The sequence below is a fragment of the Sapajus apella genome, unplaced genomic scaffold (genome assembly GCF_009761245.1).
Source record: "Sapajus apella isolate SASKATOON/1434 unplaced genomic scaffold, GSC_monkey_1.0 scaffold2, whole genome shotgun sequence".
NCBI classification, from domain to species: domain Eukaryota; kingdom Metazoa; phylum Chordata; class Mammalia; order Primates; family Cebidae; genus Sapajus; species Sapajus apella.
The window spans coordinates 3,699,529-3,771,617 of record NW_022436942.1 but is presented as its reverse complement, the minus strand read 5'-3'; the positions used below and the strand labels follow the sequence as shown (position 1 = coordinate 3,771,617).

At 39.1% G+C, this 72,089-nt stretch overlaps 2 non-coding genes and 1 pseudogene across 2 annotated transcripts; all 3 read right to left on the bottom strand.

The window, feature by feature from the left end:
- Window positions 1–21,782: 21,782 nt before the first annotated feature.
- Window positions 21,783–21,923, bottom strand: LOC116528299. The gene has a single exon (XR_004258976.1). It is a non-coding gene; the product is annotated as a U4 spliceosomal RNA (small nuclear RNA).
- A 13,849-nt stretch (window positions 21,924–35,772) lies between these two features.
- On the bottom strand, window positions 35,773–35,887 carry LOC116527636. Its single transcript, XR_004258640.1, has one exon. It is a non-coding gene; the product is annotated as a U5 spliceosomal RNA (small nuclear RNA).
- Window positions 35,888–50,579: 14,692 nt separating this feature from the next.
- LOC116556614 lies at window positions 50,580–51,477 on the bottom strand (annotated as a pseudogene).
- Between the last annotated feature and the right edge of the window lie 20,612 nt (window positions 51,478–72,089).

Genomic DNA, 72,089 nt, shown 5'->3' with positions numbered 1-72,089 from the left:
TATTTTACATCTTACAAACTGTATTGTGACAATCCATGGGGTATAACTGTCGGTAGGTAGAACAAAAGAAATCCCAGTTTACCAAGAATGAAGCCAAGAAAGGACCCAGAGAGGCTGCGCTATTGGTCGAAGCCAAACTACTAAACTCAACACCTGACTCCAGATCTGGCTATATCTTGTTTTCTTTTGGGCAGGACTATCCTAGGCCACGAATGCCTGCCTTGCAGTCACCCATTTATCAGTGGAGTCCTGCCCAGACTCAGAAGTGCCATGGGTCTCATTAGTCCCAATGTATACCTTTATATCCCCAGACTGGACTCTCCTGAGTTTCAGTCCCACTTCTTCAATGACATTATGAGGAAAGTTCCTTTTCTGAAGGTAGCTCCCCTCAAGAAGAATTTTGGGAGCCATGCTCCTTCTTAAAAAACAACCAGAGTTGGTGCAGTGGCTCACACCTGTAATCCCAGCACTTTGGGAGGCCAAGGCAGGTGGATCACTTGAGTCCAGGAGTTCATGACCAGCCTAGGCAATGTGGTGAAATCCTGTCTCTACAAAAGGGACCACAAAAAAAAAAAAAAAAAAAAAGAGCAGGTCATGGTGGCGTATGCCTATAGTGCCAGCTATTCGGTAGGCTGAGGGCGGAGGATCACCTGAGCCTGGGAGGCAAAGGTTGCATTGAGCCAAGATAGCACCACTGCACTCCAGCCTGGGTGAGAGAGTGAGACCCTGTCTTCAAAACAAAAAACAAAAACAAAACAAAACAACCAATAAGCAGAGAGAGAAAATAAATGTGAGGCAGTCTGCTTACTAACAACAGAGTGCCAATCAAAACCTAGGCCTAGGTTTCATAAGGTGTTTTAAAACAAAACAAAACAGCAGGAATGATGAGGCATGGCCAGGAACCCACTGTAAACATTTTCCCTTTCACTTGGAGGATGAAGGGTGACAAGGATGACAGACACAAGGTATCAAAATGGTAACTCCTAAGCTCCATTTTAGCAAGTGGCAGGAAAGACAATCCAGATTTACCCAATGCCTGTTATGTCCTGGGGACTCAATGCACACATTTTTTTCTAACCATCTCACCCACAATCAATCAAACAGGTTCTTCCTGAGTGCCTACAACCATACACCTTGCCCTGTGCCAGGCACTGGGGAAACAGTGGTAGACAGGACAGCTGCGATGTCTTTCCTATAGAGCTGCCAGTCTACGGCAGTGCTTCTTAGCCTTTTTCCCACCCTGAGGCACTGGAGGGGTGCAGCACAGTATGAGAACCAGGGACTCCCTGTGCTCAGGATACACTCATGGCAGACTGGGAGTGGGGAGGAGTAGATGAGGTTTTGGGTGCAGATTGACAAAGTATTCCCAGTGACTCTGATGTATTCCCCTTCCCTAGGAATACGGACACAGATTCAGAAAAGTTAAAAGACACTTAGAACACAGTGTACGGGTACTGTGACAGGAAGCACAGTGTTTTGAGAAAGCTGTAGAAGCACCTCCAGTGGAGCTGGGTGGGATCAGGGACAGCTTTCTGGAGAAGCGACATAGAGTAAGACATGAAAGAGCAGTTGCAGCTGTTTAGTCCGAGAAGGGGCATGAGGATGGGATGACAGCATTCTAGGAATAGCCTATGCTAAAGCTCAAAGAAACAACAGGAGAATTTGGCATCTGTTTTTTATTTGGAAAGTAATCTCTGTCACCAGGTTGGAGTGCAGTGGTACGATCTTGGTTCACTGCAACCTCTGCCTCCTGGGTTCAAGTGATTCTCCTGCCTCAGCCTCCCGAGTAGCTGCTATTATAGGCACACGGCATCATGCCCAGTTAATTTTTGTATTTTTAGTAGAGACAGGGTTTCACCATGTTGACCAGGATGGTCTTGATCTCCTGACCTTGTGATCCTTCTGCCTCAGCCTCCCAAAGTGCTGGGATTACAGGCGTGAGCCACAGCTCTCAGCCACATTTGGCATTTTTAGAGGAACTGAAAGAATTTAAGAGGCTGAAGGGTGGCAAGCAAGCAAGCGGAGCAGTGGGAGACCCAGGTGTGGGCCCAATTTTGAGGAGCTTTGTAACCTTCATTGCCACGCTTCATTCTGAGGGCAATGAGAGCTACTGAGGGGGAAAGACACAGCTGCTAGAGGTTTTAGTAGACAGAAGGCAGCTGACAGCCCAACCTGTGTTTAGCAGTTGGCTGTTCATGAGCTGGGTAAGGCAAAGAGGAGTGACAGCCAGACTTTGACTTGAACAACTGGGTGGGGTCATAAAGGGCTGGAGTAGACTCTCATCAGAGATAGCTGGGAGACAGATAATGAGCATTTCAGCTTGAAACAAAATTTAAGTTTGAGGTGTCCAAGAGGGAGTGTTCTGTACACAGTCAGATACAGAGGTCTAGAGCTCAGGAAGGAGGCACCAGCAAGAAAGAGACGCTGCAAGTGATTACAGGGGCATGGCATGGGTAAAATCCCTCAGGGAGAGTGTGCTGAATGAGAAGAGACTGGGTTTAGGAGGGAACACTGAGAAACACCAGCATTTAAGGGACTAGAGGAGGCCAGACAAGGTGGCTCACTCCTGTAATCTCAGCACTTTGGGAGGCTGAGACAGGAGGATCATTTGAGCCCAGGAGTTCTAGACCAACTTGGGCAACACAGCAAGGCCTGTCTTCACAGAAAATACAACAATTAACCAGGCATAGTGGTGTGCACCTGTAGTCCCAGCTATTTGGAAGGCTGAGGTGGGAGGATTGCCTGAGCTTGGGAAATCCAGACTGCAGTGAGCCATCATCGTGCACTGCACTCCAGCCTGGGCAACAAGGCAGCAGAGGAGAATGTCAGGAGTAGGGCTAACAGCAGATGGGTGGCAGGGTAACTTCCACTTTACAGATGAGGAACTGGGTCTCAGATTCCACAGCTTATATAGGGCTATCCAGCTAGGATGGGGCAAAGCTAGTATCAGGTACTTAGCTTCCCAATCACTCATTTCTATTTTACGCAATTGTCATTGTATAAACAAGTGCAACCCCTCCCCCTAAATGTTTCCTCATTTGAATTTCCCTTCCGGGACACTACTCACAGGCAATCTTTCCAAATCTTCCCTGGCTCTTTCTTGTCTAGATGCTAATGATCAAAGGATAAGGCAACTAAAGGGAAAGCAGAGATTTATCTGACCTTGAATTAGGTTATCGGCTAATTCTGAACATTATCTCACCCCTAATTTACATAATAAATCACTCAGTTCTTATTTTCATTTATTTAGTTTGAGACAGGGTCTCACTCTGTTGTCCAGCCTGGAGCGCGGTGGTGCCATCTTGGCTCACTGCAGCCTCAACCTCCAGGGCTCAAGTCATTCTCCCTCATCAGTCCCCCAATTAGTTGGAACTACAGACACACACCACCACACCAGGCTCGTTTTTGTAGAGATGTAGTTTTGTCAGGTTGCCCAGTCTGGTCTGGAATTCTTAGGCTAAGGTGATCCACCTGCCTTGGCCTCCCGAAGCTCTGGGATTACAGGCGTGAGCCACCATCCCCAGCCAAATCACTCAGTTGTTTAGTTTCCCTGTATGTTTAATGAGGAGAAAAGAATCTGCCATTACCTAATGGCCTGAGCTAGAAGTTAAGTGCTATATAAAGTTTAATGATTAAGCGACTTTATTATAGGGTACGGTTGCAAACACAGGCAATGAGAAAATTAGCTTAAGTATCTTGGGTTTTCCTAAAGAGTATCTCTTACATGAGGTCACACGAAAAAACATGTCACCCGACACCTTTCATGTTTAATCAGGACTAGGTTTATTGAAGCTGACAGGATAGCAGGACTGAATGAAGGTCCTTGCCTTCCTGGTATGAGGTAAGCCTGGAAGGTCCCCACCCAGACCTCTCCCCACCCAGACAGTGGGAGAAAAGCTTTGGAGTCAGGCTGCCTGGGTTCACATTCTCCCAGCTGGTGGACACACGGATCCTCAGAGTCTGTTTTCTTATCTGTGAAAAGGATAACAGTGCTGGCCTCAACCAGCTACTATGAGAATTAAGTGAGGTAATGACTCACAAAGCAGGCAGCATGCTGCCTAGAACAGAACAGTTCATAATCATTATTATCGTCATCTTTGTTAAGCTTTGCCCAGGGGTGGAGTGGGGCAGGACCCTAGAACTGTTGCATACCTTGTAATGACCCTAAATCTAGGAGTGAGGGAACCGTGGAGCAGGTAAAAATAGTGTCAAACTCCTCAACGTGTTCCAAGAGGTCAAATGTATTAAATCACAACATTCTGTTTCACGTTTGTCATTAAGGAATTTTTAACAGAAGCAACAAAACCTCAAGAGAAGGGTGCCTGACAGAGAACAAGCTTGTGATCACATCCCTACATACCGAGAGATGAGACCCCTCACAAGGCGTTAAGAAAGCGTCCAGTCCTGCATGCTGCCTGGGGTTGACCTGAGCTCACGCTAAACTAAGGACACCACCAGCCGAGCATTTAGCGCGGTTCCCCACGCTGTCCTGGAATGTTCGAAATTCATCCAAGCGCAGGGCTATCTTTAAAAGGAATCTGTGATTCCTAAAGGGCTTGCCGAGGAGAAGAGAGCGTAGGGCGACCCGGGATGGGGAGCCCCCCCAACCCTTTGCCTAAAATCCTGCATTGCCTCGCTGGGGCAGAACCCAGTGCCGGAGCCTGCGGCCCAGCGAAGCCGCTCCCTGGAAAGGAAAAAAGAAAGAAAAAAAAAAAGGTGGGGATGGAAAGAGGGAAAGGTTTAGGTTTAGGAGAGGAGGCCAGCCAGCCCTGCAGATGCAGCCGTTGCAATTTGGGTCTCTTCTGTCTTCTGACGTAATGCCAGTTTCCTGCTTTCGCGCCGCAGTGTGCAGTTCGCTGGCTGGGAAGTCAGATCAATCGACTGAACGCCAAGATCACTGCCACTATCTTGCGATTTATTTTCCACGAATACACGTTAATTGACCCAAGAGCACCGCCCCCAAATTCCACGACTTTTGGGTTTTCAGGAGGCATTGTTCTCCCCTCCCCCCAGGAAGGCCGCCTGAACGTGCGGCCAGCACCAGGAAACCGCACCGCTCGGGGCTCTGATGGAAGACCTGGGTGGGGTCGGCTCAAACTTTCTGCCCCCAGCTCTTTTGAGATTCCAGACCCCTGGCTTTGTCTTAAGCAAAAGTACTGTCAAAGCGGCAGCGCTTCCTCCCCCTTTCCAGAAGCCGATCGAGGACGTGGGGAAAAGCAACCCTGGAACGTGAAAGGACGCTCCCCAACACCTAACACGCCACAGGGCCGGGATACGCGGCGGCCGCTCCGCCACCTCACGCGCGCCGCGCTAACTGCAGCCCAGCAGCCCCGCAGCCACCGCCGCCACCGCCACCCAGCGGAGCCGAGGGAGACTCCCAAGGGCTCTTTAAATACGAGCTATAAATACTACGGGCGCTCGGCGCGTGCGTCACGACACATCCGGCTTCCGATTGGCCGGAATAACCTCGCTTATTTGCATAGGCCGATTGCACAACCGGGTGGCGACCTCGGCCCGGTGCTGGCGCCCCGCCTTCTGCACCTCTGCAGGCACGCGTGGCCGCGGGTGGGGACAGCGGGGTGGCAGTCGTGGCGTCCAGAGTACCTTGAACTCGGGAACCTTTAAAGTCCTGAGTCAGGCAGAGGTCCTCCGGGACGCCAGTGCCTCTCAGAAGGCTCAGTTTTGGCCTGCTAAGTGCTTCCCATTTAAACCGGGTCTGTTTTATTTCTACAGAAAAGGACATTTTTCAGAGTGACACCCCAGCAAACGCTCTGTGTGGCTCGCAGAGGCTGAGTTTAAGCCACGTGAGACCGGGCCGTGGCGAGAGTCCTGTCCAATGACTTGCGACTAGCGGGTGTTTAAAAAAGGCTTTTTGCATGATCGCTATTAAGACCTCGTTAGCCTGAAAACGAAACAGGGAGGGTTCGAAAATGCAAGATGCGTGATGCCTCCTGGTTTAAACCTAGTTTTTAAAAAATGCACCAGTGAGCCAATATTAAACAGCGACACAGAGACTTTCCCCCATTGCGGTTCTGTGGGTAGAGAATCTCTTGTAGCAATTGAAAATGTTCAGCTCCTTGATTCGGACCCGAGTGGATTCTCTCCAGGGAGCGAGTGGGATGGCGAAGGTTAGCGAGGAGAAAAAAGCCCACGCTTTGGAATGAGGAAAGCAACCCAGTGTTGTGAGGTGGAAAGGCACCAAGGATTCTGTTGCAGGGAGTGCCAGTGATTAGCTGTAGAAATGTGCAAATATTGTTATGTATTAATATTAAGTTGTTACAAAATCACCTGTGTCTTCAGGATGCAAACTGAGAATAGTAACTGTTTCTGCTATTTGCTCCAAACACCAATATGCTATAATGAACTCTACTTTTGAGTGGGATAAATACTTGACGCTTTGTTTTCCAATGTTCTTCTCTTAAAGTGCGCGTGGCACATTCTAAAGTTCCAAGCCTTCCTTTAGCGATATCTGGGATGACTGCTGACAGTATATATGTTGGTGTCCTACACAGTCGGTCCTCAGCAAATGTTAGTGGAATGAATGAGACATAAACATTCAGGAGAGACTAAGCACGTACTAATAACAAAGACCTTGTTAAATTATATTCATAATTGTTCTACTTTGACGTGCTCCCCGCCCCCTCACCACCCCAAATAAAACTCAAAGCTCAAACAGACTTTTGTTATTTGAAGACAGTACTTCACTGCTGAAGGTTGGGTATCTAGCGAATATGCTGTCCTAACAGCTTTTAAAAAGAACAGCGGATTTTAACAGAAGAGCTCCCCCTGCTGTCAAATGGTTTATGGGCAACGTGTCTGGAACGTCTAAAACCTGGAATGGGCCCATTGCAAAGCTGGAAAGCTGAACTTGAAAATATATTTCACTGAGAACATCTCTTAAAGTTACTTTTCATCATTTATTGACAAGCAAGTATGATCATTTTGTAGGGAATACTACCTTAAATATCTTTCTCATATCTGTAGCAATCGAAACCAGTTTAAAACCGATCTTGATTATATTAAAGCAAAAGATGGATTTGTTTCACAGTCATTATTCTCTGCATTAGTATACACCAATGTAACAAAAATATTTTAATCATCGAAATACTTTTTCCAACAATTTTAGTACTGTACGAGTTCAATCATCAAAACTGACTGATTTGAATGCTCACTACTAACATCAGTCTTACACCAGCCTTTCTCTTCTCGGCTTGTTTCCCTGTGCCTTCAATACTGTTTCTGGTATTTCATACTAAGAATAAGTACACTTATAACCACTGCTTTCTTGGTAATAGTCTTTTTTTCCTTAAGTGTTTTAGATGTTTAGATTTTTTTTCTTTAAGTGTTTTAGATGTGACATTCCTTTTTACTAATGCCCTTATTAATATGACAATATGAAAAACTATTTTTTAAAAGTCCCAAGTAACTGTAACTTGAAAACTGCACATCTTGGCTGTTAACTTCCATTGGTTTTCAGAGCTGTTCATCTTGAGGAGAAAAGGGCTACCTTCAGAGGTCGGCTGCTGGTACAGCTTTGAGTCACTAGGAGGTAAGAGGGTAACTGGTAAACCACAAACGAAGCGACAAAGGCGGTGTGTCTCTACCGTAAATGCTAATGTGGGCAGTTCAGCTGCATTTTTCACAATAAGCACTTTACCACACTTTATAGAAGCATATAGATAATGATCTCCAATTATTCTGTGGTTCTCCAGGTTCTCTCAGTTGCAGAGGTAAAAATGGAAATAAGAGTTGGTCTTTATGCAGGAAAATGTGTTTAGAAAAAGCTCTGGGACTCTCCTGGGCCAGGAAGAGACTCTGTTCTTTTGTTAGCCAGGGGCAAACAGGCCAGCACTCTCACAGAAGTGACAAGTACTACTGCTGTTCTAGAACTGGGCTCTGTTACGGGCTGAATTGTCTCCCCCTAAATATATATGTTGAAGTCCTAACTTCCAGTCCCCCCAAATTTGCATGTTGAAGTTCTAATTCCCAGCAACTGTATTTGGAGATAGGGTCTTTAAAGAGATAATTAAGGTTAAATGAGGTCATTTGTGTAGGCCTTAATTCAGTATGGCCAGTGTCCTTATAAGAAGAGCTTGGCTGGGTGTGGTGGCTCACACGTGTAATCCCAGCACTTTGGGAGGCCAACGCGGGTGGATTGCCTGTGGTCAGGAGTTCAAGACAAGCCTGGCCAACATGACCAAACCCTGTCTCTACTAAAAATACGAAAATTGCCTGCCATGGTGGTGCACGCCTGTGATCCCAGCTACTCCGGAGGCTGAGGCAGGAGAAATGCTTGAGCCTGGGAGGTGGAGGTTGCAGTGAGCTGAGATCACGTCATTGCACTCCAGCCTGGGCAACAGAGCGAGATTCCATCTCAAATAAATAAATAAATAAAAATAAAAGAAGAGCTTGGGATAGAGACAGTTGCTTCCACAGAGGAAAGACTATGTGCAGACACAGAGAAAGGCAGCCACTTATAAGTCAGAAAGAGAGGCCTCAAAAGAAACTAAACCTGCTGACACCCTAATCCTGGACTTCCAGCCTCCAGAACTATGAAAAGAACAATTTCTGTTGTTTAAGCTACTGAGTCTGTGGTATTTTGTTATGGCAGCTCTAGTAAACTAACACAGGCCCATATTCCCAGTTAATAGTCCAGAAACCACATCTTTTGCATATGTATAGTCACCAAGTTCACCACACCCTCAAGCCAGTTCTAAAGGTAGAAAATGGATATTGGATGTTGGTGCCATCAGAATATACCTGGCAAAATATTTGCCTTTTTAGTGGTAATTTAAAAAATTGTCATATCTATAGAAGTTCACATTTCTATTGTGCATGCACAGTAGGTAAAAATATTTCAAGACTTGGGGGCAGATTGGCTGTGTGACAAAAGGCTTATGAATTGGCCCAGCTTCTATGAAGTTAGGTCTGCCAGTACCTGAAGTCGGGGAATGATTAGTCAGTGAATTAATCTGTAGTAGACTGCAATGCTGGCTTCTCAGGTCTACCAGCTGAGGGATAGCTTCTGAACTGTGTGGCTAATGGCCTTACTTTTCTTTATGATTGAGCGATTATTTTACCCATATAGCATGAATAGGGGAGTATATGTGTATACATGGGTCTTCTTTCTATATTGACATATGACCTGGGTTTCGTGTATGTTGTCTATTGAAGAACTCAGAAATTCTGGTTAAAATTCAAAACAACTTTTGTTTTTATAAAAATGAATTTACAAAAAAATCCAGTTGGCTTTTCCTTTTTTTTTAAAGACGGGGTTTCAGCATGTTGGTCAGGCTGGTCTTGAACTCCCGACCTCAGGTGATCTGCCTGCCTTGGCCTCCAAAGTGCTTGGATTACAGGCGTAAGCCACCACGCTTGGCTGGCTTTTACTTTACTTTTTACAATGACTCCTTCAGGCATGCTTCCTCATTCAAATACACCTTCTTTTAAGTAATTCTGTTCTATAAATCAGATAGCCTGAAGAACATTATGAGTAGATTAATTACCATTTAATGATGTTAGCACACTCAGAGACCACAGCAAGGTCTCTTGCAGTCCTTACAGTAATCTTCTAATGAAAGTACTATTGCCATCTGCAGTTTTCAAATGAGGCAGTTGATTCTTAGGGTGACTGTATAACTCACTCAAAGTTAATTTCAGAGCTGGATTTCACATCCAAGTCTATTTGACTCCAGGTCTAACCCTTAAAGAACAGAGAATAATATTATGAATATATACAATTGGAATAAAAGTCATAGGCCTAAAACTAACCGCTTTATATGGTAACCTAGAGCAATGTTTCCCTATCAGCAAATGTTGGCCGGGTGTGGTGCCTCACACCTGTAATCCCAGAACTTTGGGAGGTTGAGGCGGGTAGATCACTTGAGGTCAGGAGTTTGAGACCAGCCTGGCCAACGTGGCGAAACTGTCTCTACTAAAAATACAAAAATTAGCCAGATGTGGTGGTGGGCACCTGTAATCGCAGTTACTCAGGAGGCTGAGGCAGGAGAATTGCTTGAACTTGGGAGGTGGAGGTTTCAGTAAACCCAGTTTGCGCCACTGCACTCTAGCCTGGGTGACAGAGTGAGACTTTGTTGCAAAAAAAAAAAAAGAAAAGAAAATGTTAGTCCCATGTGATATGTTTAAGTAGCATGAAGAATAAAGAAAGGTTCCATGATCAAATAAATTTTGGAAATAGTATGTTGAACAATATTTTAAAACTGTAGAACTGTGTAACATTAATGGGAGCCATTCGTATCGGTAATCATGGCAGATTTCTATAGTTATTACAACAATGTCCTAGGCGATGGCAATAAAGTGTCTTGAGTAGAGTTATTTTCTGTTTTGTACAATGGTGTCATTGGGCTATCAATGGGTCTAGAGGTGGCACTAGATGAAAATAATATGAAACCTCCTAACGCACCTGAATACTGTCCTGTTTATGAAGGGTGACTGCCAGCATCATCAGTTTCTATTGTTTTTGAGTTGATAGTTGTTTGTATGAAATAGACTTTAAAAAACAGCTAATTATTTTTAGGGGTTTTCAATGCCTTGCACAATTACTTATATATCTAAAAGATATGCTTGAAAAGCCAAAAGATTTTCTTACTAGTAAGAGACTTTCCAAATCTAGCAGAAGGACATTGGAATAATAAAATGTAAGATTATTTTTGAAATGAACTAAGAATAGGCAGTTGATTCAAGGAAAAAATAGTTGAAATTTGCATGTATGTGCAAATATATAAGCATAAATAGATTAAACTTCTTGAGGGTAGAGGTTTTATTTTTGTCTCTTCATCCTTGCCAAATGCTTGGCTACAGTAGGCATTCGTGCGTTTTATTTATTTATATATTTATTGAGACGGAGTCTCCCTCTGTTGCCCAGGCTGGAGTGCAATCACTCAGCTCACTGCAACCTCTGCCTCCTGGGTTCAAGAGATTCTCCTGCCTCACTCTTCCAAGTAGCTGGGATTACAAGCGTGTGTCACCGCACCTGGCTAATTTTGTATTTTTAGTAGAGATGGGGTTTCACCATGTTGATCAGACTGGTCTCAAACTTTTGACCTCAGGTGATCCACCCACCTTGGCCTCCCAAAGTGCTGGAATTACAGGTGTGAGCCACCATGCCTGGCCTCTCATGCACTTATTTAACTTTTATTGAGTTCCTTCTATGTGTGAGGCATGATTCTGGTCCAGGCACTAGAATTAAGAGTGAAAAAGTAGACTTTTGTCCTCATGGAGCTTACATTTTTCTGGGTAGAGATAGAGAATAAAATAGAAAAAAAAGAAGCTGGTGGCGGGGTAGGGACAGAAATGAAGCCATTCATTAGGTAATGGATATTGAACAAGTTGTAAGGTCAATAGCTAGGAGTTCCGAGGGTAAATGCACTGGTAGGAGAGAAAAGCCTTGAAAGAATCAGTGTTGTAGAAGATAATCTAATTATTGATAACAATAAGGTGAAGTCATGACTAGAAGTAGGAGGATGAAATGGAGGAAGATTAAAAGATCATGAGAAAGAAGGAGATCAAGAAACTGGGAAGGTGTAATGTTGAATGGGATAGCACAAGGATGTCACAGTTTTGGAAAAGAGTGACCAAAGCAGAGTGAAGAAGGAGACAGTGAGCCATGTGCTGCAATCTTCAATGAGGGACATGAAGTAATTTAAGAGATCATAGATGACAGCACAAACAAGGATAGGCTCTCATAAAGCTGGGTAGAATAACTTTGTAGGAGTTGGAGTTTTTGAGGGCAGAGAGAGAAGAAATGGTTTGCAAATGGCAATTTATGTAAGTTCAGGTCAAAGGAAAAAGGAAGTGAGAAGACAGTCGGGGAAGTGTGTCCTTAGGAGCAACTTTCTATGGGGCCAAGAATGTGATGGAAACACCTTTATTTCCTGAATGAATGAATGTTGAATTTTCACGTAGAGTCATTTAGAATAATTTCAAACTTAATTAGCCTTTTGAATTAATTTAAGTTTAAAGTAATGCATTCGAATTTCTTTTGTTCCCACACTTTCTTATTTATTTTAATATACTCATAAGGATAAAAGTTGGAAGTAGAAGAGACATTTCTGAATTTAAAAGTATGTGTTGAGAAGGCAACTATCATGTTTTTACTTTAGACACTTCAGTATTTTTGAGTTTATTACAAGTAAATACTCCTTTGATAATAAAGGGGGAAAGAAGGTAAGTATTTTTACCATAAATACCTGAAAATCAAGCCATTGAAAAATTAAAATGGGCATCCTGAACAGCTTCCCTTTTATTCCCAGACTACGGTAACTTCAGAAAAGGAAAAAAAACAGTATCTTTTTTTTTTTTTTTGAGATGGAGTCTCACTCTCTCACCCAGGCTGGAGTGCAGTGGCACGATCTAGGCTCACTGCAACCTCCACTTCCCGAATTCAAGCAATTCTCCTGCCTCAGCCTTCTGAGTAGCTGGGAATTACAGGTATGCCACCATAGCTAATTTTTACTAAAGACGGGGTTTCACCATGTTGGTCAGGCTGTCTGGAACTCCTGACCTTGTGATCCACCCACCTTGGCCTCCCAAAGTGCTGGGATTACAGCTGTGAGCCACCTCCACCAGCCAGCAATACCTTTTTTCAGATTGTTCTGCCACCTCCATTTAACCATACAGGAGTTGGGGTCAGATATTTTTCCTGACTACTGAGCAGTGGCCTCTTTCTCTCTGTGGAGCAACAGGCTGTGAAGTTTCCAGGTCACACCTAGGCTCTAACGGATAAATATATACTAGATAGCCCTCCTAAGGTGTATCCTTCCAAGGATAACCCTTCCATAGAAGGGTTAGAGGGGAAAAACTGGGTTTACTCTTTTTTCCATTTTCCAAGTAATTGACTGATTCATACATTATGTCACTGAGCTCTACTAAGTCTTTGGGCAAGCAATTCAATAATACTTTAGGCTAAGTAGTGCTTCCTTTTGGGTCATACCTTATATAGATTAAATAAAATAGGCCTATTTAATAAAAATAAAAACAAAATGAGCACTCACTGTGTAAGACACTGTCTTAAGAGCTGAACTTAGAATATCTCATTTAATCTTCTTTAACTCCTATTTGAGATAGACATTGTTTTAACCTAATTTACAGTTGAGGAAACTGAGACAGAGAGAATAAATATGCTGAGATCAGACAACTATTGTGCTCAGGAACTGGGATAGGAACCCAAGTCTGCCACACCTCAGGGCATGTGCTGTGAACCATAGATGTTACTGCCTCTCTGTTTAGGTGGTTCTGGTGATATTTTAATTTTTGCTGTGTCTTGGGGTTGATTGCCACTGGTACTAGATATTTATTCTATAAGTCTTTAGGGAAATGTCATCAGGATAAGAGAAACTTCAAATTCCCATAAAGATCATCTCAAAATCATTATATGGTGATAAAATAAATTATATTGCTTTAGAGTAGAGCAAGCTTGCCCAACCTGCAGCCCAGGATGATTTTGAATGTGGCCCAACACAAATTTGTAAACTTTCTTAAAACATTATGAGATTTTTTTTTGCCATTTTTTAAAAAGCTCATAAGCTACTGTTAGTGTATTTTATGTGTGGCCCAAGATAATTCTTCTTCTTCCAATGAGGGGCAGGGAGGCCAAAAGAATGGACACCGCTGGAGTAGAGTAAGTGCAATTAATGATGTTATTTTATGCAATTTGAATCCAGAAGTGTTAAGAATACTTGTGACACTTAGCTGAGTGCAACAGCTCACGCCTGTAATCCCAGCACTTTGGGAGGCTGAGGTAATAGGATTGTGTGAACCCAGGAGTTAGAGACCAGCCTGGGCAACATGGCAAAACTCTGTCTCTACTAAAAATAAAAAAATTAGCCAAGTGGGTGGTGCACATCTGTAGTCTTGAGGGAATGTGTTCTCTTTCCAGGTCCACAAGGGGGCATAGTTTTAAGGGCAAGAACTTCCTAGTGCCATGCCCTCCTCCCATCCCTCTCCATCTGGGAGATTTAACAGTTTATGTTTAAATTTCACGGGCATGGGAAGAAACTAAAAATCACTCCAGCGGAAGTTCTAAGGAATTCCTTTCATTGGCCTGGGGTCTTGGAGAAGGTGGGGGTTCCTCCCAGGTTAAAAGTCCCCTTCTTCCACACCCCTTTGGGCTCTATGTTTGGATCCCCTTCCAGGAACACTCCCTTTGAGGAAGCCATCTTTCTCTCTCCTGGATTTTCCCTCTGGAGTCCCCTTCCACACTCTCTCGTGGAAACCTGTCTTCCCATCCTGAACTCCATCTCTCTCTATTCCCTTCCACTCAGTGTGGAAGCTGCTTTCCTCTCCTGGATTCCTTCTTTCTGCATTCTCTCACTCAGCGTGAGAATCAGCTGTTTCTTTCTCTCTCCTTCTGTTTCTCTCTCTCTTTAAATAAATCACTTTCTACAGACACTTTTGAGTCCGACATTTACTGTGCACTGCCCTGTGGTCCCCTCTCTCATTCTTGATAGGGCAGGAGACCAAGAACCTGTAGAAACGTCCTCTTAGGGCACTCTGAACCCCTAAATCCCAATATTACTGTCTCAGCTATTTAGGAGGCTGAGATGGGAGAATCACTTGAGCCTGGGAAGTCAAGGCTGCAGTGAAGGGAGATCATGCTACTGCACTCCAGCCTGGGGGGCAATGGCACTGAGACCCTGTCTTAAAAATAAATAAGAAATAAAATGTGTGTGTGTGTATGTGTGTATATAGAAGATCCTACAGGAGATTAAAAGAATACTTGTGACTCTACCAAAAAAGGGAAAAAAAAAAAAGAAAAAAAAGAAAAGAGCCTATAAAACAGCCCCAGTGATTTTCAGTAACATGTCTGTTCAGCCAGGGTCCTGATAGGAAAGGGATAGCACACGCAGCTGGGATTTTTTAAAAGGATGTGTTTATTAAAGGGATTGTTTACAGAGTTGCAGGTGGATTAAGGGATTAAGAGACCCAACAAGGGATGTTGAGGCATCCAGGGATCAGTAACAGTGAGAAGTCATTAATTTACACATCCAAAGGGCAGGAGAGGAAATGGTATTATCCCAGCCAGTGAGAGTGGTGACCTTGGAAGAGGCCTCCCACAAGAGCTGTGGCTGTCAAAGAACCCAGCCACTATCAGAATAGTCAGCTGGATGAAGTCTCAGTGGGAGAAAACCCTCCAACCAGAAGCCAGAGGGCAATGGACGAGGATGCAAGGTCACCCCTGCTAAGGCACAGAGCAGGGTGGAGAATGGATCTGGGAGCAAACTGAGAAAGATAACCTATTATCTAGCAAGGCCAAATATAAGGGTGATAATTTAGAGCCAAATCGTATCCATTACATAATAGAAACAAAACTACATCTAATAAAGGCAATACCTTAGGAAACAACTGACATATATAGTACATTATTTTAGTTTCAAACTAAAACTAATGAAAGACATTTTAACATACATCTCTGATTTATAGATTGATTAGGATCTCATTCTTTATTTTTCTATAAAAAATAGTTAAGAATTTGCTTTCTGATTGTTTTTTAAAGTTTTTAAATTTAAAAAACAATAGAAGGCCAGGCGCGGTGCCTCACACCTGTAATTCCAGCACTTTGGGAGGCTGAGGCAGGCAGATCACCTGAGGTCAGGAGTTCGAGACCAGCCTCACCAACATGGTGAAACCCCATCTCTACTAAAAATACAAAATTAGCCTGGCGTGATGGTGCATGCCTGTAATCCCAGCTACTTGGGAGGCTGAGGCAGGAGAATCACTTGAACCTGGGAGGTGGAGGCTGCAGTGAGCCAAGATTGTGCCATTGCAGTCCAGCCTGGGTGACAAGAGTGAATCTTCATCTCAAAACAAACAAACAAACAAACAAACAAACCAAACAAAAACAGTGACATGGTCACTATGTTACCTAGGCTGGTCTTGAACTCCTGAGTTCAAGCAATCTTCCTGCATCAGCTTCCCAAAGTGCTAGGATTACAGGTGTAAGCCACCACGCCCAGACTCTTTGATGTTTCTTTTTAAATTTTTTGTTTAGAAATAATTTTAGGCTTATTGAAAAGGTGCAAATATAAGATAGAGTTCCTGCATACTGTTCACCTGGCTTCCCCCTAATGATAATAACTTATATAAGCATACTACAATTATCAATGCCAGGAAGCTACCATTGTTACAACATTATTAACTAAACTTATTCATTTCACCAGTTTTCTCCCTAAAGTCCTTTTTCTGTTTGTTTGTTTGGCTCCAATATCCCACACTGAATTTTGTTGTGTTTCATTAGACTTCTCCAATCTGTGAGAGTTCCTCATTCTTTCCTTGTCTTCAAATGATCTTGACACCTCTAATGAATCAGTTATTTGGTAGAAAGCCTCTCAATGTGGATTTGTCTGATGTTTTCTCGAGATTAGACAGAACTGCATTTTTAGCAAGAATATGCTGGAGTCATGTATCTTTCTCTGCAAAACATTTCAATGATGATGTTAATGTGTCTTAGAAACAGAGTCTTACTCTGTTTTCCAGACTGGAGTGCAGTTGCACCATCATAGCTCATTATAGCCTTGAAATCCTGGGCTCAAGTGTTCCTCCTACCTCAGCCTACCAACTAGCTAGAACTATAGGCATGTGTCATCATGCTCTGCTAATTTTCAATTTTTTTTTTTGGTAGAAGCAGGGGACTTGCTATGCTGCACAGGCTGGTCTTGAACTTCTGCGCTTAAGTGATACTTCTGCCTCGGCCTCCCCAAGTGCTGGTATTATAGGCATGAGCCACTGTGGCTGGCCTATTATTACTAAAGATAACAAAACTTTCCCCACCTTTTTTATTTTTTAATTTGAGGAACGATTGGATTTTCGGAATACTTAATATAGTTATATGATTTTTGACAAAGGAATAAAAAATTTAAATTTGTTTAATACTAGAACATTAGACTGATTGTTTCTTTCATTAGTCTTCAAGTGCTGGCAATGTGCTGGAACAGTCTTTAAAAGCAAATGATAGCTCACTCTGAAGTACTAATTTAAGAGCATGGCATGTCTCCAAAACTCATTTAAGAAACCAAGTGGTTAATTAAAACTTAAATCAGATTATTTGAGTGGGTTTTAATAAGTGTGCTGTGGTGCAGGCAAAAATGATGATGGAATATCCTCTGAAAATTTTATGTCATTATTTTGGGGACCAATCCAAAGATCATTTACTACAGATAAATAATGATAAAATGAATATAATGATGACAGCAATTTTGAGCTAGTTAAGAATTTGTCAATTAAATTGTTTTGAATACCTTCCAAATAAATGTTAAATTTGAGTGAACATGGAAAATGGCACATTATCTAAATTACATTTTTATTGGCATAGATAATAGTGTGACATTACCCAAAATGACTAAGGATCAGAAGGCTAAACAGACCCAAGCATTAGATACGTAAATACTTAATAATTGCCTCTAATAAAAAGAGAGTTTAAAATAAATGATGTCTTTGAATTGTGATTTTTATAATAAAAATGAGAATTAAAACTAAAGATTTAATAAGTTATAGTCTTTTTAAAAGAGATTTTAATTCTGTACCCTCTTCGTATCTGATTCCAATTCCCCAGAGGCAAACATCTTCAGCTCTTTTTAGCTCTTATAGTATTTACTTCCATATATGCAAATACCCTTGCCCTGTGATATGGTTTGGCTGTGTCCCCACCCAAATCTCATCTTGAATTGTAACTTCCACAATTCCCATGTGCCCTGGGACGAACCCAGTGGGAGGTAATTGAGTCACAGGTGGTTCTTTCCTGTGCTGTTCTAGTGATAGTGAATACGTCTCGTGAGATCTGATGGTTTTTAAAATGGAGTTTCCATACACAAGGTCTCTTTCTTTGCCTGCTGCCATCCATGTAAGATATGACTTGCTCCTCCTTGCTTTCTGCCATGACTGTGAGGCCTCACAGCCATGTGGAACTGTAAATCCATTAAGCCTCTTTATTTTGTAAATTGCACAGTCTCAGGTATGCCTTTATTAGCAGCGTGAAAATGGACTAATATAATAAATTGGTACTGGGAGAGTGGGGTGCTGCTGAAAAGATATCTGAAAATGTGGAAGTGACTTTGGAACTGGGTAACGGGCAGAGGTTGGAACAGTTTGGAGAGCTCAGAAGAAGACAGGAAAATATGGGAAAGTTTGCAACTTCCTAGAGTCTTGTTGAATGGCTTTGAACAAAATGCTGATAGTAATATAAAAAATGAAATTCAGGCTAAGCTGGTTCAGATGAGATGAGGAACTTGCTGGGAACTGGAGCAAACATGACTCTTGCTATGTTTTAATAAAGAGACTGGTGGCATTTTGCTCCTGCCCTGAAGATTTGTGGAACTTTGAACTTAAGGGAGATTTAGGGTATGTGGCAGAAGAAACTTCTAAGCAGCAAAGCTTTCAAGAGGTGACTTGGGTGCTGTTACATACATTCAGTTTTAAAAGGAAAACAGATCATAAAAGTTCAGAAAATTTGCAGCCTGATGATGGCATAAAAAATAGAAACCTATTTTCTGAGGAAAAATTCAAGCTGGCTGCAGAAATTTGCATAAATAGCGAGGACCCAAATATTCATCCCCAAGACAATGAGGAAAGTATCTCCAGGGCACATCAGAGACCTTTGCAGTAGCCACTCTCATTACAGACCCAGAGGCTGAGAAGGAAAAAGTGGCTGGGCCCAGGGTCCCTCTGCTGTGTGCAGTCTAGGGATTTGGTGCCCTGTGTCTCAGCTGCTCCAGCTGTAACTGAAAAAAGCCAAGGTACAGCTTGTGCCATGGCTTCACAGGGTGCAAGCCCCTAGCCTTGGCAGCTTCCACATGGTGTTGAGCCTGTGGGTGCACAGAAGTCAAGAACTGAGGTTTGGGAACCTCTGCCTAGATTTCAGAAGATGTATGGAAACACCTGGATGTCTAGGCAGAAATTTGCAGGATGCTCAGGGAGAACCTCTGCTAGGGCAGTGCAGAAAGGAAATGTGGGGTCAGAGCCCCCACACAGAGTCACTGCCTAGTGGAGTTGTAAGAAGAATGTCACCATCCTCCAGATCCCAGAATGGTAGATCAACTGACAGTTTGCACCATGCTCCTGGAAAAGACATAGACACTCAGTGCCAGCCCATGAAAGCAGCTAGGAGGGAAGCTGTACCCTGCAAAGCCACAGGGGTGGAGCTGCCTAAGACCAGGGGAACCCACCTCTTGCATCAGCATGACTTGCATGTCAGACATGGAGTCCAAGGAGATCATTTTGGAGCTTTAAGATTTGACTGCCCTGCTTGATTTCAGACTTGCATGGGCCTGTAGCCCCTTTGTTTTGGCCAATTTCTCCCACTTGGAATGGCTGTATTTACCCAATGCCTGTACCCCCATTGTATCTGGGAAGTAACTACTTGCTTTTGATTTTACAGGCTTATAGGAGAAAAGGACTTGTCTTATCTAAGATGAACCTTTGGACTGTGGACTTTTGAGTTAATGCTGAAATGAGTTAAGGCTTTGGGGGACTATTGGGAAGGCATGATTGGTTTTGAAATGTAAAAAGAACATTAGATTTGGGAGGGGCCAGGGGTGGAATATGTTTGTCTGTGTCCCCACCCAAATCTCATCTTAACTTCTAACTCTCATAATTCCCACGTGTTGTGGGGGAAACTGGCAGGAGGTAATTGAGTTATGGGGATGGATCTTTCCCATGTTGTTCTCCTGATAGTGAATGAGTCTCACAAGATCTGACGGTTTTAAAAATGAGACTTTCCCTACACAAGCTCTCTCTCTTTGCCTGCCGCCATCCATGTAAGATGTGACTTGCTCCTCCTTGCCTTCCGCCATGATTGTGAGGCTTTCCCAGACATGTGGAATTGTGTAAGTCCAATAAACCCCTTTCTTTTGTAAATTGCCCAGTTTCAGGTATGTTTTTATTAGCAGTGTGAAAATGGACTAATACACACTGTTATTTAAAGGGGTTTAATATTAGCTATTGACTTTTTACTATGGAAGGTGAGGGTTTAGCTTACCTATAGTTACATACCCTCCTTCTATTTCCCTAACACATTATGATTTTACCGTAATTCTTGGTAAGATGATATTCAGCATTTAAAATACTAGGAGTATGTGAAAATTACTTGTAATTAAGCCATGTAAGGGGATTATGATTCGATTTCCTGCTCTGAGCAACTTTTTTTTTCCCTTGGAATTGATAATTGTCTCTGTTGTTTGCTTAGTTTTATATCATTAATCCTAAACCTCTCTGCTAGAAGTGTCACATCATAAAGTGATACAACAATTGCTATCTTTCCTTCTCTTTTCTCTCCTCCTTCCCTCCTTCCTTTCCTCCCTTTCTCTTCCTCCCTGCTTCCTTCCCTCCCTCTCTCCCACCCTCCTTCCTTCCTTCCTTTCTTTTCAATCTTTTTCTTTCTCTTTCTCTCTCTTTCTTTCTCTCTTTCCTTCTTTCTTTCTCTCTTTCCTTCTCTCCCTTTCTCTCTTTGTCTCTCCGCACTCCTGGTGCTCTTTCTTACTTCAGTCTGGACTGGTTGCTCTCTCAACCAGCCTGCTATACAGTTCTTCTCCTGGGATCTTCCTTCACTTTCATACTGAGTACCCCATTTGCTTTTCCTTACAGTTTATTGGCTTGCTTGTATTGGCTGGACCACTTCCTCTAGTATCTTCTTGGACAAAGTAAATAAGAATTAAATCTTTTCAGACGTCACAAGTTTGAAAATTTCTTATTCTATCATTGCATTTACTTGATAATTTGGTGAGGTATAGAATGCTGGGTTTGAAATAATTTTTCCTCAGTACTGTGAAAGCTGCTTACTATTATCTTCTAGACTTAAAGCTGCTGTAGAGAGACCAGTGACATTCTGATTTCTGATGCTGTGTGTTTGGCTTGTATTGTTTTCTGTACTGAAAGCTTTAGGCTATTCTCTTTGTCCTAGTGATATGAAATTTCAGTATTTATGCATTTTCCCATCTATTGTATGGGTATTTGATGGGTCTTTTTAAGGTGGAAAGATATATTCTTTAGATGTAGGAAATTGTCTTTAATTTTTAAAAATAATCTTTCAAATTTAGTATTCTCTTTTTTCTCTTTCTGGGACTACTCTTAATCATATGCCTGCCAGTACTTGTAGGTCATTTTCCTTGGGTTGGTCAGTTTCCCACACTAGGAATTCTCTGGGAGTGAAAAGTCAGGCTGCCGGTGTTTGAAGGCCCAATAAAAGAAAATGGCTATGAAATTTCACCATTCTGTATATGAACACTCAACCATCCATCAACTGAAAATGAAAGCCTCAAGCTCAGAGACTGTCTTTCTGGTTCAACTTCACCAGAAAATAAGTTTCTCATCAAACAAGTTAGAGGGCAAAGTAATCATTTAGCTATCTAGGGCACATAAGGAGACACAGAGGTCACATGGCTTTCCACAGACTTCCAACCAATTCTACTATTTTGGTCACAGTCTCACCTCCATGAAAGTTACCATGTACTTTCAAGTTCTGAACTTTTCCAGGGTCCTAGGGTTTGTTTGTTGTTGGAATTCCCTCACTGCCTGGTTTTGGTTTCCCCTTCCTGAGGTTTGTTAAGTCAGTTACCATATACTCAACTGCTTTCTTTCATTAAAAAATTTCTATGCATCTGTCTCCATTACAATTTTTTTCCTTGTAATATTTTAATTTTTGAACTCTTAACTATTATTTGAGTATGATTTAGAAAGAAGAGAGAATACAGGTTTAAAGAAACTATGTCTACTGCATCTTTATTACAAGGCTATATGTAATATATATGTATAATATACAATATTATATTTGGTCACCATAGAGACTGTCAAAAATTGCTAATGTCAACTATATTGCAAGTCTTCATGGCAGGGTATTGGGAAATGTTTTCAATTAGCAATAATTGTGCCTCAGATAAACTTCATTGGCTATGATACTGCCACTGGGCAAAGCTTATGTTTAATATTTTAAATGTGGATTATGAGAGACTATAAGAAACATTTTCAGTTGCATGAAATAAATAATCTGACAAGAATCTTTGCCTCCTGTTATCTGAGATTTTTCATGTAAATATACATTTTACAGCGGGAAGATCGCATAGCTTTACCACATAGATTCATTGTTTATCATACTGACAGTAAAAAACACAAAAGAAAAACGTTAAAATTTATTCATACTCCCACCATTTAAAAAGAATAATCAATTATTATACAGAATAAAAAGTAAAAGTACAATTCCCACTTCCAGGAAGATGGAATAGATTACTTTTTCCTGTTCTTCCCACTAAGAACAACTAAAAACCCTCAACATTATATACAAAACAAACATAAGAGAAGAGTCTGAAGTGGGAAGAGCGGAAAGCAGACTGGCTATGAACCTAGGAACCTGAGGATCAACATGCTGGTAAGTTCCCCGGGGTTTTCTTTTTGCCTTCTATATCCCAGCCCTGGAGCTTAAAAACCTGGTTACCCAGAAACACTAACTTGATTCGACAAAACAAACAACCAAACAACCCCGACAAAAGCCTGCTCTCTCTAGCCAAAGGAGTAGGAAAGAGGCAACCTATAAAACCAGAAACCTTTTAGACAATATTCACCCTGCTATAGCCAAACACCACAGAAAAAACTGGGGCCCCACCCTCACCTATACCAGCGAAAGCCACGTGGTGGAGCCCAGCCTTCCCGCCTCAACAGGCTGTTACTTTTATTCCTGGGATAGGTAACAAGGCAGGCCCCCTGCTGTGTCACTGAAGACCAAGGGGAGAGTCTTGACATCAACCTCCACCAGGCAGCAAAGGAGCTACCTACCCCTTCCCACTGATTTGGTGTCAAAGCAGGCCTATTGGAGTCAAGACTTTTACCATTACCCAGCAGTAATGAGACCATGCCACCATGGATGGCTGGAACTCTCACTGCTGCCCCAATCTTCAAAATACAATTTATCAAAATTTGTAGGACACAGCTAAAGCAGTGGGGAAGAAATTTATAGCATGAGTTGCTTACATTAAGAAAGAGAAAAAGTATCAAACTAGTAACCTAAGTTCCCACCTCAAGAGCCCGGGGGGGAAAAAAAGAGCAAAATAAACCCGAAGTATGCAGAAGGAAGGAAATAATAAAGAGCAGAAATCTGTGAAATTGAAAACAGAAAGCAATAGAGAAAAATCAATGAAACAAAGAGCTATTTTTTTTTCTTTTTTTGGTAAAGGTCAATAAATTTGACAAACCTCTAGCAAGACTAACAAAGAAAAGGAGAAGACACAAATTACCAATATCAGGAATGAAATAGGAGTATCACTACAGATTCTGCACCTGTCAAAAGGATGAGGAAATACTATAAACACTTGTCACAAATAAGTTTGAAAACTTAAGAAAAATAGAACAATTCCTCAAAAAACACGAACTACCACAACTCACCCCAAATAAAATAGATAGTTTGAATATCTTTGACATTTTCAAGAAAATCAGACTCATAATTAAAAACTCCCAACAAAGAAATGTTCAGGCCCTGATGGTTTCAGTGGATAATTCTATGAAATGTTTAAAGAAGAATTAATATCAATTCTACACAATCTTTCCCAAAAAAAAGAAGAGGGGAAGTTTACAAATTCATTTAATAAAACTACTATTATCCTGATATCAAAGCCAATGACAATACCCAACATAAAAATGAAAACTGTGGACCAATATCCCTCATGAATATAGATGCAAAAATCCTTAACAAAATATTAGCTAATATAATTTGGCAAGATACAAAAAGAGTTATATACCATGACCGGCAATATTTATTCCAGGGATGCTAGGCTGGTTCAATATTTAAAAATCAGTCAATGTAATCTATCATATTAACAAGTTAAAAAAGAAAAGTTACATTATTATATCAATTACTGTAGAAAAAGCATTTATAAAAATTTGACACATTCATGATAAAAACTCCCAGAAAAATAGTATAGAGAGAAACTTCCTCAACTTTATAAGGAGCATGTATATACCTATACCTAACATTATGCTTAATGGGTAAAAAATTAAATGCTTACCTTTTATGATAGGGAAAAAAGGCTAGTACGTTAGCCTTATCACTCTTATTCAACATAGTGCAATAAGGTATGAAAAGGAAATAAGTATATAAACTGGAAGGAAAGAAACAAAATTATCCCTATTTGCAAATGATATGATTGTCCACATATAAAGTCCTAAGGAATCCACAAAAACAATTTCCTAGAACTAATAAGTGAATTCGGCAAGGTCACAGGATATGAAATAAACATAAGAAAGTCAATTGTATTTCTATACCAGCAATGATTTCCAGGACACCGAAATTCAAAATACAATACCATTTTCAATGGCTAAAAAAAAAAATGAAATATTTAGGTGTAAATCTAACAAAACACGTACAGGACTTGTGTGCTGAAGACTACACAGTGCTGATGAGAGCAACTGAAGAAGATATACATAAATGGATAGGTATCCCATGATCATGGATTGGAAGATTCAATATGGAGAATACATCAATTCTCTCCAATATTTTTCTTTTCTTTTTTTCTTTCTTTATTTACATTTTATATAAAAATTTTAAATAGAGATACGGTCTTGCTATATTGACCAGGCTGGTCTCAAACTCCTGGCTTCAAGCAATTGTCCCATCTCAGACGCCCAAAGTGTTGGTATTACAGGTGTGAGCCACTGTGCCCAGCCAGCGCTCTCCAAATTGACATGCAGTCAATCTCTTTAAAAAAAATTTTTTTTTCAGGCCAAGTCTTACTTTGCTACCCAGGCTGGCGTGTAGTGGCACAATTTCGGCTCATTATGACCTCTGCCTCCTGGGTTCAAGCACTTCTCCTGCTTCAGCCTCCTGAGTAGCTGGGATTACAGGCATGTGCCACCATGCCTGGTTAATTTTTGTATTTTTAGAAGAGACATGGTTTTGCCATGTTGGCCAGGCTGGTCTCGAACTCCTGGTCTCAAATGATCCACCCACCTCCGCCTCCCAAAGTTCTAGTATTACAGGTGTAAGCCACCGTGCCCAGCTGCAGGTCAATTTCTGTAAGAATTCCTAGAAGATTTTATTGCAGATATGTATAAGATTATCTTACAATTTTTATGAAGGGGCAAATACATAAGAATGTATAAAACAAATTTGAAAAATAGGAATTAGTCTGCTTAATTTTGAGATTGTGTGGTATTGTTGAAGGGAAAGACAGACAGACCTGAGAAACAGAACCCAGAAGAGAACCCAGAAGTTGCCCCACACAAATATATAAACTGCTGCAATGAAAATTCTTCCACACATATCTTTACATGCTCATATTATATCTGTAGGATGGGTGCAATTTATGAATCATACTGTATGTATATGATACATGTTAGTATGCATATGATACACTCCCAAATTACCCTTGTGAGTATTATTTTAATGTGTGAGACCTGGAGAAATTTTCTGTTATGGGGATTAGGGCTGGAGTTGCAGGTTCCATTGAAAGCCACTTCTCCCTATGGTAGTTATCGTACTGCCTAGCTAGACATTTAAATCTCAATTATGTGTAAATAAGGTATTATTGCTTACCTGTTAACACTGACCTACTCTTAGAGAAAGGTCGTGTTTTTGTACTACCGTCTTTGGATTCAAAATCAGAGACCAAAAAAAAAAAAAAAAAAATAGGACTTAAATACTTCAGAGCCAGCCTTAGGCCTAATTTCAGTCAAAGGTTGGGTTGGTCTCTGTTCCTAGCCTGATTTTTCTAGGCTTTGCTCTAGACACTTCATAAATCCCCCTTTACTCCCTTTTTCTCTGTCCTCATAAACTTGCTAAACTTATTTTCTAAAAAAAGAAAAACAAACTATAGTAACAATCATTTAGGGAACTTTACATATTTAGCCAAATATGCATTTTCTTTTACAAAATTTGCCTTATAAGTCTGGAATTTTATGCAGTAATGAGCAGACTAGGGGAGTGTGTAGAAAAATGAAAGAGCAATCCTAATGCACTAAAAAATCAGACTGTAGGCTGGCGTGGTGTCTCAGCTTGTAATCCCAGCACTTTGGGAGGCCAAGGCAGGCAGATCACTTGAGGTCAGGAGTTCAAGACCAGCATGGCCAACATGGCAAAACCCTGTCCCTACCAAATATACAAAATACAGTCAGGCATGGTGGTACACGCCTGTAGTCCCAGCTACTTGTGTGGCTGAGACCCAGAGAATTGTATGAATCCAGGAGGCAGAGGTTGCAGTGAGCCAAGATCCCTCCACTGTATTCCAAACTGAGCAACAGAGTGAGACTCTGTCTCAAGAAAAGAAAAAGAAAAAAGAAAAACATCAGACTGCAGAGGATCCCTTGTCCTGTATGGGCCTGGTTAGCATGGCATTTCCTACCTGCCTTCTATTTCTGAACCGGTAGGCTATGCATATCCATGATGTATTTAAGGTAATAGACCAATCTTCAAGGACCTGTGAACTCTTCTCTTTCCTTGCCCAGCAAAAATGCCAACAAAGGAGAAAAATGAAGGAGTTTCAACAAGTAGACAAGTGTCTGAGCGACTCACCTACTTCTTGGCTAAATCTTTATTCTCCTGTTGCCCCTTGAAATGTAGTAGGTAACACATGCAGCCAATGAATGGACAAAATTATTGGAGAATAAGCTATGAAAAAATGTTGAAGTCCAAACTCAGCTTCAAAGAAGGCCTCACATCATCCCTTTCTTGACCTCAGCTCAACTCCTCTCTTCTGGGTGTTTCTTACCTGCTTTTCTTTCCATGTCCTGAGATTCCCCTTTTGCTGCTGACAACATAAACTACTGATTTAGTAAGGGCTGGATTGAACTTTGGAATAAAGCTCAAGCTAGTCACGGTGGCTCATGCCTGTAATCCCAGCACTTTGGGAGGCTGAGACAGGTGGATGACAAGATCAAGAGATGACCATCCTGGCCAACATGGTGAAACCCCGTCTCTACTAAAAATTAGCTGGGCATAGAGGCACACGTCTGTAGTCCCAGCTACTTGGGAGGCTGAGGCAGGAGAATAGCTTGAACCTGGGAGGCGGAGGTTGCCCTGAGCTGAAATCACACCACTGCACTCCAGCTGGTTACAGAGTGAGACTCTGTCGGGAAAAAAACCAAAACAAACAAACAAAAAAAACCCAAAAAACCCAAGCACAGCTTTTTCCTCCTCTCCATCATTTTTTCCTTTAAGTTAGGACATGTGATATTTGTAAACATTAGCCAAATATCGATACTTTGCAACCAACATTGTGTTTTGAAAACAGGAGTCTTGTATTTTTATTAAGGAACTGATATGTCTGAAGTTTCTAGGACTTTAGCCACTCATGGTTCTGTTAAATATTGAAGAAAAATATGTAAGAAGAAAAATGATTGATGGACTGTTTTGAATAGGAGGATAGCTGTGGTTGTTATTTTTTTCCTTCCTCCTGCACACACCTCAGGAAGGAAAATACAAAAACACCCCTTAGCCTACTCTCTTGAGAAGTGCTCCTTAAGCTCAGAATAACCCCAAACAAGCAAAACCTTTATGTTGAGCAGAGAGTGGGTGTGGAGGAGAACGTTGAAAGAGACATGGAACAGTGGGCTCTTCTTAGAAAGACACTCTGTTTTCACTGTCTCTGCTGTTTACCAAGGAAAAAGATGGTAGAAAATGTACCCATTATATGAGTTGTTTGAATCTCTAAATTTGGCTTCAGTTTCTAAGCTGAACAACCTGTGTAAATAAAACTAAAATTATTTCGGGTTTCTGCATGCAATATTTTTCCCCTTTTTTTTTTTTGACTGTGGTTGGCACTCCAGTTTGGATCAAGCCTGTTAGTAAAACACCAGGGAGTGTAGACACAAAAGACTTCCTGAATGAGCCCCTCTGTTCATCAACACTCAACCCCTAAGTGGAAATCACTTGTCCTTTGGGGAAGTAAAACATTTTTGATATTTGGATATTTGGTCTTCTTTTTGAAAGACCATAGTCCCATGGAACATTAGACTGTATTCACCTTGATGGTCCCATATTTTCAACTGTTTATTATAAATATTCTAACTTGTTGCCTTGTCATTATTTTAGAGTCAACCTATCTAAAACCAACTTTATCATTTCTCTTTTTCTGGTCCCTGACCAAATTTATTCATTTTTTTGTTTGTTTTTGAGATGGAAGTTTCACTGTTGTTGCCCAGGCTGGAGTGCAATGGCGCGATCTCAGCTCACTGCAACCTCCTCCTCCCCTCCTGGGTTCAAGCGAGTCTCCTGCTTCAGCCTCCCGAGTAGGTGAGATCACAGGCAGCCACCACCATGCTCAGCTAATTTTGTATTTTTTTTTAGCTGAGACAAGGTTTCACTATGTTGGCCAGGCTGGCCTCAAACTCTTGACCTTAGGTGATCCACCTGCCTCGGCCTCCGAAAGTTCTGGGATTACAGGTGTGACCCACTGTGCCTGGCCAATTTATTCATTTGTTGGGGGAAAAAATTGCTTGTGTTATTTGTACCAGGGACAGGGCTAGGTGCCAGGACTGGAGGTGAATGGGGCAGATATCATCCCATCCCTTATAGAGTTTACATTCTAATTAGTGAGATCAGATATTAAACATTCATTACCTTAATGATTGTATACTTACAATTGAGGTAAATGTGATAGAAGAGATGTACATGTGTAATGAATGTGTTTACATGAGAGAATGTGACCTAACCTGGAGACACAGGAAAATCCCATTGAGGAAGCAGTGTCTGAGCTGTACCCTACAATCACTAGACATTTTCTGACAGGGTACTATGGAGTGTGTTCACGAAACAGCTTGAGGAAAGGATCCTAATTGTGATAAAACATGACATGTGAAAAAAACTGAAAAAAGCTGGGGTGGCTGGAACAGAGAATGAGAGAGTGACAAAATTTAGTTGGGGATGTAGGCAGGGCTTAGAGCATAAAGGACTTTGAGCCATGTGAGAGATTTTGAATATTATCCTAAAAGCAACAGAAGGCCATTGAATGATTTGAAGCAGGAGAATGATATACCATCAAATTTAACTTAAAAAGGATGAAATAAAATAACTCTGAGTTCTATGAGCAGAATGGAAACAGACTCTGGTAGTTAAAATTTTTGTTGATCTAGCCACTTTCCCTTCCCCCAGTGCTGGTGACAGAACCCCTCTGCTTATGGGGAGCCCTTTCCATAGGACTTGGTGGAATTGACTCTTCCTCATTGCCCAGCACAGGACTGGGCATATAACCCATTTCTAACCAATGGCAGTTCCCTATTCTTCTGGCCTTAGTGTTTAGTTCAGGATTGGGCACGTGATCCTGGTTAGATTAACCAATGCCCCCTCTAAGTTTTGCTCAGACTCTCAGGGAAAAGGTAATCCTTGTTCCTCTGGATTGCTACCTGTAAGAACCGGGTCAGATCAGCAAGAAAAGATCAACAATCTTTTCCATCATTTGCAGAGAGCCACCTGAGAATAAAACCATCACGTGGGGAACTCCAACTAAGAGTTAAAAACAGGCAAGGCTCAGTGGCTCACACTGTAATCCCGGCACTTTGGGAGGCTGAGGCAGGTGGGTCACTTGAGTCCAGGGGTTTGAGACCAGCCTGGGCAACATGGCAAACCCTTGTCTCTACCAAAAAAAAAATTAGCCGGGCATGTGGCACATGTGTGTAGTCCCAGCTACTCAGGAGTCTAAGGTGGGAGGATTGTTTGAGCCCAGGAGGTGGAGGTTGTAGTGAGCTGAGATTACATCACTGCATTCCAGACTAGGGACCCTGTCTCTAAGATGAAATAAAATGAAAAATTGAGTTCTGAATAAGTTAGGTAAATCCATAGATCTAATCATGACTAGTTCACTTCTTCTTGATTATATAAATGTATTTCCTTATCTTAAAAACATTAATCTAGTTTGAATAGAATTTCTGTCATTTGCAACCAGAAGTCCAGATCAGTGTTGAGGGTAAGAGTAGATGCCAGGGGAACAATTTGGTAGGTTATTAGAGTGGTATAGGTGAGAGATGATGGCTTGAACTAGTGTGGTTATGATGGAAATGGAGAGAGGCCAACACATTTAAAATCTATTTAGGAGATACAAATCAGCAGGCCTGGGTAATTGGGTAATTGATCAGATTTGGGAGTGAAGGGGAATGACAGTAATGGAGTCAAAAACATTTGCTAGTTTTCTGGATTGCACATATAAGCATGTTGTTCACTGGAACAGCAAACACCCAAGAAAGAGTAGTTTTGGGGGTGGTAAGGAAAGGAGATCTCCCTTTCTTTTTTTTTTTTTTTTTTTTGAGACAGAGTCTCATTCTTTCGCCCAGGCTGGCCTGCAATGGCATGATCTCAGCTCACTGCAACCTCTACCTCTCAGGTTTAAGCAATTTTCCCTGCCTCAGCCTCCTGAGTAGGTGGGATTACAGGTACCCACCACCATGCCCAGCTAATTTTTGTATTTTTAGTAGAGATGCGGTTTCGTCATGTTGGTCACACTGGTCTCGAACTCCTGACCTCTGGTGATCTACCTGCCTCAGCCTCCCAAAGTGCTGGGATTATAGGCATGAGATATCATGCCTGGCTGAAAAGAGATCTTTAGTTCAATTGTGATCATAATGAGTTTGGGATTTTTGAGAGACACATGTCCGTTAATGGCAGTATCATCTTACTAATCATGTAGACCTAAAACCATTATATTCTTTAACTTACCTCTCACTATTATCCCTGCAAACCCAGAAAAATCTTAAGGTCTATATTTTTAGAAATTCAACTTCATTGAAGCATATTTTAGAAAACTAAAACGCATACATTTCATATGTACAGCACAATGAATTGTGCATATGCAAACACCCAGGTAACCATCTGCACAATCCAGGAATAAAACATATTCATCACCCAAGAAGTTCCTCTGTGTTTACTCCCTCTATCTGCTGCTCCCACAATCCCTGGTCCGAGGCAAACACCAATCTTCCTTTTATCACTGTAGATTGATTTTGCTTTTGCTAGTCTTTTGTATACATGTCTAGATTCTTTTTAATGTCTAGATTCTTTAGTTCAGTGTAATGTTTTTGAGACTGACCCATTTTATTGTAGAGTTACTCCATTGTATGGAAACATCATAATTTGTTAATTTACTCTACTGTTAATGGATTTTTGAACTATTTCTAGTTTTTGGTTTTTGGGAACAAAGCTGCAATGAACTTTTCACCTGCAAGTAAGTCTTTGTGTGGACGTATGTTTTTATTTTTCTTGAAATTCTTAGGAGTTGGATTGCTGAGTCACATGGTAAGATTGTGTTTGCTTAACTTTATGGGAAATTACAAAATTATTTTCCAAAGTGGCTGTACCTCCAGCAATGTGTGAGAGCCAGTTGCTTCCACATTCTTGTCAATACTTGGTATTGTTATTTTAAAAAATTTTAGCCATCCTAGTAGAAGTATAGTGTGTATCTCATTGTGGCTTAATTCGCATTTTCCTGATAACTAATGATGCTGAGCATTTTGCATGGTGCTTATTTGCTATCTGTATGTATTATCTGGAGAAGTGTCTGTTCAAATCCTTTGTTCATTTTTTCCTTTTTAGTTGACACATAATCATTGTACATATTTATGAGATGCAGAGTGATATTTCCATACATGTATACAATATATAAGAATCAAGCTGGGCATGGTGACTCATGCCTGTGATCCTAGCACTGTAGGAGGCCAAGGTGGGCAGATCACTTGGTCAGGAGTTCGGGACCAGCCTGGCCAACGTGGTGAAACCCCAACTTAAAAAAATTAAAAGAATCAAATCAGGAAAATTAGCATATCTATCACCTTGTGTATTTATCATTGCTTTGTTTTGTGAGCATTCAAAATACTCTCTTCTAGCTTTTTGAAAATAAACATGAAATTGTTTTAAACTATATTTACCCTACACTGCTTTAGAACATTAGGACTTACTTCTCCCATCTAGGTGTAACTTTGCATCCATTAATCAACCTTTTCCTGTCTTTCCCTCCCCACTATCCTTCCCAGCTGCTAATGTCCACTTCTATGAGCTCATTTTTTTTTAGCTTTTACATGTGACAAGAACATGTGGTACTTATCTTTCTGTCACTGACTTATTTCACTTATTTTGTTAATTTTTTATAACACCTTTTCATTTTGAAATAATTATAGGTTCATAGTAAATTACAAAAATAGTTCAGAGTGCCACAAACCCTTCACCTTGCTTCCCAATGGTGACATGTTAAATAGTTGTACAGTATCAACACCAGCAAATTTATACCAGTATTTCTATCAACAAAGCTTATTCAATTTCACCTTCGATAAAATCTGCATTCATTTGTGTACAGGTGTGTTGTATAGTTCTATGTAATTTTATCTCATGTACAAATTTGCATAACCACCACCACAATCAAGACACAGAGCTGTTCTATGATCACAAAAGCACTCCTTGATTACTTTGTATTCACATACCCCACTATATCCTTTTTCCTATCCTCTAACAAACTCTCATCTCTATCTCTAGAGTTTCATCATTTTGAGAATTTTATATATTAATAAATAGAATCATATAGTAAGTAATCTTTTGAAATTGGCTTTTTCACTCAGCATAATTACCTCGAGATTTACTCAAGTTGTGTCTATGAAAAATCTGTTTCTTTTTATTTCTGTGGAGTATTCTATAATGTGATAGATGTATCACAGTTTTCACATTCACCCATTGAAAGATACTTGAGTTGTTCCTAGTTTTTGACTATTTATAAAGCTGCTATGAACATTCATGCACAAGTGGCTATGTGAACATAGGTTTTTATTTCTTTTGCATAAATGCTCAAGAATATTGGGTTATATTTTCATTACTGAGATATAAGAGTTTTATGAATATATTCGGAATAAACTCCCTGATGAAATATGTAATTTGAATGTGTTCTCTTTAATTCTGTGCATTTTAGCAACTTTCCTGATGGTATCATTTGCAGCACAAAAGTTTTTAATTTTGATGAGGTTCAAATAATCTATTTTTAATTTGGTTGTTTGGGCTTTGGGTATCATACCTAAGAAACCATTGCCTAATCCAAGGTCACAAACATGATTTACATGTATGTTTTCTTCTAGGAGTTTTAGTTTTAGGACTTGTAAAATGCTAAACTAATTGTTGAGGTCTTTGATCCATTTTCAGTGATTTTGAATATAATGCAAAAGGGGAGCCCAACTTCAGTCTTCTATCTGTGGATATCCAGTTGTTCCAGATCATTTGTTGAGAAGACTATGATTTCCCCATTGAATTATCTTGGCACCCGTTTCAAAAATTAATGGTCTGTAAACATATGGGTTTACTTCTGGTAAACTTCTGTTTCATTGGTCTATATGTCTATTCTTATACCAGCACCACACGGTCTTGCTTGATTACTATAGCTTTGTAGTAAGTTTGAGAATAGGAAGCATGTATTCTTCAGTTTTGCCCTTCCTTTTCAAGGTTGTTAGGTTAATCAGAGTCCTTGGCATTTCCATATGAATTTTAGGATCAGCTGGTTACATGCAACAAAGAAGCCAGCTGAAATTTTGATAGAAATTCTACTGAATTTGTAGATCAATTTGGGATATATTATCATTCTAACAATATTAAGTCTTCAAATGCAAATGTCTGCATTTACTTAGGTCTTCTTCAATGTCTGTCAACCATGTTTTGTAGTTTGCAGTGTACAAGTTTTATTTTCTTTTGTTAAATTTATTTTGTTTTATTTTATTTTAAGACAGTCTTACTTTGTCACCTAGGCTGAAGTGTAGTGGCCTGATATCAGCTCACTGAAATCTCTGCCTCTCGGATTCAAGTGATTCTTATGTTTGAGCCTCCTGAGTAGCTGGGATTACAGGTGTGTGCCATCACACCTGGCTCATTTTTGTATTTTTAGTAGAGATGGGGTTTGGCCATGTTGGCCAGGCTGGTATCAAACTCTTGGGCTCAAGCAATCCACCCACTTCGGCCTCCCAAAGTGCTGGGATTACAGGCGTGAACCACAACGCCTGGCTGTTAAATTTATTCCTAAGTATTTTGACATAATTGTAAATGGAATTGTTTTTAAATTTCATTATAACTGATTATTCATATTACATAGAAATTCATTGGTTTTTGTATATTAATCTTGTATTATGTAAAATTTTTGGATTTGCTTATTAGATTCCAAGTATTTTAATGCATTACTTAGGATTTTCTATATACAAGATTATGTCATCTGCAAATAGAGATTGTTATACTTCTTACCAATCTAGACAGGCTTTATTTACTTTTCCTAACTAATTGTCCTTGTTAAAACCTCAGTGTAATGTTGAATAAAAGTAGAAAGAGCAGAAATCCTTTTCTTCTTCATTGTTCATAATTTTAGGGCTAAAGTTTCTAACCTTTCAACATTAAATATGATATTAGCTGTGAGTTTTCCATTGATTCCCTTTATCATGTTAAGGAAATTCCCCCAAATTAGTCCTGGTTTGTTGCCTCCCTCCCTCACTCCCTCCCTCCCTTTCTCCTTTCCTTTCCTTCGTTTGATTTTAATATGAAAGGATTTGGAAGTGGGAGTAGACATGGGATATTTGGGGGCTCTCTAACAGTCTCTAATACAAACTCTTATTTTAGACAAAACAAACTTTATTTAAACAGTTAGTTGATGAATAGGCTATTTTCAATCTTTTCTTACTGTAGATAATGTTGCAATATGCATTCTTGCACACGTTTTAGGTATCGGAGAAGCTAAAGGATGATCACATACACTTTCTCTTAATATGTTCTCTTGACAATAAGAACAACTCAGAGTTAGGGACTAAAATATATTAATTCTTTAGTATGTTAATGAAAAATGCTTTATGATTTTATTCTTTCAACTTAAATGGCATCTGTCATTTGTAATTCAAATAACATAAACTTTTTTCTTCCAAACAACCTATTTATCCCAATCAGAGATTCTTTTTCCCCAATCCTTTTGACAGAGATAATATAAAAAAAGATCTTTTTTCTCTCCTTCATTCAGGCCCAAGTATTTGTTATAAGAATCATCAGTGTTTAAAAATAATTTGGGTTTACAGTGCTGATGTAGATGCTGTGGAGCAGAGATAACATGGCAGACACACCCTGGGGTGACTGTATCTTTAGAATTATTGCTTATTCTCAGCCTTCAGAAATCAGACACTATGGTGGGACTATGGAGTCATATTTCTACCAAGAGACTCCACTTGGCTAAAACAGGAATGGTCATCAAACTCAAGGGGAACCAGGCCATTGACTGGGCTGAACAACTTACTCCCTTTCCTCAATAATTTACACCCAAAGGCAGAGAAGTGTGGTCGATAGTGTAAGAAACTGGAAATTCAAAGTCATGTAGAGCTGGAATTAGAGTTAACACAAGACAAGACAGAGACTCGTGCAGGCTTCTCTTGTGGGCAAATGTAAGTAAATAATTTGGCAAAGGAAGTCAGTCTTCAGAGAAAAAAATGTGGCAATGGTGCAGAAAAAAGCAGAGATGAGCATCAGTGAGAGTCCAGAGAGGGAAACAGAGGAGGCGGAGATTCAGAGCTTGTTTATCCAGCTCCAAGCCTCATGTGAAAGCAGAACGTAATTTCTTTCTATGGATGTATGCATTATTCAGTACACTTGAGAATTACATTTGATTCGGTCTTAAAAAATAAACTTTTAATTTTGAAATAATTTTAGCTTTGCAGAAAAGTTGCAAAAATACTACAGAGAATTCCTGTATATTTCTCATCTAATTTTTCCGTTGTTAACATACTACATTTCCATGGGATTTTTGTCAAAACTGAGAAACCAACATCATTCCATTATTATTATTACATTATTTTTAAATCAGCCCATCAGAAACAGGGCCTCAAAAAATTGGACTAAGACTCAGAATTTTCCCTCTCCACGAAATCTTTAGTAAAAGGCAAAAGATTTATACGATTTGAAGAGAAACCAAAATATATAATTCCATTATTATTAATGCAATTCCAGCCTTTATTTGGAACCAGTGTTCCTATTAATGTCTTCCTTCTGTTTCAGGAGTCATTCCAGACAGCGTATTTAGTTGCTATGTCTCCTTAATCTCTTTTAGTCAGTGATGATCTCTCAGACTTTTCTTGTTTTACATGACCTTGACAGTATTTTGTAGAATATCCCCAATCCAGGTTTGTCTCTAGTTTCTCTCATGATTGGATGTGGGTTGTAAGTTACAGAAAAGAATGCCATAGAATCTAAGTACCCTCCTCATTACATCACAGCACATCAGAGGTACCTGATATCCACATGACATCACTGGTGAGGTTAACCTTCATCACTTGGATTAAATGGTGTTTGTCAGATTTTTCTAATTCAGTGTTACTATTTTTCTCTTTTCCTGCTCTATTCTTTGGAAGTGAGTCATCATTTCAATGTATTATTCATGGTTCTCCAGAGAAACCAAACCAATAGATTTGTATATACATACAAAACATATATATATATATATACACACACACACACACACACACATATATGTATATATATATACACACACATATATATGTATATACACATACATATATATACACACACGTACATACACATATATATATGTATATATACACATATATGTATATGTACTTATGTGTATGTATATCTATGTAAAAGAGATTTATTTTATGTAATTGGTTCACATAATTTTGGAGGCTGATGAGTCCCAATATCTGCAGAGTGAGTCATCAAGCAGGAGACCTGGAGAGCCCACGGTATAGTTCCAGTCTGAAGGCTGGTAGGCTCAAGACCCAGGAAGAGCCAACATTTTATTTTGAGTCTGAAGACAGGTAAAAACCAAAGTCCCAGCTCAAAGGCAGTCAGGCAGGAAGAGTTCTCTCTTACTCAAGGGAGGATCAGCTTTTAGTTCTATTCAGGCCCTCAACTGATTGAATGAGGCCCACCCACATTAGGGAAAACAATCTGCTTTACTCAGTCACTGATTTATTGTTAATATCATCCAAAAACATTTCACAGAAACACCTAAAACAATATTTGAGCAAATATCTGGGCACCCAGTGGCCCAGTCGACACATAAAATTACTCATCACACACACCATCAAAGTAGGGGCAGGCGGATTAAGCTCTACCTCTTGAAGAAGGAAGTATCTCTAGATATTATGTGGAATTCTTCTGTAAGGAAGATTTGTCTCTTTCCCTCACCAAGTAGGTTTTTATCCCTTGCACCCAATCAAATGTGCCTTAAAATATAAGGCGTAAATGTGTTCGAAGGATAAATAACCCTGCAGTATGGTTTTTCATTTTAAATTTAGGTAGTATACATATTTTCTGCTGCGAGCCTTTCCTCATATCCTATAAAATTTAATGTCTCTTCTGGTTGACTCTTGGTGAACCACTCTCCCCCTATGGGATTTTGGTTTTCCCCAGCTCATCAGTTACTTACTGAGTGCCTACAGTGCACAGGGCTGATGCTCAGCCTAGAGACTCTGATGTTACAAGGAAGTCCCTGCAGTCAAAGCATTTACCACCCAAGCAAAGGTGTAGTTAGGAGATGTGGGCTGAGTTGCAATTTACCACTTTCTCTGATGTTTAAAATTCCTTTGAGCCTCAGCTTCCTCACTTGTCAGAAGAGTGTAATAACCGTAATAATAATAATAATGATAGTTCAACAGTAATAGTAACTCAGTAAAATACTGTTTGTGAGGAAAAACGTAGTTTTTATATTGTTACACAAATGCTAGCTATTGTTCTCAATAACAATTTATTGAGATTGATAAGAATAGATATGTCATCCAGGCTGGAGTGCAGTGGTGCAATCTCGGCTCACTGCAACCTCAGCCTCCCGGGTTCCAGCGATTCTGCTGCCTCAGCCTCCTGAGTAGCTGGGATCACAGGTGTTCACCACCATACCCAGCTAATGTTTGTAGTTTTAGTAGAGACAGGGTTTCACCACTTTGGCCAGGCTGTTCTTGAACTCCTGACCTAAGACAATCCAGCTACCTAGCCCTCCCAAAGTGCTGGGATCACAGGCGTGAGCCACTGTGCCCAGCCAGATATTCTTATCTCTAAGGTTTATAGCTTCAGAAACCAAAGTCCAAGACTATTAAGTTCCTGGCACAGAATCATGCCGGTTGTTATGTGGCAGGGCATATGATCTTTGCATTTTCTTATTTCCGTACCACTGCACTGCAAGAATCGTATACACTCCTGTTTATATGAGCAGACTGTCTATTAAAAAAATATTCTGGGACACATCTAAAAAGCCATACTATGAGATAGGAAAAAAAAAAAATAAAAGCTCTGTTTTGTATTTGTCCTGGAAGCTGGGAGAGAACATGTTTTTTGGACATGTTTGGAAATGTACCATAGGTTTTGATTCTTATCCTTGCTCTCCAGGCTTTCTTTTGGGACACTTGAGAGACTATTTTTGGGATTCAGGAAAGCATAATGTCATTTTATTTTTCAAATCCTCAGGGTGCTAGAAGTTTTAAGTCTTATTTCCTAGTCTGACCTTTCATTGTAGCGATTATTTTTTGATATATAATATTCATAATTCATTTTGTTGAAGAGGAGATTTTATTTAATGTCAATAAATATGTATGAGTGTTGGGAGGAACGTACCTGTGCAGTGAGGGCTGGCGAGAATTACAGGGGCCAGTACAGTTAAACAGATTGTGGGGATAACGTCATTGACATCCTCGGTGTAAACCTCATGATTGAGAAAAAGATGGGGATCATCTTCTGCTGAAATTTATCATGAAAAGATTCTCAAAAGCATATTTGAAACAGATGACAAAATTATAAGGACTCAGTTTATTTTATTTGGAAATTAGTATTCCCTTGTGGGAGATCTGGGCTAACAGACTTCAGAATTTTGGCTCTGTTCAAAATTCCCTGACTCACTGGGTGGCTTGGAAAAATGATTTAAATCCACTATCCTGCAAGATAGAATAATGATAATTTGTAACACTGTACTTGGCACTTGGGTGTAATTATGTTAATGGCTAGTGTGTATGTATGATTACTGTGTCAAACCACATGCCCAGCACTTTACAAGCTGTAACTCTGCAACCTCTAGGAAGCATGTACCATTCTTGTTCTTATTTCACACATAAGAAAATTGTAGGACCGGGAGCAGTGGCTCATGCCTGTGATCCTAGCACTTTGGGAGGGTGGCTCATGCCTGTAATCCCAGCACTTTGGGAGGCTGAGGCAGATAGATCACATGAGGTCAGGAGTTCAAGACCAGCTTGGCCAACATGGTGAAACCCCATCTATAATAAAAATGCAAAAATAGCTGGGCTTGGGGACGCTTCTGTAATTCCAGCTTTTAGGGAGGCTGAGGCAGAATTATTTGAACCCAGAAGGCAAAGGTTGCAGTGAGCTGAGATTGTGCCACTGCACTCCAGCCTGGGCGACAGTTAAAGACTCTGTCTCAAAAACAAAGTCAAAAAAGAAAGAAAGAAAATTGTAGTAGGAATTTTTCAGTGTATTGTAACCATCTATTTGCATGTTGGTCTTTTCCTCTGGGCCTGAATTGGTGAGAGTAGGGACTGAATTATCATAGCATCTGCATAGACTCTGGTTCATAGCTATACCAGATCAATAAATCTGATCTAATCTATACTTTAGAAAATCACCATGTGTAGGATGAAAGTATGGAAAGATGAGGTGAGGAAAGAGCTGAGACTATTTCAATTGTTTAGGCAAAATCAAATATGAATTTATATTTGGATAAAAAAGTAAAAAAGGGAAACATGAAAAGATAAATAGTGATATAAGATTTTAATTAAAAGCAACAATGTAAGCTATCTCTAATAGAGCTATTAATATTTAGAATTATGTTGATGAGATAAAGAACATGTATATTTTATTTAAAAATACCTTCAAGAATATCATAACACATATGTTGTGTTAGTTTTTTGTTATTCTTCACACTCAGTTTGATCTCTGTCCTATGACTGAGCTTGAGAAGTTCCACACTTCTTTGTTGAGAAGTCCCCAGATAAAAATTTCATTGAGTGTTAGAGCTTTAAGCAGTGATTTAAAGAAGAAATACGGTAAACAGTAAGAGGATCATATAAGCTACATTAGGCTATTCTTGGCATGTGTCCTGTCAGAAACCTAGCCTGCACCTATGAGAGGCATCAGTAATCAATAACAGAACTCTTCCTCAATAAGCCTGGACTTGGCCTGGGAATCCTCCTCAACTCAGTACTCCTGGTTCCCACAAAGGACACATTAGAATAGGCGCACAAGTTGAGGACTATTATTCCAGGGTTATTGCATGGGAATTCTCAAGCTTAGATGCAGGAGAGAGATTGCACTCAATGTGAAGAATAAGAAAAGGGTTGACATAGCATATGTGTTATGATATTCTTGAAGGTATTTTTTAAAAAACATATTTTATTAGAAATGCACTGATTTTTATTTTTGGAGACAGGGTCTTGTTCTATTACCCAGGCTGCAGTGCAGTGGCACAATCATTGTTCAGGGAAGCCTTGAGTTTCTGGGCCTGAGCGATCCTCCCACCTCAGTCTACTGAATAGCTGGGACTACAGCTGAGTGTCACCATGTTCGTCTAATTTTTGTATTTTGTGTAGAGACGAGGTCTTGTCATGTTGCCCATGCTGAATTGGAGTTCCAGGCTCAAGTGATCCTCTCAAAGTGCTGGAATTACAGACTTGAACCACCATGCCCAGCTGGAAATGTACTTTAAAAATGCACTTCTGGGCTGGGCATGGTGGCTCATGCCTGTAACCCCTGCACTTTGGGAGGCCAAGGTCGGGAGTTTGAGACCAGGCTGATCAACATGGAGAAACTCTGTTTCTATTAAAAATACAAAATTAGACAGGTGTGGTGGCACATGCCTGTAATCCTAGCTACTCTGGAGGCTGAGGAAGGAGAATTGCTTGAACCTGGGAGGTGGAGGTTGCAGTGAGTGGAGATTGCTCCATTGCACTCCAACCTGGGCAACAAAAGTAAAACTCCATCTCAAAAAAAAAAAAAAGAAAAGGAGGCTGAGGAGGGCGGATCATTTGAGGTCAGGATTCAAGACCAGCCTGACCAACATGGTGAAACCCAATATCTATTAAAAATACAAAAATTAGCCGGGCATGGTGGCTTGCCTGTAATTCCAGCTACTTGGAAGGCTAAGAGAGGAGAATTGCTTGAACCTAGGAGGTGGAGGTTGCAGTGAGCCAAGATTACACCACTGCACTCCAGCCTGGGTGACAGAGTGAGACTCTATTAAAAAAAAAAAAAAAAAAGCACTTCTATGGTAACTTTTTGCTGTGATATAATTTCAAACTATCAGAAAAGTTATAACAATGGTACAAGGAATTTCTTTACATCCTTTACCCAGGTTCACTTATTGTATACATTTTCTCCTTTTGCTATTTCATTCTGTCTATCCATTATATCTGTCTTTCTACCTATCTACAGACATATTTTTCTAAACCATTCAAGAGAAAATTATAGTCATCACATTCCTTTACTCTGAAGCATTATTATTATTAAATTTAAAAACATGTACCTAGTATAAAATTGACTGTTTTTGGTGTATGTTTAGCACAAAGATAGCGTCATGCAACTATCACCACAACCAGGATGCCAAACAATTCATAAAACCCTTCCTCGTGTTGCCCGTAAACCCTGGTCATCCCTGATCTCTTATCCTTCTCCATAGTTTTGTCTTTTCCAGAATATCATAGAAATACAATTATGCAGAATGTAAACTTTTAAGATTGACTTCTTTCACTCAGTATCATGCTTTTGAGATTTATTCATATTCTGTATATAAATCATTCATTGTTTATATTGTTGCTCAGTAATACATTATACGAAGTATCGTAGGTTTGCTTATTCACTCATTGATAAACATTAAAATTACCATTTCAATTTTCAAGCAATTATGAATAGAGTTGCTATAAACATTCATGTACAGGTTTTTATGTGAACATAAATTTGCATTTTTCTGGAGTAAATACCTATGGATGGGGTTGTTGGGTCATATGGTAAGTGTATATTTAAATTTATAAGAAAGTACCAGGCCGGGCACGGTGGCTCACACCTGTAATCCCAGCACTTTGGGAGGCTGAGGTGGGCGGATCATGAGGTTGAGATCGAGGCCATCCTGGCCAACATGGTGAAACCCGTCTCTACCAAAAAAATACAAAAATTAGCTGGGCGTGGTTGCACGTGCCTGTGGTCCCAGCTAGTCGGGAGGCTGAGGCAGGAGAATTGCCTGAACCCGCAAGCGGAGGTTGCAGTGAGCCGAGATCACGCCACTGTACTCCAGCCTGGCGGCAGAGCGAGACTCTGTCTCAAGAAACAAAACACAAAAAAAGTATCAAACTATTTTCCAAAGCAGCTTTACTCTTTTGCACGACCACCAGCAATGTATGGAAGCTCCAGGTACTCCACATTCTTGTCGGCACTTGATAATTGCCGGTTTTCGGAAGTATTCCCACCTCATTTGTTTGGAATGCTTTGAGTAGGATTGGGATTAGCTCTTCTTTAAATGATTGTTCAAATTCAACAGTGAAGTCATCAGACTAGACTTTTCTTTGAGAATTTTGTTGCTTGTTATTGATCTATTTAGGTTTTGGTTTTCTTCATGGTTCAATCGTAGCAGGTTGTATGTGTCTTGGAATTTATCCACTTCTAGGTTTTCCAATTCCTTGGCATATAGTTACTCATAATAGTCTCTAATGATCCTTTGAATTTCTGTGGTATCAGTTACAATCTTTCCTTTTCCATTTCTGGTTTTATTTATTTGGGTCTTTTATCTTTTTTGCTATTTTCAGTTTAGAAAGACTTTTTAGATATTCAAATAAATGTGTAGTGATATCACACTGTGGATTTAATTAGTATTTTCTTAATGGCTAGTGATGTTAAGCATATTTTCATGTGTTTGTTTGCCATCTGTATATTGTATGTAATAAAGCATTCATTGAAGTCTTTTGCTTCTTTTTCAAATGGGTTATTTTCTCATTGTTGATTATTAAGAGTTTTTTTTTGTCAATATTGAGGTCCTTTGTTAGAGGAATGATTTACAAATGTTGTATAATAGTTTAAGTTATTAATGAAGTCCAATTTATTGATTTTTTACTTTTTGTATTGGTCTTATGGTGTCATATTTAAGAATGCTTTGATTTATGCAAGTTTGTGAGGATTTTATTTGTCTTCTAAAAGTTTGATAATTTTATATTTCAACTTTGGGCCTATGAGCTGTTTTGAGTAATTTGTATATAAAATGCAAGGTTTAGGTTGAGATACATTTTTTTTTTTTTGCATCTGAATCAATTGTTTTAAAACCACTTACTAAAAAAGCTATCCTTTCTCCATTGAATTGCCGTTCCACTTTTGTTCAAAATCAAATGGCCATATTTGTGTGAATCTATTTTTGGATTTTAAAATTCTCTTCCATTGATCTGTGTTTCTATCACTTTGGCACTACCATACTGCCTTTACTATTGTAGCTTTATAATAAGTGTTAAAATTGTCTATTATGAATCCTCTAACTTTATTCTTGGTTAAAAAAATTTTCTGATTATTCAAGTCCTTTGCTTTTCTATGTAAATTTTAGAATCAGCATGTTTATATCTACAAAAAAGTATTCCAAGATTTAACTGGAATTACATTAAATCTATAGATAAATTTGAAGAGAAATGACAAGGTAATTATATAGAATCTTCCAGTCCATGAACATAGTTTGCCACTCCATTTATTTATGTCTTCTTTGATTTATTCATAAGCTTTTTCATTCTTATTATTTCTCTTCTGTCTGAAAAACTTTATTTGGTATTTTTGTTTAGAGCAGGTCTGCTGATGATGTATTCTCTCAGTCTTTCTTCTGAGAATGTCTTCTTTTTGCCTATATTCCTGAAGGATATTTTAACTGGATATAGAATTCTGGGTTAAAAGCTATTTTATTTCAGCATTTAAAAAATGTTTCACTGCTTATTGCTTCTCATGGTTTCTGATGAGAAATATGAAGTCATTTAAAAATCATCATTGCTGGCTGGGTGTGGTGGCTCACGCCTGTAATCCCAGCACTTTGTGAGGCTGAGGTGGGTGGATCACAACGTCAGGAGATTGACACCATCCTGGCCAACATGGTGAAACCCCATCTCTTCCTAAAAATACAAAAAATCAGCTGGGCCTGGTGGCACACGCTTGTAGTCCCAGCTACTTAGGAAGCTGAGGCAGGAGAATCGATTGAATCAATTGAGGCTGAAATGGAGATTGCAGTGAGCCAAGATCCCACCACCGCACTCCAGCCTGAAAACGGAGGGAGACTCCGTCAAGAAAACGAAAAAACAAAAAACAAATAAAAACGCACATATCATTTTTCTCTGGCCGTTTTCAAGATATTTTCTTTTGTTTTTAGATTTCAGTATTTTGATTATGATATTACCTGGGTGTATATTTCTTCAAATTTATTCTGTTTGGGGTTTACTAAACCTTTTTAATTTACAAATTTATGTCTTTTGCCAAATTGGGAAATATTTTATTCCTTTATTTCTTCAAGTATCTTTCTGCATGAGTCTCTTTTTCTTTTGAAATTGCAGTAACACAAATGTTAGATCTTTTGGTATTGTCATACAGATGTATTAGGCTCCACTCATGTTTTAAAAATCTTTTTTTAATCTTTATTGTGCAGATTGGATAATTTTATTGCTATATTTTCAAGTTCATTTAGTCACCCAATCCAGTAAATTCTCTACTTCAGCAATTGCGTTATTTAAATTCAAAAATTTTCTTTTGTTTCTTTTTTATATTTTTTATTTCTCTTCTGAAAATATCTGTCTTTCCATTTGTTTCAAGAGTGTTCACATTTATAGGAGAATGATTTTAATAGCTGGGAAGCCCTTGTCTAATTTTAACATCTGTGTTCATGGCTGTTGATTAACTTTTTCCTTAAGAGATGTGAAAGCTAAGGTTTTCCTGGTTCTTCACATGTTGAATAATTACGGATTTGATTTTGGACATTTTGAATATGATATAATGGGACTCTGGGTCTTGTTAAATCCTATGGGGCATTTTTGTTTGTTTTAGCAGGAAACTGACAAATTTAAGTTTAGGTTGTAAATTCCTATCCCACCTTCTGTTGGCTCTGGTTCCTATGTCAGTTCAATTTTCAAAGGCTTTGTAGTGCTACTTATATCCATCCCGTGTGTGTGTGTGTGTGTGTGTGTGTGTGTGTGTGTGTGTGTGTGTGACACTCAGTGGCCAGTCTGGGACTTGGGCAGTGGTCCACCCTGTAGATCAGTTCTCAATGTCTTTTGCTTGCTCTTTAGGTCAGACCCTAATATGCACAGCTCAAAGATGGGCCCAGTGATTCATACATCTTGGATCCCATATCACTTTCTAGAGCTTCTTTCTTTTCATGATTTCCCCAGGGAGATTTTTCCTGCTTCCAGGTAACATCTTCCTGGTATTTGATATTCTGACTATATAGCCACTGCCTTAGTTTCCCTGGTCTGTTATATACTTTCCACAACTGTGTCTGTCTCAGGGACCAAGTGGTGAGAGGACAAACAGAAACGAGTAATAGAACTGATGTGTCTCATACTCCGACCCATGGTTCCTCTGGTCAGACAGAAGGATTCCCCTTTCTCTCATTTTTAAGCATTTGTCCAGCTATTGCTGCTTCTGTGCCTGAGTGGGATTGCCTAGGAGCTGGGACAAGAGAGGAGGTAAAACCCCAGAACATTTCCTCCACTATCTCTCACCCATAGGAGACCCCTTTCCTGCTCCTCAGACAAGGAAGAGAGAATGCTTCTCAGAACAATTTTTGTCTGCGCCTTGTATGTACTTCCAGGTTTCAGGTTGCCTTTCAGTCCAGGCCTGGAGAAATCAGATTAAAAAAAGGAGAACTAACCCTTTACTTCAGTAGTTCTCAAAGATCTGTTTCCCTTTCCTAACCTACCTTCTACCATTCTCTTTTTCAAAGTCTTCAGATAGTTTACACGATACCTCCTGTCCAAGGTTTCCATTCAGGAGGAGAGACAGGGTGGGGTACAGTATCTCCATCTTAATAGGAACCCAGAGAGGGCTCCTTTAGTTTTAAATCCTTCAATGTATTTTTCCCAAGATGAAGGACTTTCTCTTACAGGACCATACCATAATGATCAAAATCAAGAAATTTATCATTTTAATAATACTATTATATAACTCACAGTCCATTTGGGCAATCAGTCTAGTGATTTCCTTTACAGTTATTCTTTCCCTGGTCAAGACATAATAAAGGATCATGAATCACATTGAGTTATCATGTCTCTTTAGTCTCCTTTAATCTGGAACAGTTTCTTAGCCCTTCTTTCTCTTTTGTGATCTTGACATTTTATTTTGTTTTTATTTATTTATTTTGAGATGGAGTCTTGCTCTATTGCCCAGGCTGGCATGCAGTGGCACCACCTTGGCTCACTGCAACCTCTGCCTCCTGGTTTCAAGTGATTCTCCTGCCTCAATCTCCCAAGTAGCTGGGATTACAGGAACACACCACCACACCCAGCTAATTTTTGTATTTTTAGTAGAGATGGGTTTTCACCATGTTGGCCAGGCTGGTCTGGAACTCCTGACCTCAAGCAACCCACCCACCTTGGCCTCTCAGAATGCTGGGATTACAGGCGTGAGCCACTGCACATGGTGATCTTGACATTTTAAAGAGAACAGGCCAGTCATTTTGTAGAATATCTTTCAACTTGTGTTTGATGTTTTCTAATGATTAGATTCAGGTTATGTGTTTTTGGCAGAAATACCATGCATGAGATATTGTGTTCTTCTTAGGATAGCATAATGATGTCTGATTGTCTTATTACTAGAGATGTTATCTTTGATACTTGGCTAAGCTGCTGCTTCGCCGTTTACTCTAAAGTTACTATTTTTGTGAGTTTCTTAAGGGCTAGAGTTTGAATATAATTACATTGTTATGAGGAAAACTCTAGACTAGTGCTGTCCAGTAGAACTCTCTGCCATGATGGGATGTTCAATTCAGCATGTCCCATATGGTAGCCATTGCCCTATGTGGCTATTGAGCATTTGAAATGAAGCTAGCGTATCTGAGTGCAGTGGCTAATGCCTGTAACCCTAGCGCTTTGGAAAGCCAAGGTAGGAGCACCGCTTGAGGCCAGGAGTTCAAGACCAGTCTGGGCAACATAGCAAGACCCTGTCTCTAAAACAAATAATAAAAAATGAACCAAGCAAGCTGGCATGCAGCTGTAGTCCCAGCTGCTCAGGAGGCTGAGGTGGGAGGATCACTTCAGCCTGGGGGGGTCGAGGTTACAGTGAGCTGTGATTGTGCCACTACACTTTGGCCGGGGCCATAGAATAAGATCCTATCTCAAAAACAAACAACAAACAAAAAGGAAATAAAATAAAATAAAAGAAAAAATAAATGAGGCTAGGGGACTGAAGAAATATAAAGAATATAATTTGAATTTGAAAACTTCCAGAGAACATCCTGTCTTAACATTTCCTAAAGAATGTTTTTATAGCCTGCTCTGAGAAAAAAGGGCTCCAGGGTCAAATAAGTTAGGGATCCTTCTATACAGCCTACACTGGGAAATACAGTACTATTTTCTGCCATTTTGGCATCTACATATCTTTGTGTCATCACTTGGCCTAGTGCTAGGTGTAGGTAAAATTGTCAGATAATTGCTCTGTGAGCTGTGAGTCTCCAAACAGCTCTTTTAATTAGCTTGTGTAACCAACTTGCTCAACAGCACAGCCAAGTCTGGAAATGGTGGGATTTACACCTGGGCCAGCCACCTAACTCCAAAGGCTGTTTCTGGTCTGCAGAAATGGCAATGGAGAAAATGATATTGAAGTTCACGTTGCCTCATGAGACTCTGTTTAAGGTTGAGACAGGCAAGAGTTCTTCAGAGATATATTATTTAGTCTTTGAATTCCTTTTTACCAATGCAAAACTAGGAAACATTTAGCATTCACAGAATGTGGTCATTCAGCCTTCCTAAAGGAATTAATATTAATATTAACAATCCTTTTCAACTCACAGCATAGTTTTCTGAGGATGTGTTTCTTTCTGTTTAAATGAAAGAATTCCTGGAACAGGCTAGTAGGTTAATATCTTACACAAGGTCGTCCAGAGCAAATGTTCTCATATGCATACAGTTGTCATAAGAGGCCCCAAGTGCCTCTCAATGCCACACACATATTCAGTCAGTTACTGAAGGGAAGATAGAATGATTAGAAAGTATGAAGGAAGGAGACTTAGAGGGGAGAGAAAGGAGAACAATTTGCAAAGACAAAGAAATCTTAAGCCAGATTTAGATAAGATTACTAGAGCTGGTTTGAATTAGAGGCGAGTAAGCTGTATAAGTTGTCCTTCTTTCTTTTACTTCACCTGCAGTTCCTTTGGGAAGCTCTTTGCTGAGCCAGGGTTAGAGAAATTTTATTCCTATAACTGTACCTTGTTTCAATGGGCTTGCCCCAGCAGATGAGAGCTGTAGTTTGAAGAATTCTCAAGCAAATGTACTTTATCTGGTTGATGAGTTCAGAATTCAGATAAAATCTTGAAAGTGGGAACGAGTCATTGTATGTGTCTGACGCTATAATTCTTGAAAGTAATTGGGTTTAAAAGCAGTTGTTTTTTTTTTTTGGTGAATGATTTCATCCTCCATAAAAACAGGTTTTAATTTCTTTTAAGATACCAGTGGAAGTTGTGACCCAGGAATGCCCCAATGAGACCTTACAGATGGCTATTTTTCTGTGCTGTTGGGCTTATGTTCAGGAAAACCACAGGGGAAAATTGGCTTTGACATGCTTGTGCTTTAAGATACATGCTGCAGTACCTTGTAAAGTTTCATTTTATTGCCAAATATAACATTCAGTTACCAACTGGAAGTGTAAAAGTTCATATTTTCTTTTTCTGTTTGTTTTTTTAACTTTTAGGACATTATATTTACTAAGATTCTGGCGATAGCTTTATGTAACAAGACGCAGCATACCAGGCTTGCTACTCAACTTTTTTATGGTAAGTCTCAGCCTCAATATAAAGCTGTGTTTTTTAAAAAAATCAGAACCCTGCTTTTTATATGCTCACTATCTTGGCAAGTATGCCATTAAACACAGTAGTGAGCTTAAGACAGCAAGAGAAAAGAGTTAACAAAAGCTAAACATTGTAGCCTAAGCAAACTTCGTATAAAAAATAAAGGAACTACCACTGGTTGCATGGAATTTTCCTGACAAATTAAATCTTAATAGTATACAACATACGTTTTAGAGTCTTTAGTTTTCAAGTTCAAAAAGTACCAGTGTCTATTTGAAACAATTTCTCTCCAAAGCCAAAGTGTAATAAAAATGAATTCAAATGACACAGCATATTCTAATGCTAAAAAAAAATTCAGCATTATTGAAGTGGAGGTAAATCCCAGGGCTTTTGGGGCTTTCTCATGCTGCAAAGGGCTGTTTCTCTGGTTCATTCAAAGAAGCATATTACAGAATCCAAGGACGTCCCTAAGCTCAGTAAAGGGTGAGACTCCTGGCACCTAGCTCTGACCTCTCTATAAAGCATGGCTACACTTTCCACAAATACAGGATGTGTGAGAATCAAAGGCATGTTGTTCTGCTAGCTAAAAAGATAGCCAATCACCTTCTCCCTTCATTCTGAAAAGCACCTTTCCAGGTAAAACAAAGTCTACTTGGGGAATAAATTAAAATATACTTATCTACAGAGTATGGATTTCAAAATATCAATGTAATCTCTACTTCAAAAATTTTAACTACTTTAAAATTTTTAACATCTGGTCATTTCTGATTCCATCTTAAAGATGTATTCAGATTGGTTTCTGTTGATTTATCATTGTGCACTTCTAGTCAAAAATAACAATTTTACTCCCAAGTATTGTAACCACTAGTGCTACTGCAGTGTATTATCTCCCAGAGTTATCAAGCACTGGAAGGAAAAAGAATACATGCTCAAGTAGCCGGCAACATTTATGGCCCTTGCCTACAGCAGCATCTGAATGGCTACTGAGTAGTCCAGGGATCATTCATTTGTTTGTTTGTTTGTTTGTTTGTTTGATATGACGTCTTGCTTTGTTGCCCAGTCTGGAGTGCAGCAGCACCATCTAGGCTCACTGCAACCTCCGCCTCCTGGGTTCAAGTGATTCTCCTGCCTCAGCCTCCCACGTAGCTGGGATTACAGGTACCAGCCACCACACCGAGCTAATTTTTGTATTTTTTCTTTTTCTTTTTCTTTTTTTTTTTTTGAGACGGAATTTCACTCTTGTTACCCAGGCTGGAGTGCAATGGCGCGCTCTCGGCTCACCGCAACCTCTGCCTCCTGGGTTCAGGCAATTCTCCTGCCTCAACCTCCCAAGTAGCTGGGACCACAGGCACGCACCACCATGCCCAGCTAATGTTTTGTATTTTTAGTAGAGACGGGGTTTCACCATGTTGACCAGGATGGTCTCTATCTCTTGACCTCGTGATCCACCCACTTCGGCCTCCCAAAGTGCTGGGATTACAGGCTTAAGCCACCGCGCCTGGCTAATTTTTGTATTTTTAATAGAGACAGGGTTTCACCATGTTGGTCAGGCTGGTCTTGAACTCCTGACCTCAGGTGATTCACCTGCCTCGGTCTCCCAAAATGCTGGGATTACAGGCATGAGCCACTGCACCCGGCCAGTTCAAAGATAATTCTAAAAACAAGAAAATTCATGCATTATAGGAAATATGTTGTAATTTTCACAGTTGAAATTTCCTCAGGCACTGTACTTTCTCTATAAAGGAATCCTGATTTTTCTAAATATTACGATGAGTCAGGACTTGAACTAGCAGTCTTCTTTCTCTTCTTATAGTGTTTCTCATGCTCCTTTTTCTTAGTTGTTTCTTATTTTTTCTCATTCTTCACTACTTTTCTTCTTTTTTGCCCATATCTCCTCAATATACTCTGGTTCTGACAAGAACTCAGATGATAAAGATTTATCTTCAGAGTTTTTCTTTTTTTTTCCCCTGAGTCCTTTAATGGCCTTTTCTTTCTCAGCTGGATCCTTTGACTTCTTTGTAAAGAAAAAGAAGTCTTCTATTTTCCTTCTATCCTTGCTGTCTGATTCAGTTTCTGACATGGAGATCTCAGAAGATTTATGTGAATGGTTCTTTTTCTTTCTGCCTTTTCCTTGTTTCTTATCCTCGTCCTCAGAATCAGAACTGCTGAAGAATCAGAGCATGATGAAGATGATGAATGCCTACCAGATTTCTTCCTCTTTTTCTTTTCTTTCCCTTTTGTGGGATAAGCTCTCACTTCCACTTAACAGTTTCTCCCTGTGTTATTCTAGTTTTTTTCTTCCAGTTCTCATTTTTTTCTTCAAATCCATCCAAAGCCTTGGCATCTTTCTTTTTCTTTTCTAGTTGCTCTTGCACTGCTTCCCAGATAGGCCTTAGCTGATGGAGATAATCCTGGATTGTTGGCCCATAAGTCTGGATTGGACCCCTTGATCTGGCCATTGCTGTTGGATTCATGTAGGCCACCTGATGGTACCTCTTTCCCATGGTGCCTGAATATACGCAGTCACCCATCAAGGGACACAGTCACTCACCAAGGGAAACCAGCCTGGGGAAGCAGCTGAAGCGGGCCTGCCGCAGGTCCTTCTGCACTAAAAGTTTATATTTTCCTGAAAATCTTACCAGCGGCTTGCTTCATTTTTTCCCCCCATTCTTCATTGTCTACTTGGTTTACCACTAGAGGGCATTGTTGGCAGTGATATCAAGAGAAAGCATACTAGAGCATTTTGCCAAAATATTTTGTGCGATCTTTTTCAACTTGCATTTCAGCCGGCAAATAAAAACATACATTGAAAAGCTACTCATTTAATATTTTATTTTTATATTTTATGGATTCTGAATACTGAGCTTCTAGGCTTTTTGTGTGTATTAATTTAATAAAAGAGAAATCATTGTAAACTTTGGTTCCAGTTTTCTAACAAATGCTGAACCTAGAATCTGTCAGTCTCTCCCCCTGCAATGTAATACACTCTCACACATCCTCTCTTGGAATGTTATTGAGCACTTGGAGACTCATTATTTTTTATTTCCTAAAAGAGTGAAGCTATTCTATTTTCCATATCATGCCTTTCCTGATATTTGTCAGAGGATCTCAAACTGGCAAGGGACTTTCAGATTATATAGTTCAACTATTTGTAATAGACAGAATGTCTTCTACACTGTGATGAAGGGCTGTCTAGACCTCAAAATGATAAGAGAAGGTTTCTCCATTTTGGGGTAACTGTATTATTTATTGGAAAGTTCTTCAGGTGAAGGCAGAAGTTTGCCTCTTTGAAATTTATTGTATTAGATAAGATCTTTTAGTTGCAGAGAACTAGGAACCAAATCAAGCTTGCTTATGAAAAAAAGACGGTAGATTAACTGTTAGAAAACAGGTGTCTGGGGCCTGTAGCGGGGTTGGTAGCAAGGGGAGGGAGAGCATTAGGACGAATACCTAGTGCATGCTGGGCTTAAAACCACCATGGCACCATGGCCTATGTAACCTGCATGTTCTGCACATGTATCCCAGAACTTAAAGAAAAAAAAAAAAAAAAGAAAACAGAAGTATCTCGTGGGCTGTGGCTAACTGGACACCTGAGACCTGTCAGTACTCAGTCTCTCAGTCTGTGGCATCTGCTTACTTCTATGTAATTACTTCATTCATTTCTCTCTGCACATCAGGATTTTCTGCCTCTTGCATCCCACGGTGAAATATGCCATTTGAATGATAAAAATGACAAAGAACTTTTGTTACCTAGCTCGGGTAGGCTATTCCAACGTTCTATGAAGCTGGCCACCTCAGGATGGTGCAGTATATGATTTGATCTGTCATTCCAGGGTCATGGGTCCACTCTCACACTGCCTTCATGGTGAAGTGGGTCTCCTGGTTGGATGCTTTGCTGTGTGGGCTTCCAGCTCTGTGGATGAGGCACTCCATAAGCCATTGGTAATGGTGCTGTCTAAGGCTGTGCAGGCAGGAAAGAAAAACACATGCCTAGAATAGGTTTCTGTCCCTGTGAGGATGAATGGCTGGCTGGCCTTTCCAGGTTGGAAGGCTTTCATGTATTCAACTTGCTACTAAGTGGCTGGTTGATTCCCTCAAGGAATATGCCATTTTGAAGATTCAGTGTTTATCTCCATCGGATGTTCAGAGGTTACAGTAGGTAAACAAGCATTGGTAAGTGAGGATCATGCTGTCAGGCTCACACATAGCCTCCGTTTCTGCCATCATATCCACCCTGTTCATGTGTCCGTTATGCCTGCTTTGGGTGACCAGTGACAAAGACTGGCTCATGTCAAGAGGCTGAGACATTTTGTTTTACTTGGTTGTTCAGTGCTTTTTCCATGGTAGATGCTTTCTGGTGGATATCCACATGTAAGACACAAGTCTTGACATTTTTTTACATTCACCCATTTGTCTACCCACATGCCTTTTCCTCAGACCCCTTGTCTCTGATCTTCCAGTCATTTTCCTTGCGTTTCCCTGACTGCACAACCAGGCCATTGGCCATTTCCTAGGAATTTACATATATTTTCAGCTTGGGTCATTTCTCCTTCTATCCAAAGTGGATGATCAGTTATACTGCTCATAGTTCTGCTATTGGGAAGATTTCCTCTTTACTCTCTTTCCCTGAATGTGGTTGTAATGGCCACTGTCTAGTTTTTGGCTTTTATCCACATGCTGAGCCAACCCATCCATAAACCAATCTTTGGCTTCTTTCTTACATACATCTGGTTATACAGGACCCCTCTGACCCACCCTCCCTCATTCCTGCCCAAATATGTCCATAAGTGCAAGGGTTGGGGGCACTGACTGATACAGCTGTGCTTGGTGACATGGGGTCTTAGTTCCCTACTTATGAAACTTACTCATGTCTTCCAGCCTTGTTCAGGTTTAATCCCAGATATATCAGCCCTCTCTTACAATGGCCTGCTACTAGCAGGACTGGAAGGCATGAGTAAGCATCATGTGGCTTCATGGTTTAGTGGATTCTACGGAATTCAGTGCATAATAAGCATTTCCAGATGGTCACTTGGTGTCTTATAGTAAATTGTTTCATCACTTCTAGGATTCAAACACACCAAAAATAAGGGCCATTTTCAAAGGGCACATAATTTGCTGCTGATGGCAATGGTTTTGCTCCAGAATCTCAGGAGTGTGAGTTGTGATTCTTTCACTTGAGCTTGCCAAACACTCTTTACTGTATCTTTCCCACCACGTGACACCTCTTACCATTGGGTCTGTTGAATCCGATAGACCAAGAGACAGGGCTGATTGCACTGTGGCCTGGGCCTGCTTTGCCACCTTTTCCTGCTCAAGGCCTTACTCAAAGCTGGAAGCTTCCCATGTCACCTGATATATGGGTTGTAGAAATACTACCAGGGATGAAATGTATTACCTTCAGAGCTCAAGGAAGCTGACAAGTGGTTGCCTTTCCTTCATTCTCTTAGGAGATGGAGACACAAGATACAGCAATTTGTCTTCAGTTTGGAAGTGCTAACCCTATACACCACTCACCTACTGGACTCCTCAAAACTTTAATGAAGTAGCTAGTCATGAATTTCACAGGTTTTATCTCCCATCTCTTGAAACACATGTCAGTGGAAGCAAAAAATATAGATTTGATCCTTGTCCCTGATTTCTGACACAGATTTAAAATTCTTGGAATTTCTATAGTGATAGGGGTAATAGATCATCTTTTGATACACATAACAAATATCTTTCAACAATACCTGAGTTTACGCTAGCAAAGTGACCCTTGGTAGGCCCCTAAATAGCTTTAGGAAGGGAGCTAGTTACCAGAGGAGTCCACTATTGTAATTAGTGGGTTGAAACTTTCAACTTCACCTCTGAACCTTCAGGGAGGAGAAAGAAACCAGAGATTGAGTTTAACCGCCAGTGACCAACGGTTTAGCCAATCATGCCTACATAATCAAACCTCCATCATAACCCCTAAATGATGGAATTCAGAGAGCTCCTGATAAATTTATTCAATTTCAATATGTTTGAAAATGCCTTTATTTCATTTTTGCTGAAAAAAATTTTCTTTAGCTCAAATGTCCTAGGTTGGCTGTTTTTTTTTATTTTTTTTTTTTTTTTTTTTTTTTTTTAGGAGTTTAAAGATGTCATTTAATTGTCTTTTGGCTTCCATCATTCTTATAATCATTTCTTTGAGTATATCCTTTTTTTCCCATCACGTTAAAGATTTCATTTTATTTTTAGTTTGAAGTTGATAACTATGATGTTCTTAGGAATTTTTTCTTTTATTTTCCCTTTTTGGGTTCACCAATCTTCTTAAATATGTGAGGTATGTCTTTCATCAGTTTTGAAAAATTCACAGAAATTATCTTTTCAAATATTGCTTTTCCCTTCTTTTTTATTATCAAAAAGGATTTATTGAAACAATGCTCTACTACAGGAAGAGGAACTTTGTTTTTTATTATTTTTATTTTTTTTATTTCAGTAGCTTTAGGGGTACAAATGGTTCTTGGCTACATGAATGAATTGTATAGTGATGAAGTCTGGGATTTTAGTGTACCTACCTGAGGTAGGTAGATTATATCCTTTAAGTAGCTTTTTATCCCTCACCTGCTTCCCATCCTTCCCTCTGCTGAGTCACCAATGTTCACTGTATAACTTTGCATGCCTTTGTGTACCCATGGCTTAGCTCCCACTTATAAATGAGAGCATGTGGTCTGTGCTTTTCCATTTCTGAGTTACTTCACTTAGAATAATGGCCTCCATTTCCATCCAAGCTGCTGCAAAAGAAATTATTTTATTCTTTCATATGGCTGAGTAGTATTCCATGGTATATATATCTCATTTTCTTTATCCTCTCATTGATTGATGGGTACTTAGGTTGGTTCCATATCTTTGCAACTGTGAATTAATACTGTGATAAACATACATGTGCAGATGTCTTTTTGATATAATACTTTTTTTTTTCCTTTGGGCAGATACTCAGTCATGGGATTACTGAAGCAAATGGTAGATCTACTTTTAGTTCTTTCAGAAATCTTCATACTCTTTTCCAAAGAGGTTGTACCGATTTACATTTCTATCAACAGTGTATAAGAGTTCAGTTTTCACCACTTCCATGCCAACATTTATTGTTTTTTGATTCTTTAATAATGGCCGTCCTAGCTGGGTTAAAGTGATATCTCATCGTGGTTTTATTTTGCATCTTTCTGATGATTAGTGATGTCGGCATTTTTTTTCATATTTTTTTGGCCATTTGTATATCTTTTTTTGAGAAATGTCTGTTCATGTCATTTGTACACTTTCAAGATGGAATAATTTGTTTTTTTCTTGCTCATTTGAGTTCCTTGTAGATTCTGGATATTAGTTCTTTGTTGGGTGCATAGTTTACAAATATTTTCTCCCATTCTGTAGGCTATCTGTTTACTTTGATGATTATTTCTTTTGCAGTGCAGAAGCTTTTTACTTTAATTAGGTCACACTTATTTATTTTTGTTTTTGTTGCATTTGCTTTTGGGTACTTCATTATGAATTCTTTGTGTATATCAGTGTCCAGAACAGTTCTTCCTAGGTTTTCTTCCAGATATTTATGGTTTTAGTTCTTAGAATGAAGTCTTTAATACATCTTAAGTTAATTTCTGCATATGGTAAAAGATAGGAATCCAGTTTCATTCTTCTACATGTGGCTATTTTCCCACTACCATTTATTGAATAGGGTGTCCTTTCCCGTTTATGCTTTTGTGTGCTTTATTGAAGATCAGTAGTTGTAAGTATTTGGCTTTATTTCTGGGTCCTCTGTTCTGTATCATTAGTCTATGTAACTACTTTTATACCAGTACCTGCTGTTTTGGTTCTTATAGCCTTATAGTATAATTCAAAGTCAGGTAATGTGATGCTTCCAGGTTTGTTCTTTTTTCTTAGGATTGCTTTGGTTATTTGGGCTCTTTCTTTGGTTCCATCTGAATTTTAGGATTGTCTTTTTCTAATTCTGTGAAGAATGACATTGGTATTTTGACAAAAAATTGCATTGAGTCTCTCGATTGCTTTGGGCAGTATGGTCATTTTCATGGTATTGATTCTTCTAATCTATGAGAACGTGGAATGTATTTTTATTTGTTTGTGTCATCTATGATTTCTTTCAGTAGTATTTTATAGTTCTCTTTGTAGAAATCTTTCCCCTCTTAAGGTTAAGTATTATCATTACGTTCAATAGCAAAAACCGCAATTACTCTTGCACCAACCTAATATAGTTCTAATTTTTATAGCTATTGTAAAAGGGATTGAGTTCTTGATTTGATTCTCAGCTTGGTCATCGTAGGTGTATGGCAGTGATACTGATTTTTGTTCCTTGATTTTGTAACCTGAGACTTTACTGAATTCATTTATCAAATTCTTTCTCTTTTTCTAGAACTCGAATTACATGTATATTAATGTTAGATCATTTGACAGTGTCTTTCATGTCTTGTTCTTTTCTTTTAAAAAAATTCTCTATGTGCTTCATTTTAAATAGTTTATTTTGAGCTGTCTTTAACACTGACTTATTCCATGATAACTTAATTTCATATACTGTAGAGTTTTAGAAAGTTAATTTGTTTTTTTGTTTGTTTTTTTTAGGAAATTCCATTTCTCTGCTTAAGTTATTCAGTTTTATCCATTTGTTCATCTTTTCCTCTATTTTATTTAACATATTTATAATAGTAATTTTAATATGCCTGTGAATTCCAACCTCTGGGTCATCTATAGGTTTGCTTCTATTATTTTCTTGATTACAAGTCATGTTTACTGGCTTCTTTGCATAAATTATTTTTTATTTTTTAACTTTATGCTGGGCATTGTGTAAAAAGATGTGTAGATACTGAAACATATGTATTTCCCTCTAGGTAAGGCACACTTTTCCCTCTGCTAGGCAGTATGTTTGAAGGCCAATTGCTTGTGTCATCAGAAATTGAGTTGGGATAAGGATGGCTTACAGTTTTAGGTGGCTTCACTTCTCATCTATTTTCCAATATATTGATAATAAAATATGTTTGCTTTTTATTACAGCTGTTCTCTCCTTTTGACTTGGGGATATAGTTCTTACGAAACTATGAAAATCTTCTTCTGTCTTTCTGAGAGTACCCCAACTTTGCCTACAGCCCAGCATTTATTAAAAGTCTTCTAGGTAAAGCCTGGTGGGTTGCCTGGATATGCTTTTGGGGAGCCTCTGGATTCTAATGTATCACTCATCCTAATTTGGCTATTAGAAACTCTGTTGGATTTTCCTTTCTCTTGGAAGAAGAAACCCTCTTCTTATGACACAATCATTTACCTATCCCAAACTCAGCCAATGTCACCAGAGAGAAACAGTCTCTTCCCTATCTGGAATTTAATTCTCCCAGACTTTCAGACTTCTTCACACCATTAAACTTATTTATTGATTTATTTTTTATCCATCTCCCCTCACCTCTACTACTTGTTACAGTGACAGCTGTGGTCTAGCACAATCTTTTATATAATAATCCATAACAGAACTCTTCTAAATTATTTGTAGTCTTTGTGACAACAATGAAAATTAGATGTTATCATCTTTACTTACATATTAAAATTAATCTTAGAGAGGGTCACTTGCCTAACAACATCTTACTTGTTAGCAACAGAGTGAAAATTTCAGTGCAGGTTGAACTCTCTATGCCTCTAGAATATGTACACACTTCTTTTTCCCAAGCTGCCCCCTTTACTCTTTCTTTTGTAAGTGTAGTGCTGCAGGGTGATTCAGAAAAAAGGAGGTATTTTGTGGTCAAATCAATCTAAGAAATATTGTAGGCTATTTCCCCTCCTTAAGTTCACAATATCTATCAGCATGTTAAAAGTCCTACAGTAAACAATTTAAACAGAATGTTTTCTAAACTTATTTGACCTCAGGAGTTCCCCCAACCTCAGCAAATAAAACCTATTAACAGTCTACAGAACTAGAGTAATGTGGAGTACATTTTATAAAAAAGCAGCACTACATTATTCTGCCTCCCAGATTCTACTTGTTATAATATTCTAAAAGGTCATCTCTGCATTATTTAATAATAATTCACCAAGGCATTTGACAAAAACTTCAGTGCTAAATTTTATTAATTTTATCATTCTCTATGGAAGAAACACACATTTAACTTAATATTTAAAATAAATCTATGTTAAGTCATGACTTTTTTTTTTTTAAGAAAAGAAAATGGTAAATGTAAGAGAATAAACAGCATAATAAGGTACATTCTTATTTCAAATATATTATCTTACCTAAATTATGAAATGAGTTGTTCTACCCATATCAGTAATGAATCATTTTGCCATACATAAAAATGCTATTTTAAAAGTATTTTCATATCAAAATGGCAAGGAAGGTCAAGAACTGAGAAATTTGTAAGTGTTCATCCAGAAGTCATAAAAACAGAAGTATTTTCACCACAAGGTAGATGTATTAGATATCACTACCTTGCATGGAAGTTTTTACCTGGATTTGACTATCGAGGTTAAAGTAGAACCTGTAAAATATGTATTTTGCAGGAAATGTGTTAGAATAGGTTCATTTGGTTAAGACTCTTCGAGGAAAGTTTCTTATGAACTAACAATTAAGCTGGCCTCCACTGGATCTTCTGGAATTTTATGCCAAATTTTAAAGAAAATAAAGGTTCATGATCTTCTTTGAGGCAGAAGGAGTCATTTGTGTGGTTTGAAGGCATCATGGCTATTCATGGCTATGATCGGCTTTAGTGGTAAAGTTCAGTGTATTGAACACAGATGTACCAAGCAATTGCTATGTCCCAGAACATGGTGACATACTCCCTGATCCCAAATACGAAAAGTTTGCTGAGGAACGTGTGACTAACCTTGACTAAGAAGCCCTGTTACATTGACCTTCCCCATGTTACATTAATAAATGCTGATAAATGGTGCCTTTTAGAGGGACTACAAAAACGCAACTTCTACCTTAGAAAAGTACAGTCACCTCTCAGATACTCATAATCTCAATTTAATCACTTATCAAGTCTTGGTCAATCTTGTTTCATCTATACCTCTTCCTACTTCCGATTAGCCCTAGCCCTTCCACCCCAAATGGATTCAAAATTATTCTCTAAAAATGACTTTTTGTTGCCAATACATTGCTTTCTTGTTTAATAAACCTTTTATTTTGGAAGCATTTTAGGTTTACAAAAAAATTGCAAAGATAATATAGAGAGTTCCCAGATACCCCATAGCCAGTTTCTCCTATGACTAACATTTTATAGTAGTGTGGTATATTTGCTACAATTGATGAATGTTAATGTTAATACATTATTGTAATTAGAGTCTATGATTTATACAGATTCCCTTAGTTTTAAAAAATATCTAATATCCATGTTTTGTCCTGGGAACCGATCCAGGATACCACATTATATCTAGTTGTTGTGTATCCTTGAACTCATCTTGGCTGTGCATTTTCTCAGACTTTCCCTGTTTTTTTATAATCTTGACAGTTTTGAAGAATACCAGTCAGGTATTTTTGTAAAATACCCCTTAACTGGAATCTTTCTGATTTTTTTTTCATGTTCACATTGAAGTTTGGGGATTTGGACAGGATGATAACAGGGGGAAAGTGCCATTCTCCTCACATCATGTCAATGGTACATATTATCAGCATGACTTGTCACTGTTGATGTTAACCTTGATCACTTGTCCGTTTCTTCACTGCAAAGCTATTCTTTTCCCCCTATTTCCATATAGTACTCTTTGGATGGAAATCGTTATGTGGAGGCCACGCTAAAAGAGTGAGAAATAAAGCTCCCCTTTTTAAAGTGAACTATCAACATAAATTATTTTGAATTCTTCTTCCATGAAATTTGTTATTCTCCTGCATTTATCTCCTTATTTAATCAATCATTTATTTATATCAGTATGTACTCATGGATAGTTATTTTATATCTTGGATTATAAATATTTATTTATTTTGTTGCTTAAATTGTTCCCTCTTTGGCTATTGGGAACACTTACAGTTGATTTCTGCATCCATTTCACATACTGCCATCACTGGGAGTTTTTGTTTGTTTATCTTTTGAGCATTTCCTTTACTGTGATTCAGGTCCATCTTTTATATTATTTCTCACCCAGTTCTAGAGTGAGTCATTTCTGGATCCTTTTATTGGAAAATGATACTAGAAATTATGATCTGGGTTCCTCTAGGTATGCTCATTGCTGCTGGGATAATCACTGCTTCAAGAACCTCTCAGCTGACAGAGCAAGAAAACATATGCATATATCCACATATCTGTATTTCTACATGTATATAGGTATATATGTATTATATATGTATATATAATCAGTTACATATACATATAATATATATTATATATACATATAGCATTTATAATACATATATATCAATTACATAGAGAAATATGTAGAAATGTATATGGATTTCATGTAGCAATACTTATGAACTATATATATAGCTCATACTGATGTCTCCAACTCTAATTTATTACCACACAGATCATTCTAGAATTTTTCCCTTGCTTGTCTGGAACCTCTCATCCAACAGTCAGAATCCTGGCTCCCACCATCTGCCATCCATTTACACAGCTGTTTAATTCCAATATACATATATAGAGGTTTCACAATTGTTAACCCATATTTCCATGTGAAACAGCCCTATCAACTAAAATGTAGTGCCTATATACCATTCCTTTTGTCTTTAGTCTTAGATTCTGTTCATTCTTCAAGTTACTTACATTGGCACCTTATTCTTCCACTCTTTTAAAGATTTATAAAATCAAAAAATAGCACAAAAACTGCAATAGCAAAATACAAACAATTCATAATGCCATTTTCACCTCATCAGATTAACATAAATTCCTTAATATCATCGAATATTTATTCAATATTAAATTTTTTTTCCATTATCTTATAAATGTTTTACTTTATTGTTAAGTTGTTTGAGTCACAATATAAACAAGTGTCACCTATTGAATTTGGCTGATATAACTCATAAGTTTCTTTTAATCTTTAGGTTTTTTGCTTTCATTTTTATCTTGCCATTTATATTTTGAAGAAATGGTTTGTCCTACAAAATTTTCCACATTCTTTGCTATTATTTAACATCTTTCTTCATTCTCTGCATTTTCTATATCTGGTATTCCTTTTATGTGCGCTTCCTGTAATCTTGTATTTAGATCCAAAAGCCTAAGCCGATTTGATGAAAGGGGGAGGGTAATATTTCATAGGCAGTATCATGCATTTATGAAATTATGTAAAGAAGCACACAGTGTCTACCTATGTTTCTTTAACTAATGATTTAAGATTGTCAGTCTGACTTTTTAAATAAAGTTATCCATAAGCCTTTTGCCTAAAGGTTTTAGCAACTATTTACGATTCTTGCTTAGACCCATTATTGCATCAGGGCTTAAAAAATGGAGATACCAGAGGAAAAAAATACCTCGGAATACAGCTAACAAGGGGGGTGAAAGATGTTTACAAGGAGAACTACAAAACACCATTCAAAGACATAAGTGATGACAAATGGAAAAACATTCCATGCTCATGGATAGGAAGAATCAATATCATGAAAAGGGCCATACTACCCAAAGCAATTAATAGATTCACTGCTATTCCTATTACACTACCATTGAGATTATTCAGAAAACTAGAAGAAACTATTTAAAAATTCATATAAAACCAAAAAAAGAGCTTGAATAGCCAAGGCAATTCTAAGCCAAAAGAACAAAGCTGGAGGTATCACGCTACCTGACTTCAAACTATACTACAGGGCTACAGTAATCAAAACAGGATGGTACTAGTACAAACACACACACAAAGACCAATGGAAAAGAATAGAGAACCCAGAAATAAGACTACACACCTCCAGATCTTTGACAAATCTGACAAAAACAAGCAATGGGGAAAGGATTCCCTATTTAATAAGTGGTGCTGGGATAACTGGTTAATCATATATAAAACATGGAAGCTGGACCCCTTCCTTTCACAAAACACAAACATCAACTTAAGATGGATTAAAGACTTAAATGTAAAACCCAACACTGTAAAAACCCTAGAAGACAACTGAGGGAATGCCATTCTGGACATAGGAACAGACAAAGATTTCATGATGAAAACACCAAAGCAATTGCAACAAAAGCAAAAATTGACAAATAGGATCTAAATAAACTAAAGAGCTTGTGCATAGCAAAGGATGCTATTGACAGAGTGAAGAGATAACCTACAAAACAGGAGACAATTTTTGCTAACTATATGATATGATTCAGCTCTGTGTCCCCACCCAAATCTCATCTTGAATTGTATTCCCACAATTCCCTGTGGGAGGAACCTGGTGGGAGATAATATGAATCATGGGGGCCATTTTCCCCATACTGTTCTCATGGTAGTGAATAAGTCTCATGAGACCTGTTGGTTTTATCAGGGATTTCTACTTTTGCATCTTCCTCATTTTTCTCTTGCTGCTGCCAAGTAAGAAGTGTCTTTTGCCTCCCCCCATGATTCTGGGGCCTTCCCAGCCAAGTGGAAATGTAAGTTCAATTAACCCTCTTTTTCTTCCCAGTTTTGGGTATGTCTTTATCAGCAGCATGAAAACAGACTAATAGAGTAAATTGGTCCCAGGGCTGGGGTATTGCTGAAAAGATACCTGAAAGTGTGGAAGCCACTTTGGATCTGGTTAACAGGCAGAGGTTGGAACAGGTTGGAGGGCTCAGAAAAAGACAGGAAAATGTAGGAAAGTTTGGGATTTCCTAGAGACTTGTTGAGTTGAATGACTTTGCCCAAAATGCTGATAGCGATATGGACAGTAAGGTCTAGACTGAGGTGGTCTCAGATGGAGATGAGGAATTTATTGGGAACTGGAGCAAAGGTGACTCTTGTTATGTTTAAGCAAAGAGATTGGTGGCATTTTGCCCCTGACCTAGAGATTTGTGGAACTTTAAACTTCAGAGAGATGATTTAGGGTATCTGGTGGAAGAAATTTCCAAGCAGCAAAGTATTCAACATGTGACTTGGGTGCTGTGAAAAGCATTCAGTTTTAAAAGGGAAACAGAATGCAAAAGTTTGAAAAACTTGCAGCTTGACAATGGGATAGAAAAGAAAATCCCATTTTCTGAGGAGAAATCCAAGCTGGCTGCAGAAATTTACATAAGTAACCAGGAGTCAAATGTTAATCTCCAAGACAATGGGGAAAATGTCTCTAGGGCATGCCAGCAGTCTTCTCAGCAGCCCCTCCCATCACAAGCCCAGAGGCCTAGGAGGAAAATGTGGTTTTGTGGCTGGACCCAGGGTCCCTGTGCTGTGTGCAGCCTAGGGACTTGGTGCCCTGCATCTCAGCCACTCCAGCAATGGCTGAAAAGGGTCAACACAGAGATTGGGCCATGGGTTCAGATGGTGCAAGCCCCAAGCCTTGGCAACTTCCATGTGGTGCTGAGCCTGTGGGTGCAAGAAGTCAAGAACTGAGGTTTGGGAAACTTTGCCTGGATTTCAGAAGATGTATGCCTGGATGCCCAGGCAGAAGTTTGCTGCAGGAGTGGGATCCTGATGGAGAACCTCTGCTGAGGCAGTGCAGAAGGCATATGTGGGGTCAGAGCCCCCATGCAGAGTCCCTACAGGGGCACCAGCTAGTGGAACTGTGAGAAAAGGGCCACGGTCCTCCAAACCCCAGAATGCTAGATCCGCTTACAGCTTGCACTGTGCGCCTGAAAAAGTTGCAGACATTCAATGATACCCTGTGAAAGCAGCCAGGAGGGAGGCTATACCCTGCAAAGCCACAGGGGTGAAGCTGCCCCAGGCCATGGGAACCCACCTCTTGCATCAGTGTGACCTGGACGTAAGACATGGAGTCAAAGGAGATCATTTTAGAGCTTTAAGATTTGACTGCCCCACTGGATTTCAGACTTACATGGGCCCTGTAACCCTTTCGTTTTGGCTAATTTCTCCCATTTGGAATGGCTGTATTTACTTAATACCTGTACCCCTATTGTATCTAGAAAGTAACTAGCTTGTTTTTGATTTTATGGACTCATAGGCAAAAGGGACTTGCCTTGTCTCAGATCAGACTTTGGACTGTGGACTTTTGGGTTAATGCTGAAATGAATCAAGACTTTGAGGGGCTGTTGGGAAGGCATGATTGGTTTTGAAATGTGAGGGCATAAGATTTGGAGGGGCCAGAACAGAATGATACCATTTGGCTCTGTGTTCCCACCCAATTCTCATCTTGAATTATACTCCCATAATTCCCACATATTGTGGGAGGGACCTGGTGGAAGATAATTCGAATCATGGGAGTGGTTTCCCTCATAGTGTTCTATTGTAGGGAATAAGTCTCATGAAATCTGATGGTTTTATCAGGGGTTTCTGCTTTTGCATCTTCCTCATTTTTCCCTTGCTGCTGCCGTGTAAGAAGTACCTTTCTCCTCCTACCATGATTCTGAGGCCTCCCCAGCCATACAAAACTGTAAGTCCAATTAAACCTCTTTTTCTTCTCAGTCTTTATCACCAGCATGAAAACAGACTAATACACTATGCATCTGACAAAGGTCTAATATATCCAGCATCTATAAGGAACTTAAATTTACAAGAAAAAAACAACCCCATCAAAAAGTGGGAAAGGACATTATCAGACACTTTTCAAAAGAAGACATACATGTGGCCAACCAGCATATGAAAAAAAGCTCAACATGACTGATCATTAAAGAAATGCATATCAAAACAGTAATGAGATGTCATCCCACACCAGTTAGAATGGCTACTATTAAAAAGTCAAAAAACAATAGATGCTGCAGAGGTTGCAGAGAAAAAGGAACTTACACTGCTGGTGGGAGTGTAAATTAGTTCAATCATTGTGGAAGACAGTGTGGCAATTCCACGAAGACCTAAAAACAGAAATACCATTTAACTCAGCAATCCTGTTATTGGGCACATACCCAAAGGAATATAAATCATTCTATTATAAAGACACATACTCACATATGTTCATTGTAGCCCTATTCACAATAGCAAACCATGGAATCAGCCTAAATGCTTACCAATGGTAGACTGGATAAAAAAATGTGGTACATATACATCATAGAATACTCTACAGACATAAAAAGAATGACATGGATAGAGCTGCAGGCCATTATCTTTAGCAAACTAATGCAGGAAGAGAAAACAAATTATCTCAATTCTCACTTATATGGAAGCTAAATGATGAGAACAAGGGACACATAGAGGGGAACAATAAACCCTGGGGCCTATCAGAGGGTGGAGATTGGGAGGAGAGAGACGATCAGGAAAAATAAACAATGGGTACCAGGCTTAATATCTGAGTGACGAAATAATCTGTATGACAGACCCCCATGACAAAGGCTTACCTAGATAATGAACTTGCACATATGCCCCTGAACTTCAAAGTTAAATTAAAAAACTGGTGATATTCTAATTTTGACATTTTTAGGCATTTATGACCTGCAATTCTTTTATAAAGAACTTTACCTATTCAACTATTTGGCTTCCATGAAAAACAGTTTGTATAGGAAGACTTTTCTCTTTATATTTTAGTTTTCAGTATAATAATTTGACATGCTGATGTTCCTTAAAGGCAATTAGTTTTTCAGTATTTTTAAGTATCATTATGAACTCATGGATTTTATTCTAATTTTGTATGTTTCAGTCAATTGCTATTATTCATCTTGATCACCAAGTTTTCTTTTTTTTTTTGCCCCACTGGACTCTTCAATCCGCAATGAAAACTTAAACCCAGTGGACTTTAACAGTTTCTTTGCTATCTGGTTCCAAGTTGACTTTGCACATTTCCTGCCTCAGACCTGAAATGAGGCATTTTTTAAGGATCCCTGGTTCATATTAGAGGCTACAATTTGAGTTCTAGGATAGTATGTTGCTCCTACGCTGATCATTTCTTTTAGGCCTTTTCCATGCTAGAGCTACAAAATGTATGTTTTAAAAGGAAAAACACATCATGAGTTTATACTAATATTTCCAATTTGAATTTTGTATCACATGCTTTTTAGTCAGCTTCTATTTTATAATTGTATTTCTTATGCTGAAAAATCTTGATTGCAAGTGACAATAACCTAATTTATTATTTCAGAAGAGATAGATACAAAAGAAAACCTACTCCATGATTCCATTTACACAAAGTTCAAAAAACAGGCAACAGAAACTTGTAGTAGGCAGAGATTAATGCTTAGGAGGAGACATTATTAAAAAAAGCCAACAGTGATTGCCATAGTCAGGATAGTAGCTACATTTAGAGGAAGAGAGGGGACTGTGATGAGAAGCAGCACTTGAGTTTTGGGTATTTTGGCAATGTGTTGCTTGTTTACCCAGGTGGTAATTACATGGGTGTCCATATTGTAATAGTTCTGTTTTTTTGATATGGGGTTGCCTAGGCTGGTCTGTAATTCCTGGTGTCAAACGATCCCCCTGCCTCAGCCTCCTGAGTAGCTAGGATTACAGGTCCATGCCACCATGTCTGGCTTTATTGTGCTTAAATGTCTCATTTATGTTTTATGACTTTTTCTCTCTGTGCTGTTGCGCTGTGAGGGAGGAGGGGGGAATCAACTCTGGTTGAGGTGGGGCCTGGACCACTGGACCAAACTGAAGACTAGCTAAAACAGGCATGGGCCAGAAGTACCTTTCCATAACAAACTCCCATCAGCGAATCAGTGTGCCATGTCAGTTTACCATTGCCATGACAACGCCTGAAAGTTACTGTCCATTTGCAAGACAATGACCCAACTCAGAAGTTCCCACCCTTTTTCTAGAAATTTCTGCATGATCTGCCCTTACTTTGCATGTAATTAAAAGTGGATATAAATATTACTACAGAACTGCCCTGAGCTGCTGCTGTCAGCACACTGCCTGTTGGGTAGCCCCGCTCTGCAGGAGCAACCATGGAGCTGTACCACCACTGCCTCAATACAGCTGCTTTCTTCTAATCATCTGCCTGCCCTTGAATTCTTTCCTGAGCAAAGCCAAGAACCCTCCCTGCTTAAGCTCCAGTTTGGGACTTGCCTGCCCCGCTTCACTATATTTCTCAATTTAAAAAATAAAGTAACAAAACCAAACCAAGAAACAAACAGATGGAGAAAATAATGCCTCCTGATTTCTTTCAAGAAGTTGTAGCTGAGGTAGTCTTTCTCCTCTGCTGACATAAGCCTCCAGGCCCAAGACAGGTACAGAATTGAATTGAACGACGGTAACAGTAATTGGTGAAGAGAAAGCATTTCTGCAGCCTGAGAGACATAATTTGTTCATCATTTATTCATTCATTCAATAAACCTTCATTGAAGTCCCCCTGTGTGCGAGGCACTGGTCTAGGCACAGGGAGTATAGAGTCGGGTAAGTTAGGATGTTGCCTGTGAGAGGAGAGTGGTGGGGCTTTAGATGATAATATTCATCTAAATCAACCCATACAATGTGGAATGAGGATGCTATGACACGTTTTTACCGAATAAAGTGGGGGAAATGAGTAATAATTCAGTGAAACATAATAAACACTCTAGCTTTGTTTTGTTTTTTAAATCAGAAAAGGATATTACACAGGAAATGAAGAGTTCAGAAAAATATTTGCTGAGTTTTGGAGGAAAAGCTGTCAACATTTAAAACCTGTTCCCTACTTTGAACACTTAAAAAATGAAAACAGGATCTTAAGTTCTAGAAAATGAAGAAACATTGTTTGCATGTATAGTTCAGTATACTGTGGAAGGTTCTCTGTGGAGATAGGCACAATTTGTTGTATTCAGCTTACAAGTGCCCAGAGTAACTAATATATAATTACTCAACAGAGCTTGCTGCTTCCTGACTTCCAGTGTACCCACCCTGCTCATGTATGAACATTTCATCTGTGAAAGCCTTACCTTCACAGGCCTGTGATCTTCCCTTGAGATTCCACCACCTGACCCTACCTTAGAGTTCAGCTGGTGACTCAGGGACCAGCCCCTTCGTATCACAATAAGCAACTCAGGCCCCACCCAATCCAGCCCCATCAAGACTAATACATGCTGTCCAGCTGACCATGTAGGGGTCAAGGAGTTGGAGAACCCCGTTCCAATTCTGCTGACGCCTGACCATTTCTCCCAGGGCCGCCTGAAATTGGACCCACCTACCCAGCCAATATCACCATGACCAAGACACCCCTGCACAGGCCCAAAGGTGGTCTCCTAACCCCTTTTACATGAAGATGTAGTACTATCACATTGGAGAATGGTGAGCCACAGTGCCATTTGCATTAATTAGGCGGAGTGTTGAAGTTCTGCCCCAAAACCACTGCCACAAAGAGTCGCAAATTAAGCAACCCCCAAGGGTCTTAACTACATTGTGGTTCAGAAAAAGGCTACAGCATACATCTAATCTAGAAGTCATAAGCTCTGGAACAGAGATGTGATAGGGCAACCATTCAAATTCCTATATATCTAGGATGGGGCGGTGCCCCCTGTATGTTTGGTAGAATTCATCAGTGAATCTGTCTGGTCCCAGCCTTTTTTTTTTTTTTTTTTTGGTTGGTAGGATTTTTTTTATCGCTGATTCAATTTCAGAACTAAATTTTGGTCTGTTAGGGGTTTCAATTTCTTCCTGGTTCAATCTTGGGAGGTTACAAGTGTCAAGAAGTTTATCCATTTCCTCTAGATTTTCTTTTGTGTGCCCAGAGAGGAATTGATACCAATTCTCCTGAAACTGTTCCAAAATGTTGAGGAAAAGGAACTTCTCCCTGCTATTCTATAAAACCAATTATCACCCTGATACTAAAATCTGGCAAAGATACAACAAAAAAGAAAACTATAGGCCAACGTTTTTGATGAACATAGATGCAATAAAATACTAGCAAACTGAATTCAGCAACACATCAAAAAGTTAATTCAGTATGATCAAGTAGGCTTTATTCCTGGGATACAAGGTTGGTTCAGCATACCCCAGTCAATAAATGTGATTCACCACATAAACAGAGCTAAAGCCAAAAACCATATGATTATCTCAATAGATACAGAAAAAGTTTTTAATAAAATCCAACATCCCTTCATAATAAACAGCCTCAGCAAACTCAGCATATAAGAAATATACCTGAAAATAATAAAAGCCATTCATGACAAACCCACAGGCAACATCATTCTGAACAGGCAAAAGCTAGCATCATTCCCCTTAAGACGTGGAACAAAACAAGGATGCTCACTTTCACCACTCCTATTCAACATTGGTCTAGAAGTTCTAGCCAGGGCAATCGGGCAAGAGAAAGAAAGAAAAGGCATCCACAATTAGGAAAGAAGAAGTCAAATTATCTTGTTTCACTGATGATATGATTCAATACCTACAAAACCCTAAAGACTTCACCAAAATCCTCCTAAAACTGACAAATGACTTGTAAAGTTTCAGGATACAAAATCGACATGCAAAATCAATAGCATTTCTATACAGCAATAATGTTCAAGCTGAGTGCCAAATCAAGAATGCAATCTCATTTACGATAGCCACTAAAAAATAAAATAAAATACCTAAGAATACATTGAACCAAAGAGATGAAAGATCTCTGCAAGGGAAATTACAAAACACTGCTGAAAGAAATCATAGATGATATAAAGAAATAGAAAAACATCCCATGCTTGTGAATTGGAAGAATCATTGTTGTTAAAATGGCCGTATTGCCCAAAGCAATCTACAGATTCAATACTATTCCTATCAAGCTACTAATGACATTTTTCACATAATTAGAAAGACTATTTAAAAATTCATGTGAAACTAAAAAAGAGCCTAAATAGTGAAAGCAATCCTAAGCAAAAGGAAGAAAGTTTGAGGTATCACATTACTGGACTTCAAACTATACTATAAACAGTACATATATATATATACAGTAACAAAAACAGCATGGTACTGGTACAAAAACAGACACATAGATGAATGGAACAGAATAGAGAACCCAGAAATAAAACCACACACCTACAGCCATTTGATATTTGACAAAACTGACAAAACTAAGCCATGGGGGAAAGGACTCCTGGTTCGATAAATGATGCTGGGATAACTGGCTTAGTCATATGCCGAAGAATGAAAGTACACCCCTATCTTTCACCATATATAAAAATTAACACAAGATTAATCAAAGTTTTAAATATAAGACCTCAAACTATAAAAATCTTAGAAAACATAGGAAATGCCATTTTGGACACCTTCATTGGTAAAGAATTTATGGTTAAGACCTTAAAAGCAGTCACACCAAAAACAAAAATTGACAAGTAAGATCTAATTAAACTAAATAACTTCTACACAGCAAAATAAACTGTCACAAAGTAAAAAGACACCCTACAGAATAGGAGAAAATACTCACAAACTATGCATCCCAACAAAGGTCTAATATGTAGAATTTATAAGGAACTTAAATCAACATATAAAAACAAACCCATTCAAAAGTGGGCAAATAACATGAGCAGACACTTCTCAAAAGAAGACATACAAGCAGCCAACAAACATGAAAGAATGCTCAATATCACAAATCATCAGAGAAATGCAAATTAAAACTGTAGTGAAATACCATCTCGCACCTGTCAGAATGTCTATTATTAAAAAGTCAAAAAAGAGCAGATGCTGGTGAGGCTATGAAGAAAAGGGAATGCTTATACTTTGTTGGTGGAAATGTAAATTAGTTCAGCCACTGTGGAGAACAGTTTGGAAGTATCTCAAAATGTAATACAGAACTAAAATCATTCAATCCAGCAATCCCATTGCTGGGTTTGTTCTCAAAGGAAAATAAATAACTCTACCAAATAGACACATAAATACCTTTGTTCACCACAGGACTATTCACAATAGCAAAGACATGAAATCAATCTCAGCGCCCATCCACAGTGAGTTGGACAAAGAAAATGTAGTGCATATACATCTTGGAATACTACGCAGCCCTAAAACAGAATGAAATAATGTTCTTTGGAGCAACATGAATGTAGCTGGAAGCCATTCTCCTAAGTGAACTAAGGTTGGAACAGAAAACCAAATATTGCATATTCTCATCTGTAAGTGGGAACTAAACCTTGTGTATACATGGACACAAAGGTGTGAATAACAGACACTGAGGACTACGAAAGAGGGGAGGAAGGGAGGAAAGCAAGGGCTGAAAAACTACGTACTGGGTACTATGCTCATTACCTGGGTGATGGGATCAGTCATACCTCAAACCTCAGCATCATGCAACATGTA